Here is a 60948-nt window from a genome sequence, read left to right as displayed (position 1 = left end):
GACTAGAAGAATACGGCATCACCATCAACCCATCAAAATGTGTTTTCGGCCAGCCAACTGTGAAATTCCTCGGTCACCAAGTCACAGCGGAAGGAATACAGCCACCCCAAGAGAAGGTACAAGCTATTACAGATTTTCCAAAACCACAAACCGTAGAAGAACTACGACGTTTTCTCGGTATGATAAACTTTTACCGTGAAAATATCAAAGATGCGGCCACCATACAAGCGCCGTTAAATACCTACCTGCACAACGTCAAAAAGCGGGACAAAACTAAGATCGACTGGACCACTGAATCAACGCAAGCTTATGAAGCATGTAAAGAGAGCATAAAAAACGCCGCTTTACTTGCTCATCCGTCTCACCAGGCGACACTTGCTATATTCAGCGACGCTAGCGACAAAACAGCTGGTGCCGCACTCAATCAATTTATCAACAACTCATGGCAACCACTCGGCTATTTCTCGAAGAAATTCACCGACGCACAAACGCGCTACAGTACCTACGATCGAGAGCTACTCGCCATCTACATGGCTGTCAAACATTTCCGCAAAATGTTCGAGGGACGAGAAATAATTATATTTACCGACCACAAGCCGCTAACTTTCGCTTACACAAAAACAAATACAAACAGCGAATCACCGAGACGCACCCGACAGCTACTTTATATCAGCGAATTTACCACTGATATACGACACGTCAGTGGATCTCAAAATGCAGCCGCAGATGCATTATCACGTGTCGAAGCAATCACCTGTCCATCGCCGATCGACTACAATCTACTTGCAGAAGCTCAAGAACGCGATAGCGATACCATTAAAGCACTCAGTCTACAGAGCAACTTATGTTTCAAGAAAGTCAACCTGCCCGTCTCAAATATCAAATTACACTGCGAAACTTCAACCTCACAGTTACGTCCGTACCTACCAGAAGAATACCGACGTACCGCATTCAACGCAGTACATAACGTTAGCCACCCTGGAATCAAGACTACGAGAAAATTAATTACGCAACGTTACTTTTGGCCCTCAATGAACGCAGACGTCGGCAAGTGGGCAAAAATACAACGCCACACATCAAGTCGATTATCAATTTTTTCACCAACCGAACGATTCGAACACGTTCACATTGATATCGTTGGTCCGCTACCTACCGCGGCCAGCGGTCATCGATACCTCGTGACAATGATCGACAGAGCAACAAGATGGCCCGAAGCATACCCATTATGCGAAATATCAGCTGAAGACGTCGCCAAAGCGGTATACGAAGGTTGGATTTCCCGTTTCGGTTGTCCTGTAACAATAACAACGCCCAACTTACCTACGGATGCAACATACGCTTACCCGGTGATTTCTTATCAACGACCCGCAATGATGTCATCATGGACTCTGGCTACATCGATCAGCTGCGCGACGCAATACGTAACCTGCAACCAATGCCGAGTCAACCACACAGCAACACAAAACCCATATTCGTACACCGCGACCTGCAATCATGTGAATACGTATTCGTACGCATAGACGCCGTAAAGAAGCCATTACAAGCACCTTACGACGGACCCTATCGCGTGCTGAAACGAGACAGCAAGATATTCACGCTGCAGTTACCTAACCGTGAAATGAATATCTCTATCGACAGACTCAAACCTGCCTACACTATCGCCGAGCAAGATGTGCCTACTGATACAACAACGAGTACCTGCAACAAGCAAAACACATCAAGTGCGAGCGAACTACATGAACCATCAAATAGCCTGAAACATCAAAATGACAACACCCTGAAACATCAAGATGACAACAACCTGAAACAACAAGACACTGGGAACACCTCAATACCTACAAGAACAACTCGCCGAGGCCGCGTTATACGCCTGCCGGTACGCTTCGCTAGAGGGGGAATCCTGTAGGTGATTAGTACGTGTCGTCATGAAACAATAATTTGTTCTGAAAAGAACAGTTAATTGCGTTACCGTTAGACCACGATGTCGAACTGTTCTGAGAAGAACACGTTCGTACCCTTCGACGGTTGCGCGCAACAAAAAGGACAACTTTTTGCCGCGCCTCAATTTTATTGTCTACGCACCCTTCGCATCTTGGTACCACATGTTACCACTAGTGGCCAGGTAGGATAATTTTTGTATATAAATCTACAGTTTTTAAAAATTAAACACATTCCACATTCCATCTTCACCTCTTCTCAACGAATTATTAGGAAGTTTTATTTTAACCAAATAAGGACCAAATTAACATAAAGTAAAACTACCCTAAATGTGCAAAAACTTGTATTACAGGGTCACTTTTCGGTAGAGTATTTTTTTCACAGTGGTGTCCGAAGTAAATAAAAAAATTTGATTTGAGTAATTTTTTTTCGTAAAACTTACTATTATTTTAAATACACCCAATAAACCTAAATAGCAAACTAGTGAAAATTATGAAAAAGTCATTTTTCTTATAAAAGCGCAAAATAAATTATAACATTGCAAGGGTTGAGCTTAAGAACCCGTAGAACTATTTTTTGCAGCTGATGATTCCATCTAACCCTTAGTTTTTGGCCATCTGTATACAAACTAATGACATGACGACCTTTCATATATGTTTATTCATAACTTTAACTTTGATCTTAATAGGTTTTGTTTGTTTTATCTATTGGTTATATTGGATGCTTTCACGATGTGTATTAAATGTCTTGACGACCATTAGTTTACATATATCTATAACCGATTGGATATTTGTATAATTTATAATAATACTAATAATTTATTGCAAGAATATGGTACAAAAATGTGTAAGGTGGTACAATAGTAGGTTCGCATATTCTGCCACACAATGGCGCGCAAATTTGACTTTAAAGAAGTTTTACCTTTTACATTATTAGTCATATGAATTGGTTAATTCTTATATTATTTGTATCGTACATATCATATCATACGTTATTAAATTTATAGTAACTACAGTGTATCACGGAAATAATAATTGAATAGTATTTTTTTTCCAAAAGTAATACACTAAGTCGATTTTTAAAGACTCTAGTCGGAAGATCTTTTAATTCTTTTGGTAAATTATTGTAAACCTTTGACACAGCTAATTTCTTCCCATGTCTACTTCTTACTTCGACTTAAAAATATCTATGTTTCTGTGCACGAATAAGGACATTTCTAAAATATAAATACAGGGAAGAGATAAAGTTTTGAGCTTTTTAAATAAAGGTACGCAACTATTAAGATAGTTTGCTCCACAAATTTTTCTAATACATTTCTCTTGAGCCTTAAATACCTTATTTACTTCGACTGAATTTCCCCAAACAATAATTCCATATCTAAGTATAGATGAAGCCAATCCAATACCATATCATGGTTAACAGTTTGCGTTAGTCGTTTTAACACAAAAACGAAACTAAACATACAACAAAATATTACCTTTAAATTTTGTTCTTCGATATATCTAAACAATATTAATATAGCTGATGAAAGCTTATATAAGATACCAATAATTAATTCATATTATTAGTGAACATAGATCTACAAAGAAGAAAAATTTAGTAGTGTACTCACCATGATATTACAGCACACTTAGATATAAATATTTAATAATTAGGATAATCAGATGGTTCAAGGCTCTAAGGGACAAATATAATCTGCGAGATGTCTCTTTCTGTCTACCGTACTCTATGGTAATAATTTGAGTAAATACTTTGTTCTTGCAGCGTGGTACAATTATTAATGCTTTTGTGATATAAATAGTTCACGACTGAATTGTTGTTTTTATTGTAAAGAAATTATATTGATACACTATGACGGACAAGTTTGATAATGGTAGTGAAGATTTTAAAAGAAATTCTAATCCAGGGAACGATCATGAACAAGATGGCGAGGAGGGTTCTAAATTGAATGAAAAAGCCGGTGAATACATGAGGGAACTTTTAAGCGAGAAAATAAAACTTCCGACTAATAAGTTTCCGGTATCGTGTAAACTTATTGATCAAGGTTTGTAAAATTATTTTTGGCTTTTTTTTCTCATCTTAAAAAGTACGATGAGTCAGAGAAGCCATAAGATACTCTTTTAATCAGGTAAACGCTGTCATATTTTTGATTGTATACAACTATGTATTTTATATAGTGTTAAAAAATTTCCATGTTCAGGTTCATTGACCTAACCTAACTGTAACGTCAAGCTTGGCAGTGGGCTACCAATTATACATACAACACTGGCTTCGGTTTAATAGCATCAATCGTTTTGAAATCCAAGTTAAGACTTCGTAATTTAAAAAAAAAAACAATGCTTTTAATTATATTTTTTTGGGCTACACTTATGATAATGAATTGTCTGAAAACTGTTCAAATGTTATTTTGTAACTATTTAATAAAATCAATGACTAAATCGAAGCAATGTTATGGATAATTAAACTTCATATTCTATAATACTTGTTCTTGTTATTATAGAAGTTGACAGACTTCAAGCTTCTGGCAGAATACCTCTTAGGGACAATAAGTATGTGGATGTATTCCGTGAAAAACCTGTCAAGGTTACAGTCAAAGTGCTGGTCCCCATTAAGGAACATCCAAAGGTAAAATAAAAGATAATTTGAATTTTCCTATCTATTTGCAACTAGCTAATAATTATATCAAATAGGTACATATTTTATTGATAAATAAAATTAGTATTTCATACAATGTCTATAGATCTTTCTTTTAATTGTATATATTTATTCATTACTATACAGCTCTAAAACAAAAATTTAACTATAATAATTTATTTCTAGTTTAATTTTGTGGGAAAGCTGCTTGGACCAAAAGGAAACACAATGAAACAGTTGCAAGAAGAGACAATGTGTAAAATGGCTATACTTGGTCGCGGCTCTATGCGGGATAGGTGAGTAAAAAAATCCTGTATGTCTGTAATAAAAACTGATTAACACAATGTTAAATTAATTGTTATTTTATAGTTGTATATATTTAGATACGTGATTATGAATCATGTTTGCACTAAAAATTACTTTTTATAGGTTGTAAGACCATTTTAGCTCAAAAGGCTTACTATTCATCTAAATATATTTTGGGGTATGGTGTATTATATAACTTACTAAATAACATTACCAAGAGATATTTCCAATATTATAGGAACAAGGAAGAAGAACTTCGCAACTCCCTAGACCCCAAATATGCTCACCTCTCTGATGAGTTGCATGTTGAAGTATCAGCACTGGCTCCACCTGCAGAGGCACATGCAAGAATTGCATATGCACTTGCAGAAGTCAAAAAGTACTTGATCGCAGATGGTCCTGACATGATGCGCCCACCGATGCGCGAAATGATGGACAGAGGTTAGCAATTTTTAATTTATAATATTTGCTTGGAGGCTTATGTAGATGATAGAATTTTTTTATTATTTTATTTGTATGCTTTATAAACTCAAAATAATAAGACATATATCTTGACCCAATACAAATTCTTTATAACCTCAGTGTCTTTATATACTAAAATTCTTTTTTATAAATTCAACACAAACTAATGTAAAGAAAAATCCCAACCACAGTTACTTTTTTACACAGAACATGCATTAAAAATTTACATACATATTGTGAATTATGGGCAATTACAGCAACAGCTTGATTTCTGGTATCGGTTGTTTGTGAATTAGCAAATGGTGTTGTCCACTTCACAATTATGCCCATGTTCTTCTGTATCACTATATCCTAATTAACATTTCTACAATAAAGTAAGATAACTAAATACACAATCAATCAATGACGAATATGATAAAAACCTTACACAACTATCTCTTACCTAAAAACTTAAAAACAACTCCCGCTATACACTTTGTTAGGTAGGACTTAAATAAATATGAAGGGGTTTGTTGCCAGATCCAGGCTCTCTAAGAGCCCCTCTACTTCAATTGCCAGGGCACTCGCAGGGAGCTAAGGCAGTTGTATACAGTGCACGCACCCTTACAAATCGTTCAGTATCTTATCAAGGTCCCGTGACTCAAGGTTCGATCTTCAATTATGCACATCAATCAGATTATTTCTTAAAGTAGTATTTTAAAATTACATGACTTTAGTAAACAAAATCAGCAAAACATTTTGAAACGGTTACCACTAAAAATTCTTAGTAGTAAATACTGTACAAATCTTTTTGGTTATATTTAACATATTTTTTTTTGTAAATGGCACTTATTAATAAAAAAACTTATATTTTAAGAACCTTTAGTTTTTTCAAGTAATTTTGCTATTTCATATTATCTTTATGTCGCCCCTTCAGTAATACAGAGGCATAATTCGAAGAAAAAAAGAATCTTGGGAAATTGAGTTGGAAAACTGCTTTAGAAAACGCTCAGTTGTTCTATTATATAAGATCTACAAATTAACTACATTCTGTATTATAAATCGAATCAAACATGACGTAACGTTTCGAGGCGTAACGTTTGAACAGTCTAACTATATTTAAATATGGACAATTTACTAATGAGTAACTCGTAAACAGTAAGATTAGGGGATCTGAAACAGAGGTGTGAGAGCGCAGAGGCACAAGTATGTTTCTAAATAATATTAGCACTGTTATTTCTAAGGGAGCGAATTATGAATATTCAATAGCAAAACTGCTTTACACTACCACACATATTATTTTTAAAATATAATTGCCAAAAGTCACATCCAGAGCATCGGAGCGCCTGTCATATTAACTAAAAAAAAAAAAAAAAAAAAAACCAAAGAGATTTTCTAAATCGGATTTCTAATTAAAATGTTATATTTGAATGAAAAATTGTTTTCTTAAATGAACAAATATTTTGCAAACATTTCTTATATTCGATTATGAATATAATACAATTTTAGGTCGTCATCATGTAAAAATACATAATTTTGTGCATGTCATTGTTTTAACTTTAAAGACTTTTATATTCTAAAATTGCTATTTAGAATTCGTTTGCTTAAATTGTTGTTTTAAGATAAATGAAATTTAATTCCCCCGAGCCTTATTTGAGAGATGTTTTAATTTGTCATTTATATGGATAGCCAAACTAAAAATACACACCGATGCCTGTCGATCAAAGCTGAAAGCTGTATTTGTTATAAATAATTTGTTTTAGGAGCACCTCCGCCCATGTCTCGACCGCCGGCACAGCGAATGCCTCCGGCCCGTTCCATGCCTCCGGCCAAAACGAAGGTGTTCAGTATTTTGGACCGAGCCCGCAACGCCATGGAGAGCTCTTATGGATACGACGACTATTCTATGCAGGAACCCGTTAGTACAACTTCACTTTCAGACGTCACCGTGGATCGGCAACGGATTGTAAAGATTTACATGAATTGAAAACGTTTTAGAGTCGTCCGCCGCCGCCGAGCCGACAAGCACCGGATTCCGACTATTACTACGAGAGAGGCGGAGGTTCGGATCAATTCTACGAAGAAGACAGCTACTATAAGGTACGAAAAATAGTAGATCTGTAATCTATTGAGTCCAATCCCCTCGCACTAGGTATACCCCTAAAGATACGAAGGAATGAAACATAGCACACAATTATCATAGCATATATTTCAGAGCGAAGAGCCGCGCGAGTACAAAGCGTCGGCTCGCGACGTGGGCACTCGGAGGTCGGGTCCTCCCGCCACGAGGAACTACAATAGGCCCGCGCCTTATCAGCGACAGCAGAAGTATGTGTAGACACACTTACTTATTTTTATTTTATTATGGGTGTCGTTGCCTTCCGGGGCTCCGAGTGCAGGTATTAACCGTTTATAAATTATCTCATTTTTTTAATTAATTTTAAAAGTGGGTTGACAGTTTTGTTCCTCCTTTCGCTGAGATGAAATGTATTCAATCTAATAAAAATCTTAAAATACGTGATAAATAAACGATGATAAAAATTCAAGATTTTCATGAAAAACAATGCATCGTCAACAAAACTACCACTAACTAATTATTTTTAAATATGTAACCAAAGTAAAAAAAAGCAACAATATGTTTAATATCTAAATAAATTTACAGGACCCATAAGAAAAATTCGCAATAAATTTGCGAAAAAGTTCGGACAAAAACCACAAAATTGAAGACAAATCCACAAAATCTTCATATGTTTCATATGCTTCCCTTAAATAATAAATTTCGATATATTCTACTTGTTCGCCTATTGCAAACATTATAACTGAATTATGTATTTATATTAATTGTTTTTAAGGCAAATTTGGAATGTTCAAAATATTGTGTTAAAGTTTCACTTGTTTTCTAATTCAAAGTTCATTAAATTAGCTTTGAAATTAAAACGGTCAAACGTTTGCCCAAAAACGTGTTTTTTACTAATGACATTTTCAAAAAATATCTTCCACCCTTACAGCTTTGTATTTAATATTAGCTTAAACTCTATTACACAAAAAAAATTTGACTTTGTGTAAATCGCCTTAGGGTTAATAAAATATTTATAAGCGGATAATTTTGCAATAATATTCAATTCGTCGGTTTTGAAATTGAGTAGAAATTATTACGGAACAATTAAATTTAACTTTAATATTTAATCTTAATATAGATATACACTTTCAACATGTTGCGAATGTACTGACGCAGTCTTGGACTAGACGTGTTGGCCTTAGATTTAAAAATAATTTGATCTTGTGTGAAACGTAGTAATAAACTGTCTTAAAAATAATAATTGATTTTTAATACTAGAACTACACCCCTTTTTGTTTATTTAAAAGCGGACTTCAACTTTGATATGTTTTATTAAAATGTATAAATAATTAACACACGTTAAATGAAACTTACAGTTGAACGCCACGTTTTTATGTTGTCATTTTGAAGGCTCAATAAAAATTCAAATTAATAACCTAACTTATAAAATTTACTGAACACAATACAGTTATGTATGTCCACATAAAGAATTATTTAAGGAAACTTAAAAGTATTATTTCTAATTTTATTTTATTAATTGAATCACAAACGATAAATTAGCATTTAAATTATTATTAGACACAAATAAACCAACTTAAAATTAATATGTAAATTGGGTTAAATATACTATCATAAAAATAATTAATTTAAAAATAACCCCTTTGTGATCGGTTGTATCTAAATATATACATCCATAATTTTTCAACTGATAGTAGAAATGTATAGTTATACGTACAGGTATAATCCAGTAATAATTTAATTATAAATATTCATGAATCAGAAAATTCTATATTTGGACGGATTTTGAAGGTAGGTAATAAAATTACTTCGGAATTGAGAATGTTTTTATAATAGATAAAATACACTTAAAATAATTAAAACTCAAAACAGAAAAACTAATAAATACTTAAAATGTATGTTAATTAAAAACTTATAAAAACTGTAGAATGTGGAAAATAATTATGTGTATTTCAGGAAGTTGCCAGCAATGGAAGCTGGAGGTGAAGACAGCAAGTTGTCGTTAGATCAACTCATCTTAATGTGGAAATTAATAAGAGATTTAAAAAAACACATTCGTTTTATTTCTTAAACCCCTGTTAGGTTGCAATTCCCCTTTCTATAGCTGTGCGATATAAAACATACAATAAGAAGGTGCAGAACAAATAAAAGCTACTCCAGGGTACCAAAGGCCGGTAACACACTTGCGAGCCTTCTGGCGATAAAAAAATTAAATAAAATATGTTTATTATGGAACATAAGGTATCACTTATTCCACCTCATGAAATTTGAATAGATAGACATCCCTACTCATCGGCAAAGAAGACGGCGAGCCGAGAGAGAAAGCCGGCGTAAAAAACTCTATACTCTTTTAAAATAGCAAATCATCAAACAACACTTATTTTAAAACAAATATCGCAAATTAATTAGAAAAACCTGTCTTAGCACTAGTCTCAGGCCCTTTTATCAACTAGATAATGTGAGTGTACATGGGCTTATATACACGGTATCACTTAACGTCAAGTGACGCTCTTGCCCGCTTGCTTCCTATTACATAAAAAATAATGATAATGCCTCGTGGGCCGGGGCCATTGGAGCTTAGCTCTAAGAGTGGTCTTTTGACAATTTCGTTTGACCAATGCGAAACATAAAATCGACTGAGGCGAAGGATGAAGAGTTCTGTTATCTTTATTTATATAAATAAACTTAGTTTTAACAAAATATTTTTACCAGGCGCTGGGGGTAATCGTAATAACATTGTTCGATATCTTAATTCCATGATAGGTACAGCATCTAGGTTTGAAAACCTAAGATAAAGCAAATAGGAAGCAAAATATGAACTTAGAAATAATAGGTAATTCATTATAGTGAGTACAAACCAGCCATTCAGACGTCAGAAGGGACGGGCACTAAAGTTATGGTTCTCCCAAAATACTAAGGAAGCAAATGTATTATAGTAGGAATTAAATAGAAGCAATTGGGAAGTAATTTTTAAACTACATTTCAACGTATTACACGATTAGTGACCGGCCATTGTGACGCTCCCAATCGACTCGACTCTCGATGTACGTTCTAGAATTTGAACTAATTACGAAGGGGGACACGAAGCCATCACAAAAACACGAAAATATCTATTATTTTATACAAAAAGTCCATTGATTTATGATTGGATCTCATTACAGACAAATATTGACGAAGGCAAATATCTTGCAAATAATTAAAACAAGTCAGGACTTGTTTTAATTATGTTTTAATTAATCTCAGGAGATTAATATAAAAGTGGAGGCGGATCAAAAACAAAAAATTTATTGTGTATTTTTTATTAAGAAGCAAAAACTGCATATTTCAACTAGTAATGTGTTTTATTTGTTTTTATGTTTGCTTTTAATTCTAGAATGTTGCATCACGATGACATTAAATTCAGAATGCGGTGCCGTCATTATTTCCAATTTCTTTGTTGTCACTCTTAAAATTAATACTTCGTCGAAGGGATCCTGGAATGAGAAAGCAAGTAAAGAAAATAGAACTGTTTAAATAGCCTAAGCTATGTTTGCTTCGTGTATACTCAACTACGGGAAGTCATTGTGTCGGACACAAATTAAAAAAATTCCCGATAGGATTTGGAAAAACAACATGAAGAAGAAAATGGTTAAACACGAATTAATGAAAAAGCACTAAGCATTTTAAGTTTATAAAATATATATTGTATATTGTATGTTTAATATTGTAGTTACTTACTAAATCTTTTATAGAGGCTTGTGTGATAGCTCCTAGTCTACGCATAGCAATTCCATAGTTGGTTGCATTCATTAAATTGATGTTAGTTAAAATCGGTTCCCCTGAAATTGTGTTAAATTCTATCGTTTTTGTAACTCCTTTGACCTTGATGTAATCGTTATGCAGATTTATCATGATATATTTCAAATAGGTAATCAGTTTAATATAAATATATTAACAAAAATAAAGATTTATGAGATTTTGCTTTGATATTTCTAATAGGCTTAATTTGCTGAAAATAAAAATCCAGTTTCTATCACTAATAACAAAAAGCAAAGTCAATAACCTTCTTGGTTGGTCATAATAACACCCTCCACAGATTCATCCTCCATTATTCGATCGACTATTGGATTTATTTCGTTTAATGAAGCGGTCTATAAACAGATTAAGTCGGAGTTATAATTTTCGTAACGATTTCAAATTAATTCACGCAAGATACGCACTGTTCTTACAAGCCATTCGTCATGGAAATTCTTCAGTAAGTTAGATATTATTTTCATAGCTTGGTTCTTAGCTGGAAAACGAATTCAATCAAAATAGTGGACGTATGTCCGACTGCTAACCGATCTTTGTAAGCTCATAGATATATAATAGTATTTCATTTTAGATGTTGCCACATAGCAAGCGACTTTTCAAAATCGTAAATCGACCAGTCTTGCTTAATATATTATTTAATATACTAACAACTAACCACCGATTAGATATTTCGCTTTTATTTTCGCACGCTTATCCGTGTACAATGCAATACAGCACAGGCAGTGAAATCACTGTTTCCAGTCACTATTATCTCCATCGAGTTGGTCTCGATTCTAAATGCCAGCAGTTCGTCTAACACATCCTGATGGCCATGGATTAACGTTTAGTAAAGGATTTTTTTAAACTTAACTACCTGCTCTATATCTAAAAATATATATCTCTATAGTATTTCTTTTGACATTAAAAACTTAAAAAAACTTGAACGGTTTTATAATGGCTGACATTTTATTGCTGAATGTGGGACTATAATAAATATTTATGTTTAACAATTAGTAGTTTTAAATTTGTTAACAATGAATTCTACATACTATTTCACTGATGGCCCTTCTAAAAGCTGAAGTCATAGGTGGTAATTTACTAGTTAAAATATGCGATAAAGTCTCGGGCGCTGTTGTTAGTTGAAGGAAACCTGTGAACATGTATATCCTTCTTCATGTCATTTCTATGTTTAACCCTAATTATAATATTATTAATAATCTAATTTTCTCGATATAAGTTTATTTGTTCATTGATAAATGCCACAAGAACAATTTAAAAAGTGCAATAAGACTGATCTGACTGAACGCGTAAATAATATAATATAACCTAAACGACTTTTTAACGTTTTTCAGGAAGAATAAGTTAACATATTGTTTGGCTTGTTCCACAATTGCAAAGTGTTAGCTTTATGCATATAATCCCGTGTATTACTAAAAGCATACCGTTTCGAAAATACATAATTCCCATCACGTTTGGACGCTCCTCAATACGATTTATTGCTCCGATCGTGTGCGTTGAAAATTCCTGAAAGTGGCCATTAACGCACTTAAGGTTATTAGTACAGTTTCGTTTCATTGAATTGAGTTTTATTAATGTTGTAATAGGCGAATTTTTATTAAGAACAAAAATTAAAATTTTAATAACATCAAAAATAATTTTCTCCATGGCACCCCTATATTATGCCGAGATATGAGACAAAATTAGTTGATATAAATATACATAGCGATGGGATTATACGCTTTTAAAATTTCAAATACTTCATTTCTCCTAATGGATGAAAAGATATTTGAAGAGTAGGACAATAGTAGTAGACAATAGGACAATAATAGTTAGCTAGATAGAAGGATAGTTTTATGTGCTACAAACTTACAGCAGGCATTTCTATATCAGGAAGTTTTCTTTTTACCGTGTGAGACATCTTTATAAAATATAGGTGTAAAAAGTTCAAAAATTAACAGTAAAATGACAACTAGAATCAAGCTGGCTTAGGTTTATTATAATGACTTATACTTTAAAGACAAACGTATTTTTAAAACTTAATAAAAGAAAGAACTAAAAACTTCCCAATTTACTTTCTAATCGGGCCAATATTTCTTTAATGGATTCTATATCTACAGATAATTGATCGACTTTAACATTTAGTTTCTCAATTGGGCACCTTTTCTCTTCGTTATTTTCTGCAATTTGCTCTTTTACTTGCACGATACCAGTATCAATCTCAGTGAAGCGTTTTTGAATATCTTCTAGCTTCAACTTTTGTATTAATGTTTTCTCCAGATTAGCCAATGTAAACTTTTGCGCTTGTGAATTTTCTATTTTTATAATAGCCCCATGCATTTCGTCAATTTTCATTCTAAACTCCTTCATATCAATTGCTTCTTCTTTTATTTCTTTTTGTTCTTGTGCTATTGTCAAAATAGCATCTCTTATATACGTAGGAAACAGTTTGTAATATTTCCATCTCGGCTTACCAGGGCAAAGAGTTATTTGTTTAATTACATTTCTTTTATTTTTGATATGGTCATTTATCTTCCTTGGTAAAATCGAATTAAAAAATCGATTGTAAACTAAGTTGTCTAATGTTGAAAGGAACTCTACCCGTTTCGCCAGTCTATTAATATTTCCTAGTATTTCCAAATCATTTATATCGCTAACAGCAACACCGACCATGAGGTTCATTAAAACTATGGCCGCTAATATCAGAAATATCAAGAAAATCAACCGGATTATGACTATTGAAGTTGCTAGTTCTCGAGTGTGCTCTTGATCAAATAAAGCTTCATAGTCAAATTCAGATGTCATCATCACCATTGTTTTAACAAATGAAGCCCACGGACTCTCGAATGGAATTTTTGAGTGAAACTGTATCATGAAACTAAGTGAAAATCCAATTACCAAAAACGCGAATGTCAAAAGTATCTGAAAAAAGAAATTGTGGAACACGTTACAGTTAATCTAAAATGATAAATGTTCGTAAAAATTTACTTACTTTAACAACATTAGAAGCCACTTTTCCAAACATAAGGACATAGTAACCCCAATTCGGAAATCGTGAAAGCAAAAACATAAGTTCTATCCAGGATAAAATAAGTGCTAAAGTAGCTATATGTCTTGGCCATTCCATGTTCGTAGACATTGTCACCGAGGTGGGAAGGATGATAGAGAAAAAAACGGATCCAAACTTTATCCAAGTTTCCATATGGAATAAGTATCTTGTACTTTTAACATTCATATATAATATTTCCTGGAAGAATATTGATTGTAATAACAAACTTACGATTTCTACGCGAAACAGCGAATATAAAAAGAAAAAATATCTCAACACCTACTTGTAATATAATCAAACAGACTGTAGCATAAATAAAATAGCTCCAAATAGACGGTCCAAGGCAAGCTGGAGGACTTTCATTTGTGTCTTTATAAAAGAAGACAGAAATTATGAAAATGGTTACTGATGACACAAATAGAGCATAAACAGCTATTATGGTGTAGAAAAATGGTAATAACGCTTTCCATTTTAAGTAAAGAAAACTTTCGACAAGCGGGTGCACCAACAGCCTTTTTTGCCCATATCTATTGCCAGTTTTTAGAAGAGCTTCCACTACTTTCATTTGATCTATTTCACAAGCTGTTGGCATTAATATTCTGTAGTCAACGGTTATTTCAGAATTTGCATCTTCCAAGTTTTGACAGGTACATACGATATAGGAGTCAAAAATGTCGTCCAGGAATTCTGTAGGTTTAGATAAATTATTAACAATTATTTCAATTGCTGTTCGTTTGGATTTTCTTGGACTCTCTGTGTGTCTAGATAAATCTGCCCCGTGTTGTAGAAGTAAAAGAATTACATCTCTACTTCCAAAATAACTAGCAGTGTGTAGTGGATACCAGCCTTTATCATTGAAATCGTCTAAAGTCGTATTATCGAACTTTATTATCAACTGGGCGACAATCAAAAAGTTAAATTCAGCAGCCAAATGTAATGGCGTTGAGGAGTGATATGGGCTATTAGTAGTCCTCAGTTTAACGTCAGCTCCATTTGACAAAAGCAATTCTACACAGTCAATACTATTGCATAAAACAGCAAAATGAATAGGACCAAAACCTTTTTTTTCAGCAGTAGTGATGGAATTTATCTTTTTTAATAAGTCTTCAAAAGGTTCTTGTTCTAATAAAGTTTTTATAATATCTACGTGTCCCTGTTTAGCAGCTGCATGGAAAACGTTAACGTTGCCTGGTAATGTGATGTTAATGGAAGCCCCCTCTTCTAAAAGAGTTTTTACACAGTCATGGTGACCGTTTATGATCGACTGGAATAAAGCTGTTTCGCCTTTGTCATTTTGGCTGTCGAGAATGCCTTGTTGTTTGGCTACACTCAAAACTTCTATGAGCACATCTATGTTTCCTAAAGCTGCCGCTGAATGAATAGGTGTTTCGCCATCATTTGCCTTTAAATAAATTAATAGTTATTTTAACAATTACTAATTTGATTTCGATAATCATTTACATATTAATATTTACATAATCATTCACTTAATGTTAAAATTATTGTACCACATGCAGACGTACCTTACCGTACGTTACCGGATAAAATTGTTCTAATTCACTATCAGTATTGGAAAATGCATGATCATGATCCGTTTCTTAGTTATCAATATTGAACAATAATATTGTTACGAAGACGGGTATTTTGAAATGTTTCTAGATTTTCCACATGCTAGAGAAGTTTTCAGTAAACTTAAATGTGAGTTATAGGCGCTTCAGGAGAGGCTCTATCACATATTAGAAAATAACCTCGTTTTCAGGAGGCTGTAACTTTTTTGAAAAAGTTTCAGAACATGTGTAGTAGAGTGGTAACATTTTCTGAAAACCCGTTTTCAGAGCCCTTTGATGAAGGAAAATTCTAGACTGAATCCTCTACATGGTGTGGTGTGGTACAAGGATGGAAAGATACACGAGAGATTGGAAAGATGGGAACATTCTTGAAGCCACTAAATACTCTATAACGCCGTACGACAACGACGGAGCAATGCGCGAAAGAGATAAAGAGAACGTACGTTCTAGAATACTGCAATAGCTACTCAGTGCCGATTCTGCCTGGAGAGTTCTCGAATATAATTCAAGAGAGAGATTAACATTAAAGTTATAAAATGCGAATAGTATCTACGGCGTTTTCTATCCGGTCCCCTAGCTCGTAACAATATAATAAATTAAACCTACCTTCAAAGTAACATCTGCACCTGCTTCAAGGGCTACACATACACCAGCTACCCATGAGTCCTCTACAGCCACTTGTAGCACCGTGTGGCCATCTCTGTCTTTCACGTCAACCATGGCTGACAGTAAACCTACTTCTTTATATGGGTAATTGGCTAAGATCTGGAATATGAACTATGATATAAACAAAGCATCGTTAACCATCATTACCAATAGTATTATTGGTGCTATGATTTGTTCTTAAATTATAAAAAAAAAACTTGCCTGTAAAGCCTGCTCCAATTGCTTCTTAACACAAAGATGGAGGGGTGTTTGACCCGCTGTATTTAAACAACCCACACATACACCAATATCCAGAAGTTGTTTGATACTGTCAATATTTGATAATTCTACAGCTGTATGGAGAGGTGTGTCTATATCATTTATGCCGTCTGATGTCATTGAGTTGTGTTTTCCACCGGCTTTAATGAGCATTTTGATGACCTCTGTAAAGCTAAAAAAACCTTTGATGTATGTATGACTGTTACATCTTTACGCGTCAAGCATTTCAATGCAATTTTAACCAAACTTTGTCAGCTTGTGTTATTATTTAGTTTAATTAATAATAATACTGTACTAACTTTTCAGAGTTGATATTTTCATTATGATAGTGTGCTGAACCCACAACATCCAATGCAGTTCGTCCAAGGACGTCGGAAATATTAGGATCAGCCCCGGCAGCTAGAAGTAGTCTTGTACAACGACGTCTTGCGCAAGACACCGCAACGTGTAGAGGCGTCCAGCCGGGTTGGAGTAATGGTAACTAGAACAAATTACAATGATTTCTATCTTTTACTTACGTTACGGCTCTGTTGTCAATGTAATAGCTACAATTTTTATAAGTAATTAAGCTATTAATAATGTCCTCACGCTGCCCTTAATGCTCATACAGTTGTGGTCGATATCATCCATCCAACTCTTCGGAAGAACTGTATTAACTTCTTCTACGTCGCACCTCACATTAACCATTTTCATCGTTATCGGACACATTCTTTTGACGTCCTCCTCTGCTTCTGATGACATATCATCTGTGTCCACACGTTTCTGCATATCTGTTTCAATAAGTAGTAAATTTAAACAATCTAAAAACAGCTTATACTAAATAAGGCATATGTAGAAAATATTTTAAAGAACCTTCAGTAAAGTCCAAGAGAATTGCCAACTGCCTTGCATTTCCCGCATAGGCTGCGAGATGTAAGGGCGTCCTTCCATACTTGTCGAGACGGTTTTTGTCAGCACCAAACTTAAGTAAAAGGTTTAAAGCTTCGCCTCCAGTCAGAGCGGCCAGATGACAAGCCGACACATTATCGAGACGGCATGTGACGTTTGGATTCGCTCCTTCTTCTAGTAAGCTGATTAAAAAGTAGAACTTAATTCTTTATTTTAAAAAAAAACGGTGGACCCTGCGATCCACACAAGACGAAAGACACAAGGGTATGGAAAAAGTAGCGTTAGTATGACATGGTTGCTGATAGTGGCTGTACGAAGCCAAAACATACTTTCCCAAGATGGGATTTACTCTAAAAGCAATTATTATAAACAGTGTATAAACAGTTAAAAAGGTAATGAGTTTGAAATATGGATTTTTAAGCATTTACTATATAGTTACGTTTCTACATCTTCTACGTTGTAAGACTCGATCGCTTCCAGGAGATCCGTGTTTAGTCTGCGAAGGCGGCGATCATTTCGTCTATTGGTTGGACACGTTCCAGGAGTCAGCGGTAATGGGGTTGGTTCGGTGGTAGCATTGGAAGGTATGACCGCGTGTAACTTTGGTAATTTATGTCTTCTGGAAAAAGGATTAGTTATTTAAACTTATGAAGCAAAACATAAATAATTACATGGTTTGTCCATTAAAAATATTTATATCGATAAATACTTTTTGTTAGAACTTCCGTGACATAATAAACTGGAATTGGAATTGATGACAATTTTAAAACAAGGTAAATAGTTAAATTTGAGACTTTACCGGGAATTAAACACAGAACACACTGTAAATGTAGATGCTTAATGTATGTGCATAATTATGGTAAAAAATCGAATATTGTAAATATTATAAATACCTCACGACATTGCTATGTGGCATAATATTTATATCGGCGCCATTAGATAGAGTTGTAAGAAGAGGAGAGTTAAAGCCTTGCTCTGGCTCGCCATTCTCAATATCTGAAATAAAAAGGTTAAATAATTTAATATCACATTATAGAACGGATAGGGCGTAGTCATTTAGTATAAGAGTTGTGAATCTTTCCGGTAAAGATTATGGCAATTTCTTCTCAGGCGTGTACTTCATTGTTAAAGGTCGTGTCACTGTAAGGTGCCTGCTGCCTTGCTAGAATATCTATCCACTTAGTTCGGTCTATAGCTTCCGACCCGCAAGAATCGTGATTTGGTCACACCAGCGGGTCCAGGTTATCTGGTTCGTAACAGGCGATATGACCAAAGCAAGTTAGAACTCTTTTATAGCATGTTGTCTCGTTGTAATGTTCTTGTTGTAAAAAACATGAAACAAACACAAATCAGTGAGTATCTACACTGCTAGATTTGGCTAGAAAATGGCTAAAAGCCGTCCAAGGGAATTCCTGTCGGCCAGCCATTCCACCACTGCAATGAGAAGATAAAACGCTGGCGAAGAAGAAGGCCGATCTTTTAGGCTGTCTCTTAGCGTCGACTTCCTCGGAAAACCGGACCAAGGAAAAGCAACGCCGACATTATTGCGGTGTGAATCTACGATGCCTGAAGTTAAATTCTGGCAACATGCTTCCCGAAAAGCTTCTATCTGCCTTAGACATCCATAAGACGAGTGGGGCTGCTAGCATCCCCACAATTGTGCTGCGTACTTGTGTTCCTTTGTTGGCTCCGGTCTTAACGCGTCTTTTTCGGTGCACGCCCACACTCGGTCTGTCAACTATATATAACTATATGCCCGATAGCTACAACCTCCTGGTTCTAGGGGACCACCAGCTGATTAGCGATGGTCAGTACAGGTTTCCCCGTGGTCACTTTGCTGGTGATCTTCTCGTTTACCTCACACATAGGTAGGCAGAGGCAATTGAGTTGGGAGTAAGGGGGCAGGGGGAGGATCTGGCGGTAAGTTTTGACACCGTGAAAGCCTTCGATCGTGGCACAGAGCATTTCTCTCGAAACTTCCAGCCTATTGGCTCCCTCAGAAATTATGCAACTGGATTTCCAGCTTTATCGCTGATCGGAGTATCAATGATGTCATCGACGGGGCATGTTCCGACCTTCAACTCGAGAACGTGGGGGCAGGTATTTCTGCAGAACCGGAACAAACTGGTCGAAAATCAAAACTGAAACGAGGGGTCTTGGAGTAGACTAAATCTAGTCAAAATTAGAAGACACAAGTTTGCACGTTTTTTTCTAAAAACATTTTCCAACCGGCTTCATCCCTCGGCTTTTTTTATGTGGGGTTTCTATCTTGGCGCGCCATCAACATGTGGAACCAGCTGCCCACTGAAGTATTTCCGAACCGAACCAATTCCAGCGAAGAAGAAAACACCGTACCAATTCTTAAAAGTCCAGCAACGCACTTGCGAGCCTTCTATATAAGTGTCCATGGGCGGTATCGCTTAACATCAGGCGAACCCATTTGCCTCCTGTTACATAAAAAAAACAATTATATTACTTCTAAATATCGAAATTAAACGCTACTCACATTGTTTTCAATCCGCCCTTGAATCTTCATTTTGTTTTTTTCTTGTACACTGTTATTATTTGTCAAAATGTTATAAAATTTATGTACGTGTTACGTAAACACTATTGTAATCTTATATATAATAAATAATCGATTTATATTTATTAATCTATTAACGCTAAACAATACATTTTCCTTTTGACATAAGCAAGCAATAAATGCCTAATTGACATAAGCCATGGAAATCAGCGGTAGTGACCTGCAAGTGAATCTACACGCAAAGACCTAATTATGCTGTAAACCTGTCTCACCTCTGAAAAACAACGAAGAAAACATTGTTGTCCAGTTCATTATTCACTTATCTTTAAGGGTTCTTTGGATTCCATTTTGTTTTTGCAACTTCTTTTCTGATCTTATGTTTGGTTTACACGACCAGAATATCTCATGGTTATCGCATGACTAACTCGTAAACAAACATTGGTCATAACTTAATGAAGGCCACATGCGCGCGCGCGCACCGCTGTAAACCTAATACATTCGTATTTTTAATGCATATATAAAAGAAACAAATAAAATATATTATTTCATAACTATATTTCTTTGTTTTAATCACGGATTTCAGTAAGGAACAAGGAAAGAAAAAGGTACAAAATGGTCAGACTTCCTTTTACTACGAGTTGCTATTATGTCTATAATTGGCGTATTATCTTTGATGATGATATATTTACTCTTGTCGTCCGTTATTTTTTCAAGAAAGAAAATAAAACCTAAATTTGTAGTAGGTACTTGCCACTGGTGAATGTTTTGGTGAATGCAAAAAAAAAACAAATATATATTTAAATTACCTACTTTAATTAAATTATTACAATAATTGAGACTTAACTAAATATGACTATTTAATCGGTCCGATATGAGATGGACGACAAATAATCTATATTATAGACTTATTAGTTGTTGAGAATTTGACCGGTCCGATGTGAGGTATCCGATCAAAGCTATTGGTATCTGTTGTCCGCTTACTTTTACAATGGGTCAGAGGGGTACAGGCACTGCTTATGCTGGGCAAAGTAAGTACAATGGATATGTAACACGTTCTTTCAATTGTTTACAAATTTGTTAAATAAATATTATTTATCATTTATGTAACAAAAAAACAATAACTAACCTTAAAATATATTATTATTTTGCATACATTATAGAAATCAATATATAAACGAATCTAGTAAAAAGAACTTATTATTTACTTAATTTTTTGTCTAATTGAATTAAATATTGTTTGATACTTTCAATTTCTGTCGATATTTGGCTCATTTGTCTACGTAAATCGTTAACCGGATTTTTAGTTTCTTCAATTAAATTTGTGACTTCATCTTTAACACTATCCATCCCATGATCCAACACAGCTAAACGTTTCATAATCTCATCATATTTCATTTTTTGTACTAACGGTTTCTCTGCTTTTTCTATATGGGACGTTTGTTCACCATGATTTTCTAAATTGGTAACAGCTGTGTGCATTTCATCAATTTTCTTTTTGAATTCTTCCATGTTTACTTCGTTGTCTTTTTGTTTCATTTTTTCTTGAGCGATTGTGAAAATTGCTTCTCTGAGATGTGTCGGTAGAGCCTTATAATACTTCCATTTTGGTTTTCCCGGTGCAAGTATTATCATGTTAACTACTCGCCTTTTATTTTTGATGCCTTCTATTATTCTTTTCGGTAAAATGAAAATAAAAAATCTATTATAAACCAAATTATCTAGGGTGGACAAAAACTGCACCTGTTTACACAATCTATCTATATTTCCCAATATTGCCAAATCGTTTATGTCATTGACAGCGACACCTACCATTAAATTCATGATTACAATAGCTGCCAGTATTAGAAATATTAGAAAAATAAAACGGACAACAATGAGAGAAGTAGCAAGTTCTCTTGAGTTTTCTTGATCGAAAAGCGATTGATAGTCGAATTCTGATGTCATCATTACAACGGTTTTAACAAACGCAGCCCATGGACTCTCAAATGGAATTTGAGTATGAAACTGTATCATGAAACTTAACGAAAATCCAACGATGATAAAGACGAATGTTAATAAAATCTGAAAAAAGATAAAATAAAATTTATAATGTATATAAATTTTTCAATATAATATATATAATCCGCTGTAAACAAGCACTATATGTTTCCATAATAATAACTTCTACTATTAATAATTACAAACTCACTTTGATAACGTTGATAGCTACTTTTCCAAACATTAGAACATAGTAGCCCCAACTAGGGAATCGAGATAATAGGAACATAAGTTCTATCCAGGAAAAAAGTAGTGCTAAAGTAGCTATATGTCTAGGCCAGTCCGCAGTCTCAGCTAAGTTTATGGATAGTGGCAGGATAACGGCAAGACAAATCGATCCGAATTTTATCCATGTTTCCATTTCACTGAAATATCTTTTGCTTCTTATATTCATATATAATATTTCCTGTAATAAAATTAAAAATCTTATTTGTTTAAATACTTTAAAATACTTAAGGTAAAGTAAAGATTACCTTATATATTTACCTGCAGTATTATTAAAACCACGGATACATATACAACATTTGCCCAAATAGCAGGAGATAGAAATGCAGGTGGATTGCTGGCGGTATCTTTATAAAAGAACACAGACATCGTAAAAATAGTTAACGAAGAAACTAACATTGAGTATAAGATAACGATAACGTAAAAAAATGGTAGCAAAGCTTTCCACTTCAAATGCAAGAAGCTCTTCACTAACGGATGTACGAGTAATTTCCTTTGTCCATATCTATTGCCAGTTTTGAGAAGAGCTTCAATGACTTTCATTTGTTCCATTTCACAAACTGAGGGAATGAGTATTCTATAGTCAATGTTGATCTCACAGTTTGAGTCGTGGAAGTTGGCACAGTTCGAATTTATATAGGAATCGAAAAGCTCAGACAGGAATTCTGTTGGCATGGACAATGTGTTTAAAATCATATCAATAGCTGTCTGTCTATATTTTCGAGGACCATCAGTGTTCCCTGACAAGTCTGCGCCTTTTTGGAGCAATAGCGTTATAATATCTCTACAGCCGTGATGGCTGGCGGTATGAAGAGGAAACCATCCTTTGCTGTTCACTTCGTGTATTGTGGTTTTATCAAATTTTACTATAAATTTAGCTACATCAATAAAATTTTTCATAGCAGCGAGATGTAACGGCGTTGAACAGAAATATGGACTATCCGTTGTTCTTAATCTCACATCTGCATTTTTCGAAAGTAAAAGCTCGACACATTCAACACTATTGCTCATTACGGCAAAATGTATTGGACCAAACCCTCTCCAATATCTAGCAGATAGCGAGTCTATCATTGACATAGCTTCCCCCTCGTTGTGCTCTAATAAAATCTTTAATATTTCTGAATGACCATACTCCGCAGCTTTATGTAGCACGCTCACCTCTCCAGATAACTTAATTTTAATAGACGCGCCTTCTTCTAATAATGCGTAAACGCAGTCTGTATTGCCATTCACAATAGCTTTAAATAATGCTGTTTCACCATCTTCATTCTGGCAGTCTATTATGCCTTTTTGTCGAGCTACACTTAATATTTCCAATAGCACATCTATGTTTCCGATGTCAGCTGCTGAATGAACTGGAGTTTGACCATCATATGCCTAAAAAATTCATGTCATTTAAGTTTTCCCTACCAAGATTACGGATATCATATATTATTACTACTACATACTTTAAGTGTAACATCGGCTCCGGCTTCTAAAGCAATGCATACGCCGGGCACCCAGGCTTCTTCGACAGCCTCTTGAAGTACTGTATAGCCATCCTTATCCTTTACATCAACCACTGCTGATAGAGGATCTACATTTAAATACTCATAGTTGGCCAACACCTGGAATGTTAAATTGTATATCATAATCTGCGCCGTATGAATTTTATTAGAAGATGTGTTCGAACGTATTATCTTAGAATTTATATTAATCTATAAAAGTGTTTTTACTTTTACACAAATGTACAGACCACCGTTAGCTTTTAATACTCTTGATACTGAGTCTTTAGCTCTGACCAAACATAATAGAATGCTTTGCTGACAGTAGGCTGACAGCAGCTTTAACTATGATTACCTGTAAAGGTTCGTGTAACCTCTTTTTAACGCATAAGTGCATCGGCGTTTGTCCTTCCGAGTTTAAGCAGCTAACACTTGCACCAATGTCCAAAAGTTCAGTTATTGCATTAATATTTTCAAGTTCCACGGCTGTGTGTAGTGGAGTTGCGATGTTATCTAGTTCTTTTGATTTCATAGTGTTGTATGTTCCACCAGCTTTGGTAAGCATCTTAATTATTTCTGCGAAACTGAAACAAATACCCAATTTTTTCGCATTAGAAAATCTATGTGAGATTTATAGCGAAAACAATTTTATTATACAATGGCAGTAAATGTAGTTTTGTATCGTGTAACACATAAATCTCTGAATCGATTCTGGTCAGTAATCTAGTATCTATCTCAAATATGAACCTATGCCAGTCAGACTACAGTCGCTGGCGCTACAATAATTTGTTTATACTAACTTTTCAGCTTTAATATCAACGTCAAGGTAATACGCTGAAGCAATAACGTCAAGTGGCGTACGACCTTGTGCATCCACAATATTTGGATCTGCTCCCGCAGCTAACAGAAGCCTGGTGGAGTGACGTCTAATGCAAGAAACGGCCACATGTAATGGTGTCCAGCCTGTTTGAAGAAGTGGAAGCTGCAAAATTAAATTTAAGGGTCACATGATACTTCTGAGTTCTGATTCTCCACTATTTTATGCCTACACACCGTTCCTTTAATCTGAAGACAGCTATGGTCAATATTGTCCTTCCAGCTACTAGGAAGCGTCCGGCTCACATTTGAGTCATCGCAGCGTACATCCACCATTGCTTGAATCTCTGGACACAACTTTTTTACATCTTCTTCAACATCAGATGACATGTCCTCTGATTGGACGCGCTTTTGCATTTCTGAAATGATTTGAAATAATTGAGGAACAACTTCTATACGACATATTTTTATCTGAATACAGCATAGAAAGCTAAAAGCGTCATATTTTTACGATGTATCCCTTAATTATATTCAGTTAACTTCTTCGTTTAAGCATAAGTAAAGCAATAATTGTCTGAATTATTTTATATTAATATAAAATTTCTAGATTTTGATGATCACATGAACAGACAGAAATGTGACTGCTACATCATATACTCGCACCCAAGAAACTTTAATAACATATTTGGATCTCAATGTTAATATTTTAAAATATTATTATAAAATATTATTATAAATATATTTAGTGTTTGGATGTGCGGTATTTCTTCCTATATAGAAATATTTCAATAATTTACACTTCTCTACAAAGTTACATTTTCAATTTTGTTTTACGTAGACCTTCTTTAATTATTGTTTATTATTCGCACAGGCCGAAAGGAAGCTTGACTTGACATGGAAGAGTAAACTAATTACGTATCTGACGAAATCAAATTACACTCGTCAAAAACCGTTTTGTAAACGACTTTAATTTTGAAAATTTTCAAGCCCCAGAGGTATTTTTAATGCATCATGGAGATAGCTCAGAATTTTATGGTGAGTGCTGAAAATTCCAAAAAACTATGAACTAGGCATCATAAACATTTTATTAGATATCTCCATTTCACGTTAAGACACTTAAAAGCAATCTAAATTATATTTTTATAGGTCTCGTAAAATATGATGGGCATTTCATATTGGGCAATTTACAGCGCTTTTCATATAAAATATTAAGTGCTCAATCTCTTCAACTATAATTATTTCCTTATGTACTTGTATACAGCCTCTGCGATATTCCATTTTAATATAATTATAAATAAGCTTTAGAGTTATTTGATTTTAATATATTGGCTCAATAATTCTTACAAGCTAGAGGTGTGGATCTTGTTGGACCAGAGGTGTTAATTGTAGCAGTGAATTGCGCCATAGTTTAGACTTTAGTCTTTCACAATGTTTTTTGCTATAACATAATAATTCCTTTTTAAAATTGCAAAATTTTTACAGGGTCCTTTAGCGACGGACACAATGACCCGAATAAACGAGAATGGCAATGTCGTGGGGACGATTATCGTGAACTGCGAAGGGTTTCCGGAGACCACGACTCTGGACAGTTTAACAGCGGCCACCTACTCTACTCATATGAGAAATTTATCGCATCACGCGACGAATGCTCTTAAAGAAATTGTAAGTAATTTGGTTTTTTAAATAATTAATGAACAAGTCATTTATTTAATATTTATATATATATATATATATATATTTATTTCTTAGAGAAAATTATTAACTTGTATATCGTTTACTCCTGAAGTTAACCACGGGTTATTTTATACGTAAATATTTTGTCAAATTAGAACGCTTTCTTGGACGTATTTGTGTTTCATTAAAAATCTACTTACAGGACGTGACGGATGAGTTAATGGTTTTGCGGCTGGTCTCTAAGAAGACAGAAGCAGTGGTCGCACCAGACCATGAATTTCATTTAATCGTGGTCATGAGGAAGACTTGATATTATTTTACTTTAAAGAAATTTTATTATGTCGAACATTTAAATTTCTAAAGTCATACAATTCAGTTTGTAGTTCTTGATTGCTCAAAATTTTATTAAATGTAGAAAAAACGTATTGTGAAATAGAATTATTCATACAGAATATTTGGATCTTGTTTAGATAATTATACCCATACATGTTAATACAGTACACAGGCCACGCTGATATGCCTCGGTGTCAGTGTCTGTCTTTTTATAAGTAACTAGCGGACCCGGCAGACGTTGTCCTGTCTTAACTATGAATAATAATTTCGAATTGGTATAATAACTAAGAAATATCTCAGAAACAAAGCGTTTGTTATTCTAATGCTTTATGATAAACAACGTTCTTTGTTTGCTTTTCTGGCGCGTATATAAATAGTTTTATTATTACTGCGACATCCCGTGTATCCCCCACAGTGCGACACGGGAACAGACGACATATAGCTGACCAGGTGAAAAACATGGATTTTCAAGATTAATGCCATAAACAATTAGCGTCTTTAATTATTTCATATGTATTTTATCCATATAATAACTCCGATCGAAGCATTTTTTTTTCCATCACGCGTTCTGTCAATATTATGTCAAACGCCATAAGGTTACATGAAAAAAGTTTGAATTGTAAAACTGAAAAAATATTGCTATAGTAACAAAACTATTTTTCTCAATTTTCTTATGTTTTTCTTTATAAGAACTTTCTCCTAATAATAATAAACGCAACAAAAAATAATTAGCGATATCGGTCCAGCCGTTAACGCGTGATGCCGTGACCATTTGAAATAGGGATTCAATTTTATATACATATATAGATGGTAATCAGAACAGTACTTATGATGGAGTCCGTTATCGATAGATAATAATATCTTTTGATGATAATAAAAAATGTCGGTAATCGTGAATCTATCTTGTACATAACAGATTTATTTATTAATATGTAGATAGCCTTTGTTTTGATTTCGTTCAAACATAGGTCGTCGTCCCAAATTTAAGTAGCTGAAGGTGCGCGATGCTCAGACAGCTCACAAGAATAATAAAGTAGTATATAATTAAGATGAGAGAAAGTATTAGTGTAAATTATATACAACAAATATGATAAGAATATTGCTTTATTTGATTCATTTCCAGCTTCCTCGTTAACGTGGTGAGCCCGTCCGATAGTTTTGATAAATCCTGATCTTGAACCGCTTGTAGTGTTCTATCCGTTACGTTAGGTCTCTCGGTGCAGACATCTCGTAATTTATATATATTAAATTTACAATTCATGTGTTAGGGTAAAGGGCAAGGAAACCATAGGATTGTTCAGTTTTCATCTCACGATTATATTTGTTACCTATTACAGCTTCCTAATAAAACACACACTGAATATGCTGTACAAATACTCCTGACATTTATTACATTTAAATTCAAAAATACATTTCACAGTCCACTGGCTGGCAAGCTGTGTGCCTTCGTAATATCAATCATAAACAGTTTTCTTTATTTGATTTCAGGCGAGACGTGCATTCATATATTTTAATATATTTTCGAAAACTCATTACTGTCGCCCGTAGTATTTTTGTTTAAATCTATCGCACAATTTCCTCTAGCAAGACCGGCCAGCTTAATATGAAAAGTTTTGAAAGCTATGGAAACGGGTTTTTGTTCTGTTGAGTAAAATATTTGTGTGCGGAACTTCGCTACCATTTATTATTAAACTTATTTTATTTAAAGCTTAGGGAGTTGATGATATTGTTATGTAAATCTTGGATTGAAACGACGACTTGTCTAGTGATTTAAAGTTTCATATTTTATAAAGCATTTCAAAGATGCAGAAAACCTAGTTAGTCTTAATGATATGTAACTTTTTAATTGCCTCCAGAGTAAAATATGTTTTTATCTAATGACTGAAAAGATTCGCTTGCTTTTTGAGCTCTACGCCCATGCTATGTTTTGTTTTTGCAAAAGTCCCTATTAAGGTCTATTTAAGTATTTCATACCAAGCCCTGCTCTGGCGGAAGTAAAGCCCAAAGGTTGGAGAAAAACAAGGTAGGAATCGAACATTGATACTGAATCAAGGTAATTTAACTTTTTATAATGTGTAGTCATTTATACCATAATGGGTTTTAAACATATTGAAATTAAACATATATATTATGTATGTAGAAAACTAACCTTCGGAGAAACCCAACAAAATAGCAACTTGGCGAGTGTTTCCAGCATAAGCTGCAAGATGCAATGGAGTTCTTCCAAGGACGTCCAGCCTATGCTTCTCGGCTCCATGTTTGGCAAGAATACCGAGTGAGTCTCCACCATTTATAGCAGCTATGTGACACGCCGATACCAGATCAAGGCGGCATGTTGCGTTTGGGTTTGCACCAGAATTTAGTAACCTAAAATGTGAACGAAAATTAAGCTAGTTTTCACGACAGTTTGCCAACGTACCATTGTAAAGTACATAATTATTTAGTAAAATAAGTTATTATTTATCTTTAACACTGTACGAGATAAGGCTGTACATTTTGTTCACTCAGGCTTTCTTAGTTTTATAAGCGTGGCGATTTCCTAATTGGTCAGAGTTATGCCCCGAGAGTAAAGCCAGACGTAGGCACACTCTTTAACGGTTAACGTAACCGTAAGTTAATTCGTTAAATAGCAACTTACTATAAGCCTTATATGGCAAAAATAATTTTTTTATGTATTTATCAAGAATCATACTTAATTTTACCAATCAGTTCATGCTGCTTGATGGTGTTTATATTCATATTAGTGTATTTTCGTTATAATCTGTTTCACAAGCGTACTTAACGAAAGAACAATGATTTGCCGTTGTAATATTTCCAGGCAAATTTTTTGTTATAGATTCGTATATACAAGTCGTTTGACTTCCGCTAATACAATATACAATACCTTTCAACCTCATCCACATTGTGTGATTCTATAGCCTCCAGCAATTGAGTGTTAAGTCTTCTGGTGCGGCGATCGCTTCTTCGCCATTTCTTTGGCCACGTACTAGCAGTGTCTGGTGCGGGAGATGAATCGGGGGTGGAAAGCACTGATGATGGAGCCAGGCTGAGTGGTGGGTAGGGTCTATGCTTTCTGTAAAATTTATATACTTATTACTAACTGACCCCGCTAACTTCATTTCGCCTTAATATGTTTTTTTTAAGAAGCTGGTTTTTAGTGTTTGGCGTTCAGTTTTCCTCAAAGTTCAAGGACTAAATATATAAATTAATAAAAATAAGTAAGTGTCGTCAACTATTGTACAAAATATTAGGACGTAAATGCAAGCATTCAAAAGTCAAAAATTATTTATTCATATAGGTAACACAATGTATACTTATGAACTTCAAAAAAAACACATTAAATACTTCTAATTTTACATTTACGGCCAGTTCTCAATCCAAGGGCGTAGAACGGAAGAGAAGAAATGGCAATTAACTCTCCGCCACTCTATTTAATCGCCAAGTTATTTTTGTATTACATAACGTTTGTAAGGAGCTGCAACGATTAAACCATGTTCCACATGACATTAGCAGGAGGCATGGTGAAATAGGAGCACGCACCAGCCACCAGCCCCTCGCCATGGACGCCGCCACATAGTTCAAGTTATCTACATGTTAGCCGAAAAATCCAGCCAGATTTGTTGGCATGCAAATAGCTGGATTGAGGGTTTTGAGAATCTTGTTTTTTTAAATTCTATGCTGACGCCATTAAGAAAAAATAATACCTTTCATTGCTTGCTGTCTGTTCAGACCTGCTGTTGAGCAGTAGCGAGGTTTCACTTTCCTCGGGTATACCTTGTTCTATGTCTGAAAGTTATTAAAAAATTGCATGTTGAAATATCTGTTTTATTGAATTTTGTAGTTTAGTTTATTGATGATTCAACTACACTTTAAGATGAATAACAACTTGAAGACATTCTATTCTGGGTTGAATTAACGGTGAAAATATTATTGTTTAAAGCTGAAGTATAGAAGGTATAGGAGTAAACCTACTTGCCTAAAATGCTTTTTCGTTGCATGAAATAAACAAATGTGTCTGTACAAACGATAATGCTTATAAAAATATCACTATCATAGCAAAAATAGATACTAAATAAATAATTTAACTATATTTTATTAGTAATTTGGTTTGACTAGGCTTTGAGAAATTGTTTTATTATAAGTGAATATTTACTTAAACGTCATACTTGCCCATGGGGAATTTAGATGTTAACATTTTAAATAAACTCAAATAAACGCGGTAAACTGTGTGCGATGGTCAATGTGTTACTACGAAAACTGATGATAATAGACGTGCGCCTGAGTGAATTAAACTATATTTATTGACCATTGTATTAAGTAGTTTTTGGTACATTAATAATGAAAATATTTACTATTTTTAGGTTATGTTTGGATTTACTGATTATGTTTGATAATATAGAGAAATAGAAAGTATTGCCAATTGAAATATAATTTATTTTCGGAATATTCACGTTATTTTAAACATTTTTAAGATATTATTAGTGTGGTAGCAACATCACGAGGTAGCAAGTAGTCTCATAGCAATGCGATGAAATAAGATTTGTTGGAATTAAATAAGCAACAGACGTAAAATTATGTCTGCTTCATTGTGCGAATTAATGTAAAAATTGCATTTAGTTTTTACTGCCTACTATTGGTATTAATTACACTATTGACATGCATACTATAGTTTGAGATTCCTAAAAAAACATGAATTTGTGTAGTTATTTAGTTGTTCAGTTTATCACCGCCATTAAGTGACTAATGTTCTAAATGCTTAGCAAATAGTTCAACGTAATTGCATTGTGCATCGCAAAGCATTTTAGTTTAATCTCCAGGGCGTGGCCCTTAATGGATTGTTGAGACTGTTTCAAACAATTTGAAGAATAACATCACATATAACCTCAGTCTTTGTCATACATGTATAAAGTATCACACAAAGAACTAGGGAAATTAGTTGGTTAGTTTTTATTAATAAATGCGTTTAATGGATAACAATATGTACCAAGTATATTCCGTTTTATTCATGTAGGAATAAATTGACTTTTAAACTTAAGCCGCTTAGAAGTTTCAAGTTCGTTTGTGATTAATACGTATAATGTATCGTATTTTTAGCATTTATTAAGCAAATAACAAAATAATACGATTCTAAAAGGTAATTTTAATTTTAACACTTATTACCAGTCGTTTACAGGTATAGGTTAGAAACTTCCACTGACCTCGTTCCATGGTCACAAAATAAACAAAACTCCACGCATTTGGCAGTTTTACACAAATGTGATAACTATGCCACAGTAAATATCTACTGCATTAACTACAATCAAATAACATTGACAATATATCGAAATTTTGTAGACAACTATAGATTTAGACAGTTTTAGTTGTGATCAAGGCCTTAGTCATATTTAACATTGTTTTAATAGTTTGTTTATTAGATATTATCGTAAAATTGTGTAATTCTCAACGAGTATATCGTATTTTAAAAGATCGATTGTGCATGTACAGAGTTGTCTTTTATCCATTTGATATCAACACTTGCACGGGAAGGTAAACATCGTGAGAAAAGGCTGTGAAGCGATATCAGCGTGTCCAGCAGATATTTTAATGACAAGTGCAGAAGTTCGAGCTAATTTTCAATTCTAATTCATAAATACCATTTGTACATATAACAGTATAGTTGTGGGTTTAGCTGCATGTTGCTGTGATGATTACCATCATCAAATTCGAATTACACTCTACTTTATGTTATTAAATACAATACAAATACTATTTATTTGGTCTTTTTTCGAGTCTACGAATTACGACATCTACATCCTACGACTTATCTTGAGATAAGCTATATCTTTACCGACATTAACGTGCGTAAGTACGGTTCGGGTATGGACGGTATGGTGTGTGTTTGTTGACCTTGCATTTGTTATAGTCATAAATAATAAATAATCGAAATTGTAGTGAGGCTTCCTTGCTCCACGTTCCTACATGCTTCCAAAAAAAAATTATACTCATTATTTTAAATTTTCACTGCTTATCAGCAATTCAGACTTAATTGCATAAACCCTTGTATGTTGATTATGAGTAGGTGAAATAATTACATTAATTACTTTGTGATGCGAAAGTAATTTTGAGGTTAGAGAAAAGTCCGAGTTGTATAATTGTGAATTAAATCTTTAGCTCTTTTTAATATATAAAACGATTTTAGGTAAATTTATTACTTTTTACAATTATTACAAAATTGTCTTTAAATTACAACAAATAATGTACAAATCGTTTTGTCTGTCATTACAATTTTCTGACTTATGAATTTGAAAATTGTATTAAATATTTGTTTAAGATTAGTCGATTTTCATGCCGATTAATAGATGGCAGCGTTTCGCCAATTAGTTAGTTATCATGATGATCAATAGATGGCAGTGGTGACTGTTTATTTGATTAAGAGTTTTACAATGTATGGATAAAGTAGCAAATGGCTATGCAACACATAAATTATTTAGAAGATAAGAGTTCCGAATAAGGAACTTTGCATTTCATCGGACTCAAATCTTATGATGGACTTTATGTGACGAATAGCGAATAGCGCTATCCGACAGTCGTGAAACGAATTACGAATTCGACAGCCCGGACTCCCAAAAAAAACCAATAATTATATAACTACTTTATTAATTAACTTATAATTAGGTTACAAAAACTACATCCGTTATCGATGCTAGATACTATAATGCTAACATATTTTATTGAATTATAATTTATAAAATGCGCTAAATGTTGAAACAGCAGAATGATTCCTCGAAGCCGGCACATTGATCATACACGTGCCGCGACGTCAGCGATCTTCTTTAGGGTACCGTATGTAATTCTTCCATCCTCAGAACAACAACTATTTGAGCACTTTGAGGGAAAAAGTTGCTGGTACTCCAGGGTTTTCAGAACAATCAGGAACAGCATATATAGGGTTGCTTCTTGGTTCTCCTTCTGGTGTAGTAAGGTTCTTTCGTAGGTATCGTCGGAGAATATAGACATGGAAAATTATAACTATACCAGATACAAGTGCATAGAGAGGCAACGTTGTATGATATAGAAGAAGAATCAAAGCGGGCAAGACGTATGGGATTCTGTAGCATAATTCTATTTTCCAGGTGATGTAATTTATCGAGATTTAAAGAATTTAGAGTAATATGTGGAATCTCATCATTTCAGTGAAATTACTTTGTATCTCGGTAATCTTCAGCGGCTGTCCCTTGACTTCATCTTCACTATTGGTTATCTTAAAGATATCTGTTCGTAGTTAACATTCATGGGGAATGGTTGCTAGGTAGCTGCCTGATAAAGATACATATTCGCGCCGTTCACATCGAAGTTCGAATTTCGTAGGCTTTGGGAAGACAATAGTATAGTGTCTATCATCTAGTTGTTCCATAGCTTGTCTTGTGATGGAGACTTCAGTGGGGCTACATGATTTATCTAAAGATTGATGAATGATGATACTCTGGATACAATCTGCGTGCTCTCGTGGCTGATAATAATTTGAACTTTCCTCACAAAGAAGGTATTCGCCAATCTTCGGGCATTCGGTTTGCAAGTACATGAAAAATTTCCCATTGGTTGCTATGAAAGGATGTATAGGTATAAAGGTCTGGTGGAATTTATTAGGAACAATGGAAAGCCTAAATAAGTCGTAACTATCTTTAGATATTATAGGAATTCTAAAAATTATAACAATTCTCTTACCTATAAAATAACTACCTGGTTTTATAAGATTATAATATTCTCTCAAATCAATATCTAAAATTTCATTATTACTATATATTTCTCTTAATCTACTAATCATATATTCTAAGTCATCTATGCTTATCATACTATGATGCGTGCTCGCTGCATAAATCCTAAGATATTCTATATTCTGATTAACTCTAAATATAAATCATCTGTATTTTCAGTAATAATATCTAATAATTGAGCGAACTTAGCTTCCAAAAAATAATGCTTATCCACAACTAATCGCAATGTTTCATTAATTTTAATTTGGTTTTCAGCTAAATTACTAATAAGTTGCGAATATTGGCTCTTCCAATTTTTATTAATACTGATATGGTTATTTAACTCCGAAACTAATTTATTTTCATTTGCTTCTAACAACTGTATAGCTTTATTAAATCTTTCAGCATCTGCATGATCCAAGTTTCCTGTAAGAAGATGGATTAGTGATCCTAATCCATTAATAAGTCCTCTTTTTACCCTAGAAGGTTCCAAAGTTTTTAATTGAGAATCTATTTTTGACAATTTAGTATAAAGATAATCAATCTGAATTTCATATATAGGCAAAGTAGTATTGTCTAGTTGAATTTTTTAGTCTAACTGTTCATTTATAGAATTAATACGATTTTCTAGTTCCGAAAGTTCTAAATATTGTATAAAGGTATGATAATGGGATATTAACTTAGCTTGACCAAGTTTAAAAGGTAAAAGTCCAGGTCCATTGTCAAGAGTCTCAAGTTTTGTGTCTGCTGCCTTCGTCATTGTCAGTATCAGTATTAGTCGGTACTTGTAACAATTTCGATGACTTTGGTACTCGTTTCAAACGACATTTAGCAACAGGTCCCTTTTTCTTCGAAGTGTAAATGTGTATGGGAAGGTCTGCAAGGATTGTGTCGTGAGTGTATCGCGGTGCTAATTTCTGTCTACTAGCTAGGGGGTTCTTAATAAAAACTTGCTGATCGGGTACATATTCAGTTTCTGGCTCGCGATTTTTATTTCTATTAGTCATTAAATTCGTACGGTCAGTATTTGTAGCTTCACTAATTATTTCATATACTGTCTTCATTTGGTCTCTATGCGTTATAATGTACTGTTGCATAAGGTGTTCGGCTAAATTAAGATCTAAAGGGTCTCTAGGATCAAAATGACCTCTGATTATATCGTGTGGTCTACATTTGGTGAAACTATGTACTGAACTGTTATAAGCTAGGATTGCAAAAGGTAGTTGATTTATTGCAGGTTCATCTTTATTTTTCAGGTGAAGGATACGAAGGTGATCCGATCCGGATCCGTTGTCATTAGGCGAATGAGCTAGTGTTCTATGATGATTAATTTTATGTAGCCTAACAAATTCTGCAAAGAGTTGATTAGTGAACTCAGTCCCGTTATCTGTCACAATAGTCAAAGGTAGTCCATGATGAGTGCTGAAATTTAATAGACCTTGGATGATACTTATAGTTGTACCATCTCGTAAGTGGTATGCTTGGCCGTATTTTGAGAAGGAATCTACAAAGGTAAGGTATTTTTCAGCTTGCGCTGTGAATAGGTCCATATGAACTATCTCAAAGGGCTTTGTTGCAGGTGGTACTACGTTAAACTGTGGTCTAATTGGATTTCTGTCATATTTAGTCTGTCCGCAAATTGTACATTCATTTATGTATTTAGTAATTTCTTCCCTCATTTTAGGCCAGTAATAACGACGTGACAAGGCTAAATAACATTCATTAATGCCTCTATGGTTAGTTTTTCCTTCATGATAGTGTTTAATTATTTCTTGCTGCCGTAAGTACTCCTTAACATCTTCTAGCTCGGTTTTTACTAAAACCAGATGCATAGAATTACATTTAAAGTTATTTTGTAAAATTGGAAGTATCGAATACATACCTAATGGTGGAGTTATTTTAATGGCAGTCTTTATTTTAAGATTGATGAATTCTTTTACTGCATTTATAACGTCTTGTTCTAATGAAGATTCTGAAACTTGTATATGTGTACGTGTGTGAGTATCAAAAGGTTTAGTTACATGCGGTCTTCTTTTAATGTCACCTACTATAGTCAAGCAAACCTGTCTATGGAATTTGTTAAGAGGTTCATCTGTGATGGGTATTTCAAGAATAGGATTTTCAGCGGATGTGTGTGCTGTTGCAGTTGTAGATCCTGATGGTTCAGGTCTTGTTGACACATCTATACCACATTCTTTAAGAAGTGATTCTATTTCCTCGTTATTAATTTGTACACGGGATAAAGCATCAGCGTTAGTATTAAACTTTCCTTTTTTATAAATCACAGTATAGTCAAATTCACTCAATTTCAGTTGCCATCGTGTCAGTCTCGAGTTCGGTTCCTTCAAATTCATAATCCACTGGAGTGGTTTATGGTCAGTTATAATTTTGAATTTCCTACCAAACAAATAGGGTCTAAAATACTTAGTTGCCCATACTATTGCCAAAAGTTCTTTCTCGATTGTACTGTAATTTGATTCACTATCACTTAATGTTCTAGAAGCATAGCAGATCGGTTTGACAGAGTCTAATGTGCCTTGTGAGAGTACTGCTCCTAAAGCTACGTTGGAGGCGTCTGTTGTCAGAATGAACTCTTTATTGAAGTCGGGATATTGTAGTATAGGATCGTTAGTTAATAAGGATTTGCATTTCTCAAAACATTTTATATATTCAGAATCTAAAGTTATTTTGTTAGTCTTTTTAAGACATTTTGTCATTGGTTTCGTCAGTCGTGCAAAATCAGGTATGAATTTCCCATAGTAACCTAATAGTCCCAAAAATTGTTTAATTTCTTTTGTTGTTTTAGGTAAAGGATAATTTTCTATGGCTCTAATTTTATCAGGATTCGGTTTAATACCTTCATTACTGATAATATGACCAAGGTAAGCTGTTTCAAGTTTCAAAAATTCAGATTTGTCTATCTGGATCTTGAAATTGGACTCTCTCAATATATCAAATACTTTTTCAAAATTAATTATGTGTTCTTGCAAAGATGTACTAAAGACTATGATGTCATCAAGATACACTAGACATCATCTCATTTTGTAAACCCTTAAGGATGTTATCCATTACACGCTGAAATGTCGAAGGTGAATTCTTAAGTCCCATTGGCATACGTAGAAATTCAAAATGACCGTGTTCTACGTTAAATGCGGTCTTCGATATGTCTTCGGGATTCATTTCGACTTGGTAAAAGCCAGATGCAAGGTCAAGAGTCGTGAAATACTGACATCTACCTAATTTATCTAAAACGTCCGTGATATTTGGTATTGGGTATTTTTCGTCAATAGTCTTGTCATTTAACTTTCTAAAGTCCACTACAAGTCGCCATTTCTGTCTACCAGAAGCATCAGCTTTCATCAGCAACTACCCAAATGGGTGAGCTCCAAGCAGAGTCAGAGGGTCGTATGATACCTTGTTTAAGCATTTTACCTATCTGTTCCCTAACTTCTTGACGGTGTACAAAAGGATATCGATAACTTTTGGTGTATACTGGGGTTTCGTCGTAAGTCCTAATGCTATGTTTGATTTTATTAGTGAAAGTTAGTGGTTCACCTTCAATGTGAAATATGTCAGCGTAGCGCTTGCAAAGAGTTTCTAAATTTACTCGTTCTTCGCTATTCAAATGGTCAGTTCTAAGTCTGTCTAAAACTTGGTTTACTCTGTCTGAGTCTGGTTCACTGTAAGAACTTTCAAAGTTAAATAAGTCAAGTTGTAATGGTCTGTCAATTGGAATAACTGTCTCTTCGTCCGTCATGTTTTCGACTTCTACTATACCAGTCTGATCAGTCACTTTAGTAATACATTCATGGATAATACAATTACTTATTAATTGTTCTGGTATAAATACGTCACCATCGGCATTATGTATCGGAATACCAACTAAACGAGATGATTTTGCTGGTATTATTTGATCTTTGTATTTCTTACATTGATAACGTAATAAAGGAATTTTTGCATTCTCAGTAATTAATACATCATCTCTGAAATCAATTCTACAATTTTCTAACAAATCTAATCCTATCCCATACTATTAAACCATCAAAATAATTATGAAATTTATAGATAAATAGTTTAATATTTTTACAATCATTAAATTCAGAAAAACTAGGAATAGATATTGAATGTTCATGAATGCTTGTTACTCTAGAATTAGTTACTTCGAAAGGATCATGAGTTTTCGGAATATTATGAAAATACTTATCCACTGCTTCAGGGCTTATAAATGATTGATTTGCTCCTGTATCAATTAGAAGTTTTAATGGTGGATTATTAATTTTAATGTAAGGTAATTCTTTTTTTGACTGTATATTTAACTCTATTCTGGTGCGGATTTTTGTTGGCTCTGTTGAAAATCCTGATCTTTTCTACCATTGGAATGTTTCGGTCGAATATCTCTACTGGTTTTACTAGTACTAGGTATATCATAGCGAACATCCTCTACTGGTGGTAAGTCTCGATGTTCATAGTACTCATTATAGTCATAGTCACAATTAACGTATTGTCCATTATAGTCATAATCAGTATTACAATAATTATAGTCAATATAATTATTATCGTATTCATAGTCATCATAATCATAAAATTCATTAAAATTAATTTCTGTGGACTTAACGTAATTTGATGGAGGAGGATTGCCAAATTTCTGCCAATCATGACCAGGAATTTTAGGTTTGGTTGGAATGGTTTTGTCACAAAATGACTCACCCCACTCATAGGCTTAGGGCCAGAATTATTTTGTGAAGGATATCTGTAAGGTATCCTAAAACCACTGTTAGGCAACGGTGCTCGGAAAATTTGCTGAGTACGTGTTGGATGCATAGGCATGCGCTGGTGATTATTAAATTGAGGATTAAAATTAGGTTTTTGCCAACTTGGGCCTGGTAAAAATTTAGAAGGATTAAAATTATTATTTATAGGAGGAAATCTAAGGAATCTAATCTAATTGTTGGTGTGAGTTGTGTGGTGTCAATGATGATGATGGTTTTCTTAGATCTGTTGCTAAATTATTTCGCTGTTGCAAATACATGACATTAAGTTCATCTTGAACAAATTCCAAAGCCTTCTCAATTGTTTCAGGTCTCATAAATCTTATACGGGACCCGAGAGGATCTTTTAAACCTCTTACAAATGCTTGTAAAGTTAACTTACGATATAAAACTCTTTTGGCTTCTATAGTTGTCTCTAACGTCTCGTGTAGCGATACATAAGACATTATAGTACTAAAAAGATTTTGGCATTTGTCAAAAATTCCTGCGGAGTCTCGTTAGATTGTGTCGCTAATGCTAAGTCATTGTAATGAGCGGTCTCATCCCTTTGGTCAGAAAAATTATTAATTAAAGTATTCCTAATTCCTAACCAATTTTCAGGAATTATGTTTGAGTATATTGTACGAGCTGCTGGACCAGTAATTTTATTTAAGATGCCATTAATGACACATAAATTCGATAATTCGTATCCTAACTCGTCTTTCACGCATTGAATTACGATCTGATCACAAATCCTAATAAATCTAGGAAGAATATGTGGGTTCCCATCAAATTCAGGAACTGGGCGAAGGGCCTTATACACTGTATCAGGATCCATTTTATATTCTAAATTACTTAAATTTAACTTTAAACTTTGAGGGCAATTCAAGCTCTCAGGAAAATTATTTAAACCTACTGAAGGGCGATTCGAGCCTTCATTTAATTGACGATTCAAGTCTACTAAACTACCCCTACGAATTTTATGCCTGGAGGACACAGGACTATTTTTCATAGGATGGAAAATTGTGACGAGGAGAAAGCAACACCGATGGAAAAATAATGTACTCACATAACTCGTCGACTTCCCTGGTTTTCTTTGAGTTGCACTGAAGTTTGAGTACGCCCCGGCTGCTTCTTAGAGATCTTTGATGCTTCGGTGAACGCTTGAGAGCGACAGCTAGAACGACCGCGCGCGGTGTCGAATCTAGACCCCGGATATCTTCTTTATAACGATCGTAGTAGCCCCGAAACTATCCTACCGACTGCGCCAATTACGAATTCGACAGCCCGGACTCCCAAAAAAAAACCAATAACTATAACTATATACTATATATAACTACTTTATTAATTAACTTATAATTAGTATACGAATATAATGCTAACATATTTTATTGAATTATAATTTATAAAATGCGGTAAATGTTGAAACAGCAGAATGATTCCTCGAAGCCGGCACATTGATCATACACGTGCCGCGACGTCAGCGATCTTCTTTACCGTATGTAATTAACGCAACAATAGTGTAATAATAATAATACCAATAAGTAATAAATAGATTCTTTGGAACTTATGTAGAACTTATCCGTACATTGTGAAACAAACCCTAAATGAGTTTTCATGAGGTATTGAAGTGTATCATTATCTATGCTCGCGGATTTCCAAAGTATTTTTTATATAATATTTTAGATGGTACTATAATATTTAAAAATGCAATAGCTATCCAATTGCTATATCTAAAGTGTTAGCGGTAGTTGATCTAGTTCTTAGGGTAGGAAATTTTATAAAATTTGTAAAAAAATATATATTAGGTATATCAATTAATATTTATTATTTTCTGTAAAAAAAACTATATAAAATATTCAACTCACCTAAGAACCTCTAAAAATGGTAAAATTATTGTTATAAACAAAAATTTTAAATAAATTAGTTCTGTAAGAACCTTGTTATAATATTAAAGTGACTTGTAACTTCTAAAAATATTATAGATTTGATTAGGGTAAATTTTAAAATAATAGTAAAATGAATAATAAATTAAAATCAATTATTTCTGTAAAAAAAAACTATAAAAATATTCATCTCACCTAAGAATCTCTAAAAATTGTGAAAATTATTAAAAAAAAAATACGAATACTATAAGAAGACAAGATTTGATTGTTTGCTTTGAATAGGCCCCGAAACTGGATGGATTGACAGGATCAATTATACAAATTATTTTACGATTAGAGCCCTACGTTATCTCGGATGAACATGGGCTAAAGAATATTTTTACAAATTACTATAGCATTCAGTTCACACCCAAGGAGTGAAAAATACTATATATTAGTTCACATAACGCCTCTATAACTAGCTAAATAAACGCTTCACTACCCTAATAACCTCTTATAAATACAGATTATAAACTTTCCTATATACTTATTAAACTTATTTCGACTTCATACAAACGGTAAGTATTATAAAAATATATAATGTAACAGCTTTTAAAAATAAAAAATAACGTAAAATGTTCTTTGCGTTATAGAGCGTTGAGAGGCTTGGGCCGTCGCGGGGTGGTCAATCGCCTGAAGGGCAGAACGGAAGCTCACTGGCGTGAGCGAAGTGCAAAGTAAAGATCCTCGCCTTCCCCGGTGAAGGCGGTTTTTTACCCTAATCTGTGTGTTATTATTATTATTATTTTTTTTTTAAATTATTATTGGCCACGCGGGCGGAATTTAATTTATTGTTTTCTACGGTAATTGGATCGTCCGGATCTGTTAGCGTGTGTAGAGGCCTCCTACGAGGCGAACGGGGAAAAACTCGACTAGGATAGAACCTTGATCCTAGACGTAGTCGTAGTTATTGCGGTGTGTTGGAATCCACAAATTTCATCACCACAAATCACGGATTTGAGGAGCAGGACGTGCTCGATCACTAATTCTTTCTTGGCTTCCGCGCTTTTGGCGGGTTTGTAAGCCTCAGAGAAGTTTACAAGAGCGTCTATGTCTAAAGCGTCTACGATGCTAAACGCAAGATTTAGGGCGCCGCGGACCTTGGCTGATTCCGCAGCGGCCTCCGCGGTATGGCTGCGGGCTTTAGCTGGAGGGCTCACCTTAAGTGTGGGCCCCTCCGTTATGACGGGGGTCAGCGCTGGCCCCTGGGAAGGCGTCACGGGTGCCGATTTTGTTGGCAGAGGCGGGAAGGCTTCTGACGTGAGCTGGGGAGGGCCCTCCGTAACGGAGGGCTTGGTCCAGGCACTATTCTTGGGAGGTGGGGCCGGTGCATATGTGGGCTTTACTCCCGCGCCACGACGGACCGCATCGCGCCCCGCCGCGCGCCCAGACGCCGGCTTATGCGCCTTGGGAGCACGAGGGCATCCGCGATAATTCGCAGGGTGGCCCTGTTGCCTGTAAAGCACGCACGCCGGCGGCTCAGCGCACGGAAGCGTTCGCTTACAATCCGCCGTGCCGTGGTCGCCTAGGCACTTTACGCACCGTGCCCTGGCGAAACAGTTGCCACATGCCCGTAGAGTTGACAGCGGTGACACTGTCGTGTGAAGGAATGTTTGAGGGGGGTTTCAACCCTCAGCCCCGAGAGTTTGCAACACTCTCGTAGGCTAAAAATCTTTTTCCCACTCGGGGTAGGGTCTACGACTGCAAGTACCATATCGTACTTTTCTTTTGTTGTTCTGTCAAGCATACGGAAAACTTCCCTTACGGGGTATCCCTGCTCAACGAGGTCCGATTGGACAATCCCGGAGTCTATCTCCTTCGGGATGCCTTTGATTACTACCCTTAGGACGCGCTCCTCGGGTAGGGGGAAAGTGTGGCCACCGATACCTTCAGAGCGAAGGCATGAAGTTAAAAACCGATGGTGATCGGAGGAGAATACCTGAACGCAGAGGTTATCCCTCAGCATTCGGGCTTTGTAATTTATCGACTTTGAGTCGAGAAGGTAAGATAGGGCCGGCCAGACGCCCTTGTCCCTAACGTACACAGGCGGAGGGGTTTTGATGCGGTCCGCGGGGGCGGAGGGCGCAGGTTTTCTCGATGAAAGGATAGAAGGGCGCACCGGTCGCGATTCTCATGAATCGCGACTGAAGCACCTGTAGCCGGTGAATATAGGAGGGGGCACAATGCGCAAAGACTACGCTAGCGTATGTCATGCACGGTCGGATGCATCCGCACGGGTCGGCGGTCGAAAGCGAAGTGGCGCGGGCGCATGTGTCACCACCTCTTTTATAATCACAACTCCCTCCTCCGACTTGACCTTCCCACTTCGGGGAGATGGTCGAGTCAATTCGTAACAATTCGTGAACAACCGAACGAGTCAAATGAATAACTATTGCACATGCGCACTTGTAGCAAGATTCTTAAGAATATGTTTCATAAAAATGTTTATTTATTTAATTTAATTTAATTTCATAAATATTACAAGCTAACAATAGTATATAAGGAAATGAAAAAATATTATACATTTGGCTCACACAGGAAACGATTTAAAAATATGAAGCAGGCTTCTGTAGCGTTTAGAATGCCTTCATATTCTTGAGAATTTTGAAAAGCCTTCAAACATTAACTTTCAATAAAAGATGTGGCAGTGTCGCTCTGCACAAATTTTGATCCTAAATTTATGTAGCACAGTGTTGCTGAATATTGTATGTCGCTTTGTGATGTACATTTTAAAGTGGTTTGCGGTAAGTTTTTGGTATTGAACCTCCATAAACCAAACTGCCTACAGGCTATCATTATGTATGTTAGGCTAAACAGAAAATGAGAATTCTGAATCACAGAACTGAAGTTAAGTATTTAAATATATGATAAAAAGTTGGTGGTCTTATGGAAACGTCAAGTTGTGTTTCATTAATGGGTTTATTATTTTTCCTATGGGTATAATAAAATATTAACAATTCAATTCAATAAAATATGGGAATGAATGTGGGAGCCAGAAAGTTTGCGGTTTGGCTAACTGATTAAAATTTATGGAATAGATGTGGGTAGAATAAAGTTTTTCGATCTATCTTTTTACTGGCGTTTTGTAAGAAAAAACAAATTAATAGATAAGCCAAACTTTCAAATATATAAAATAAACACAAATTTGGAAAGATACCATACGAAATTCATAATGTGATTCGTATTATACTCAAATTTGATTTAACGAAATGTCAATATTGAAAAATACTCATTCTGAAAATTGACTGCACGGTATTGGCACTATGTGTCCCAAAAGATATTTTGATATCATAGTGTGTTAAAATATGAAATAAATAATAAATTAACATATAATCACTAGGCTCTGATTTTATTTTACGTATGAATTATTCTATTAAGGTTCACTGTTTCTAATTATATACAACTTATTGTTCAATAATACAAACTTTTTTTTATATTTATTGTATTTTATTTTTTGACAAAAACTTAAAGTTTATTTTTCACAAAACTGCGCAGAGATAATGGCGCACTTGTCAAATGCATTTCCTAGAAAACTGCGCAACGAATTTTTAAATCGCTTTCCGCTGTAACGAAAGCGATGAATAAATAACAGTCTTTTTCCAAATTATTGTTGCAAAAAATAGTATAAAATTATTAATGTACCGTTTGAGTTAATATATTTTAAATATTTTGTAATTATACGAAAAAAACTGTACGAAAATACAATATCATGGTCACGCTGTATATGAAGATGCGGGCAAATTTAGTTAATAATACAAAGCATTGATAGCCATTAACCGGCCACTAAGTGACCCCAATTAAATAATTCGTCTAAAGCCTTCACAATGCAATGGTTTAGACAGTCATTTTGTTATCTAAGGATGTGTTTACTGAAGCGTGAATTATTTCTTGTTAAGATGGGTCTGATGCTAAACCCAAACTGCTTAACGATCGTTTGTTGTTGTTTTTAAAGCAAAAAATAAATATAATAAATCTAACTAACAAGAAAGATATAACTATAAGTGAGCGCTTGGAGGTCTTTTGTCCACATTTAATCCTAATTTGCCACGAGTTATATCGATACGAAAATGATTGCTCAAGTAAGTTTTTTTACGGTTCTCGTCTTGTAGTATAGAACTACTTGAAAACTAAGATTTGTGTAACGTGAAGTCTTATGTTATTTGATAACTAAATAAAATAACTTCTCAAAACAAACCTGAAATTTAGTTTCTAGTGTTAAAATTTTCTGTGAATGAATTTTGTTAGCGTACAATGCTTCATTGTCTCTTGCAAAATGTCTGTACGTGTATACGAATACCGGTCAATCCTAAATGCCTTTTATTTTCATATTGATGTGATCAAAGACATAGGGGTTGATCTAAAATATTACGTTTAAGACAATGCTTCGTATTATTTGTTAACAAGATCTTGTAAATGCTAAAATGAACCATTAATTGTAGCGATCATGTTTACAGGGACCAGTTGATTGAAAATTAGTTATAAGTAAATTTTGTAAACAAAACATACACCAACGTTACAAACAAAAAAGGACAATAAATACAACTTTTTATTACTGTTAAAGTAGAAAGGCTAGGAATGAAGTTGAACCTTCATTGAACAGAGAAGGGGTATGAGTACAGTTTATTGAATTCCATACAACACGGTAAGGTTATTGAAATTCCGACATGGAATGAGAACATTATGAACCTGCCCAGGACTTTAGTCACGCACCTTATCCTTTCTAAGTTTTATTTTTAAGGATAGCTGTTTCTCGTTACCAATCCTTCGGAATATAGCCAAACGCATACGCAACGCTATGATCAATGAATGACATTTTTTATTGGATTAGTTACTTCTTATATTTACTTTGTGAATGCAAGAATCGGTTGGCACCCGTGCAGTGGTGGCGCATTGGTGTTGGAGCTTCACAAGTGTTGTAACATGTGAATCTCCAACACCAATATAACAGTTTCGAATATTGTAATGCCTATTTAAACCTTATAACTAACTATTGTTTTCTATTACACAAATTCAAAGTCATTTATTCATATAGGTAACACAATGTACACTTATAAACGTCAAAAATGTACATAAAATACTTCTAATTGTACATTTACTGCCAGTTCTCAAATCAAGGGTGTAGAACGGATGACAAGAACTAGCAATAAACTTTCCGCCACTCTTTATTTTTATTTATTATTCTTTATTATTATTATGAAATTCTACTTCTCTTCTAGACAGGGACTGTGAAACATCCTAGGGATTTATAAAGATACATTATTGTAAATATGTAATAGTGTGTAATGTTAATGGCTCTGGATGGGAGCCCAGTTCCCTCAAATGGAACCGTCCAACAATTGGCATACATAAACGCACAAAAATTTAGGTTGTAGTGGCAATGTTCGACAATTAATAAGGAACTTCCGTTCCGAATTTTATTACATAACGAAGTTAGGCAATAGATTTTGTAATGCTCGTAAGTCGTAGACTCAAAGCAAAAATCAAAACAAACAATAAGAAAAAGTAGTACTATCATATTTTCTATTTAGGTATCATTTAATGTGATGTATTGGCAATTATCTGAAGAATCAAGAACAATAATTCCAACTCTAAAAGTATTGTAATATATCACGGGTTTTCCTTATTAATAAAAAGCTTATTTATTTGTGAATAAAACATAATGAAATAAAAATTATTATACATTGCGTACACATTGGTGGCGTAGTGACGTTCCGGTAAGGTGAGGTGTAGACACCATGGTGCATCAGCTAGGTGAAGTAACAAGTAGGCTAGGCCAGAATCAATATCTCATTACGTTATCGTTCGAAACACGGAACCTGTAGAAACTAACTGAATCAGAAATCAAACAATTTAATTCAACATAATTTAATTCTAATATTTATGTTATATGCAATATGCAAGGAAACATCATAATTAATAATACAGTAACAAGTTCATTGTCACCGCATAAGTATCAGTGTAATGAGACCAGAAGTTCATCCGTTACCGATAAGGCGGTCGGATACGCTTCCGGTGTAGGGCGGGCGGATGGTCTTATCTAACCCGCGCGAGCATCCGACAAATATTGTATCTTATTTTCTAGAATTCATGCTGGAGTGAATTAGTTTGAAGGACTAACTTCGTATTAATACAATCTTACATAAAATTTGGCTGAAATTGCGTAAATATTGTCTCATTAGCATTACATGCTCAATGTCGACGACTCATCGCTAACAAAATGCGAAGTTAATCGTCAAAATAAATGTAGTTACGACGAAAGAAGATTTCTGTCCATACTCCTCGTAGAATCCAATGATAACAGATAACTAAATTGTGGCGTGTGTTTTTTGACTTGCACACCATTCCATCATCATCATTTTTAAAAGTATGCAGTTCCGTGGTTTTTATTCAACTTAAGTTGGTGATTTAAAAGAGTATTTAGATTAATAACGAGACCATCATCTTCTTGGTCTAAAAATATGTACACATAATTTCCCTTACTGTAAATGCGGGTTTAGTACTAAAACTTTATAACTATGAAAATTGCTATTTAACCAAGTTAAATTTACCTGCTCATAATTGTCTTTGGTCCCATCTGGCATGAATTACAAGGGATCACTAGATATAATATTATTTTGTAACAAAACTCGTTACGAACACTACCGCATCTCGCCATTCATATATGACACATTTATGAGTTGCGTAATTTGATCGCAATTATGAATCGTTTAATTATAAGGTCGTTCTTGTGAGGGCGATGGGACTGTATTTATAAAAGTATAAAGAGAATAATCAAAATTTAAATAATTACCGCCCCAAATAGTAAAATTCTTTAATTTTTATTATTACTTTAATCTCATTATCATTAATTATTTTATTTTGAAGCCAGGCTGGCTTTAAGACTACAAGCTACTTTACTACCAAATAATAATTAATTTATAATAACTAATAAATCTGAAATTAATAAGTTGGACTGAGCGATAACACCGTAAGTTAGGATTTAATTGAGCAAATATTTTTTAAAGCACGTGATGAATAGAACGTGTAAATGCCGATTATGTCTAAAAGTTTTAGGATGCTCACCCTTTGTGCTTGTACCGTGTAGACATCAGACACAAAGGAATGATACGTTATATCTAACATCTCAAAAGAGCATAATCTCCAATCTGGATCTAGACAGGTCGTAATTGAATCTAACCCTGCTCAAAGCACACACGGTGTTTGATGCTTCAAAGCTTAATTTCAGAACACATAAATTCAATTGTATTTGTCGTGAATAATTTTAAAGGCTCATCAGGTATAAGCCATAATTCGGGTTGAATTCTCAAGTTAATTTTACATAATATGGTAAGGCATTAATTGTTTTTAGATGTAATATATCTATCTCATTGACAGAACAACTGGAAAAAAAGAATAAAAAATTCAAAACATTATGGAAAGAAGTATTTTTTTATCTTGTATTAAAATAAAAATAAATTTTAACGACACATGCACCACATACCAAAAACTAAAGTGGCATATGTTGAGAGGAAAAAACGAATGGTACAGAATCTTAACGGAGTGGTACCACGAAGCGGGAATCGAAAGAGAGGCTGTCAGATAAGAATATGGGACGACGATAAAATAAAGGTGTGACGCTACCGTTAGCGGGTCCAATGTGAATTCGAACCGCTAGTGAAGATTGGCTTAATTTAGAGGAAGCCTTTGTCGAAGGACACACTATATAAATAAATATCTCTTTGCTGATAGATAATAAGTATAGATAGGGACTATTTATTATATTACTTTAGGCATATGTACTCTATATTTAGCATTTAAGCTAAGCAACATTAAAGCTTTATTTTATTTATCTCATGGTTAAAGGGTTAAATATAATATAATCTAAATCACAGTTTAGATTTTATTACAGTATCACAAATTCAAATCTGTGTAACAGATTCAAATCACATTCAGATATAAATGTTTACAGTATAATTAGGTCCGTACAATGCGCAAATAATTGAATGTAATGTTGGGAAATACTAATTAGTAGTTACGTATAATTTATATTTACAATTTTCTTAACCTTTATAGGTTAATAATAAAGACCACTGAAAATTATTTAAAAGAAAATTAAAACAGATTTTAAAAGTTTGGTCCTTATGGTAGCTTACGTTTAACGCTGGTAGCATTTCCTCGCTGTATTGCGATACTTATTCGTTGAGGGAGGATAGAACCAGCTCTGGGGTCATCGGTACTATCTACCAGGCGCCAACCTAAATCTTTGATTAGCGCCGTTTTTTATTTTCTGACTGCTCTGCGGCCGCCCCAGCTTTCTTGCTTGTCCGAAGGATGTGAGACGAGGCAAACGTGTCCACACAAGTAGCACCCCATACTATAAAGCCCGTTCCATTTTCCAAGGGATCAACGACATCCAATCCAGATATAAATGAATAAACGAAATTTAAAGTTTTCTCTACTGATTTGTTTAACAAGTGTTGTGACGTTTTGAACCGCAACCTTCAGCTGGTATAAAGAGCGTGAGGCCGACATTTAATTAAAATTACAAAAGAGCTCAACAGTTTCCAGATTAGTATCGGTTGCACCGAGCTGACGTTCCATTGTATCAACTTTGAAAACTTCATTATCTCTCTACCGTTTACGTTGGTTGTATTTTTGGGGTTTTAATAATTGATACATGAAGAGAATTTGTGTTTTTTGAATCATTTTATTTTCCACTAAGTTAGTCATGCTTCAGGATGGCATGCGTAGGTGAGTCTAATGATCGCCATACAAGTTTTTTTTTAATAAAACGATAACCTTGACGATTGACAGTGGCAGAGAGTTCATTGCCATATTAATCTTCTGGCCTCTCAAAAGATACTGGCACATAAGTGCTTTAAAAATTCATGTCAGAAGAGCTCAGATGACTAAAATAGGACTGTCTGAAGGTGACGTGCATTTCGTTGGTATTATTATAAAATTAAAGAGAGTTACAATTCAATTCTATGTTGTTGGTTGTAAAATTATTAAGCAACAGCATTTTCAACTTATATCTATTTGATATAAGGAAATGTAAACAAGATAATATTCTCTACATCAAGTGATTTTAATTTATCAATACATGACAACAGTTCATTTTGTCTCACATTTTCCCTTCTACCAAAAAGCAATATTATAGTTGTGTTATTTGTGTACTTTCCAAACAAAATTTTTATTTGAAATGTTTACAGGGGTGGCTCCGGGCATACAATTATAAGTTACAATTTTGCCGGAGGACTGGTATAATTTTGTGCCAATATTTTTCCCTGTATCGTCACTAAACAACAAAATTTCACTTTTATTTATAGAGCTGCCTTTTTCTATGGAACTGTCACTCTGCGCACTAAGTTCACACGATAACAATGAAAGTTCTGCATTTATCTCCTTAAAATTTCACAGGCAATTGTAAGTGAAAAGGTTGTATCATTGTATGGAGACAGCAGCAGAGCCTCATCCATAGCCAATATGTGATTCACTATTTGTTGCTGAGTTCAATTGTCTGTAATTGTCTGTCATATCTTCAAGAGAATTATAAAGACTTGTAATCCTGGAATTCAATGCAAGAATGTCAGTTTCATATTATTTTTTTACAGAATTAACCTTACTTGAAAACGTTTTACATTGATTTATTTATTTTTTTTGATTTTTGTAAATATTCTTCTTTTATGTCGCAATGTTGTTGTTTGCAATTTAATATATTTTTTTAATTTGCTTTTCCTGTTACAATTGAATTGAATTGTATGCGACACGGAGTCATCACCAGTCAATATTAATAATATAAATTTCACATAAAATAAATAATTTTTTGTAAAGATAAACAAAAATTCTTAAACGTTAGTTATCTATGGGTGCAATAACATTTCCTAACATCCATTGCTACCATTGCATTTAACCCACACTGAATCAGTAAATTGGAGTGTTGTGGCTTGTGGGTCACCTTAATGCGCATGGAGAGAGGGTGTGGCTGACATTACATTATGTGACGTTAAAAAATACTTTTTATGACATCATATTTAACAACAAAAAGGTTTTTAATAGTTCCTTCCATCAAACGGTTTAATGTGCATAAAATCAAACCTCGAATTTATGCTTTCAATTTACGACTGTATAGAATAAAAATTCAGCCAAGGTACCGTGGCCGAGACTTGTAAAGTCTGACGTTTAATTTATGAAATTATAAAATATTTTCTAGAGTAAAATCCATAGAGTTTTTATGACAATTTCTTAGGGTTTCTTAGGTTTGTAACAATCGAACTAGAATGGGATAAATTATGTTACTTACTGCATGGCTTTGATTCACAATATTATATTATTTTCACTTATGACTTATTTGAGGTTTATCTTACGTGTACATAAAAAATCACATGGTCACATCATCTTCACTCAGTATTTATACATGTTATGCCATTTTTTTCTATTTAAAGGATATCGGTGCCAGTGTGCATATTAACGTAAAACTTCAACGAAAATTCAAATAATTACGAAACCCATTTTTCTTTTGTAAAAATTGTCTATGTGAACTATCTATTGTATTTAACTACACACAATATGTAGTTTGTTGTAAAAAAAAATTGTTTGTGTGTGAGGCTTAACAAATTTAATTAAAATAAATTTCGGATATCAAATTCCTGTATTTATTTCATTATCAATTGATCAATCTAATGGGCAAGTAGGTGATCAGCCTCCTGTGCCTGACGCAATGTGTTTCCCTTCACCTTTCCAGTGAATGTTAAATTAAATGTTGTAAGGAACACTACGCCTGAATCTTTCAGGCCGCTAGTTAAACGGCGCCGTTTAGTTAAACTAGGCCTTTCATTTAACGACTAATTAAGCCTAGATAAACCTCAAATAAGCCTGCGACACGCACATAGAAAGAAAGTTTATTGATGCACAGTCACGGATCGAGCCTACGACATCAGGAATGAGAGTTGCACGCTGGAGTTACTAGGCCAACACTGCTCTAAAGTATGTTTTAAACGATTTTATTACCTTCAGTTAAGTCAAGGTCCAGTAACTTAGTGGCTCTGTTGTAATTTGGGGACTCCAACCTAAAATATGTTGAAAGAGTTACGAAGCATACTTAAACTATTACTTCAAATCGATTAATAGGTTAGAACATACAAAGACCCTTGAATTTTAATTAGGCATTTATTAAAATTCCTCTAAAAGAGGAACCATAACATATTTTAGTCTCTAAATTATACTAAAAACATTTCTAACAGCTAAATTACTCAAAGCAAAACGTAGTCGAAATAGGGAAAATTATTCTTCCCGTATTTGTGGGAAAATATTGTTGGCAACACCGAACACTTTGTAATGTCGTATAATTTTATAGCATCACGTACCTACTGAAATGGTAATTGTTTCGGTTTAGCTTTTGCATAATATTTTTTTGGGGAAATGTTGAAAATATATAGAATGAATTCCATATTTATTGTTAGAAGTACAAATCACCGAATAATTATTTACGCTATCATAACGCTTTTTTAATATAATACGAAATTTTATAAAACCGCCCCTTTCTCTATACCTATAATTAAGATCTATATCTTTCTAAAATATATATATAGGGTGAACTTTTTGAACAAACGACAATTTGTAAAAATTATAAAAATAGTGATGCGGAACTCGCAGCTAATTTTGGATTTTCATGAAATATTTGAATACATCATGCAATTGAAGCCATTTTAATAAATATAAAGAATGTTAGGACCCTTGGAGCTCTGCGATGTTCTTATGTCCTAACTCTCAGTATTTTTTTAAAATATTTCACACATTGATTTAAATTTAATACAAACTTTGAACCAGTATTTGTTTGTTCATCGTCATATCGTAATTTAAACTTAATTCCCCATATTTCCTTCGGCAAACATAATTTATATTTTGTAGGAAGCTCATAAATTGCACATGCACCCGATCCCATAAAATTACTCAGTGAGTACACAATGTTGCATCGTTAAATTAAAATATTTATCGCCATTTCTCAGCAAGCAATTACGGTAATCAAGCTACAATTACATATGGGTCAAATGAGATTTGCCTCACAGTGGCGCACAGGGTTGATTCGCTCGATTATTTAGCTTCTTAGGAAGTTATTTATTAAGATCTACTATCCACCTAAAACAAAGCAAAAGCAGCAAGCGCAAATTTTTAAATTTAATCTAGAAACTTTATTCAAAAAACAAGTGAGAACTTTTATAACGGAACTAGGAGTACCGAGCTGAAGGATGTTGGCAAAAAATAAGAAACGCATATTTGAAAGTTTCAAAAGTAAAGAAGGGAGGAAAAAGGATAATATCCTTACGTATAAGGTTACAAGAAGATGTTATGAAGATCGCAGATTTAATACTAAATAGTATTACCTCGAACGGTCTTTTGTGGGTCAAGAAAGCTTACCAAAAGCTGAATAGAACAAAACTATGGATGTCATCTCTAGTTGCCTGGCTTTACCGTAAAGCCAAAAACACTCGCTAGACTAATCGAAAGTTGTCCCAAAAGTCAGATATTTTTCCAGTATTAATATTTTTTGTTGTTGTATCGTTGTATTATGACCTTCTTTTAATATTTTGAAAAAAGTATTTAAAAAAGTGTATCTTGTATTTTGATTCACCTCCCATAACAATTTTGGCACTACACTTTGAAGTCGTTTGATTAAAATATATTCAATATTTTTTTTTTTGTATTAAACTCAACTCGACTTTAAATTTTTGATTAAAAATGTCGAAGGTCTGTTGTGTATTTGTTCAAAAATATACACTTGTTGGCTCCGCTCACTATTCACATCCTAATATCGCAATAAAAAGATAAATACAAATAATTAGTATTTGTCTACTGAACATCAGACACGGCTTACTGGTTACAGAGTTGGGCCCAGTCTTGTTTATTTATTTATAAGTGCTATGCTTACACTATACAAGAAAATATGATTTCACAAATTTTATGCTCATTAACTTTAAATATTATTATTTCTGTTATGTACTTGTATATGTGTGGGTGCTTTCTTCAAATAAACGTTTTTTTCTTTTCTTTTTTAATTAGTTAATTCGAACGTATAGCCTTCAATAGAACATTTCCTCTCATGACCTCTATTAGCTTATAACACAGAACAAAATAGTCATAATATATGCGCTAGCTTCGCTCAATAGAACCACTAACCGCAGTCGAGAGCAAAACAAACATGGCTTGTGGTCTGAGTACTTTCGCCTTAAGATATAAGAGATAGCGGTTTAAACGTTGAACGTTGATCACTATGGCCATCGGGTATTTTTCTGAGTCTATTTCATTAAATACATTCAAAAAAGTGTTGACCCTTTGTGACAAACAGAAACATCATTTTGCGCCATAAATCTTAGCCAGGATCCAAGGCATTGCACACTATATACTATTTATGTGAAACTTTCAAGTAGATGGGTAAACGTATCGGAAAGTTGAAGCATAAACTATAACGAGCTGCTGTCTTTTGTGTAGGATTTTGCGGGTTGTTTTAAGGATATCATTGAAAAACACGATCTACTATTCTTGTCAGATGTTGAAGTTTTCTACGTATAACTTATTATGTATATGGTCCATGTACATGGATTTTGACTCTGTTTGTATATTAGGATCGAGAACTAGCGATAACATAAAAAAATCAGTTTTAGGAGTCATTCTTAGGCCTAATAATATCTAGCATCTTATTTATTATCCAACACTGAATTACATTCACGGCACGAGACAAATGGGATACAAGGCAATGGTCCAGAATTAATGTAACATCTTTTCAATACAAATATATTCAAAGGAAGGTTTATCGGCTCTTTTATGTCCATGTTTAAATGAACTGTTGTCAACCACTGGGTAAGATTAACCATAAAAATTTAAAATAATTTGTTATAATATGAACATATTTATTATAAACGCCTACCGTGCCCTGAATCTGTGGTTAAGTATCTGTTTGAGTATTCACGAAGTAAACAACTACAAGACGAAAATGTATAATATAATTAAGCTATTGGCCCATAACATATTGATACTAAGAGGCATTATATAATAGTGATCTATAATTTTCTTTCACAATTATAATATCGTGTTCCTTGGTTAAACATTAGTCAAACCAGGCCAGCCTAGGGAGTGTGAGACAGAGAGAGATTCCTACGTAGTTGGGACTAGCCCATTAGTAAATGACGTCTAAAAAATGCCCAGGATACCCACATATGCGGTTAAGGGCGTGTCCTGGCTGAAACAAAATACGTTTTCCGCACTTCGCGTGTGCCTTTAATATAAAAAAAATTATTTGCAGTCACATAAAGTATAAATACTAGCATTAATACTTGTCATCTTCAGTTGTTTGTTAAAGAATTTGTCAAAATTAAATTCTTAAACAAAAACCGAGCTCGCAGTACCGTAGTATTAGGTGAGTATAAGCTTATAAGAAGGTGGCAACCCTAAGTAATTCAATATGAAAATTGAGGACCCTAGGACCCTTAGTCTAATATTATTCATCCCTTTTTATTACACTTATATTTTTTTGTTGCCCGGCAAAATGACGAAATTATTTCCCAACGTCAACCCAATGAGAGTATGGGCGTACGCATTGTCGTATACTCTAGTATTTTGTAAAAGCTTTACATTTCGAAACATGTTTTGTTTTCCTAGCATAGTTGGTTCACATCTAAATGTAACCTTAGTTTGTGGGAATAATTTAAATAAAAACGTTACGTTACTATGTTCGCTTTGATATTATCATACTTTTCAACTGACATTATATTATACAATTAAAAGCAGCTTATAGCTGGGAAGTGTTAAATAGTTTACAGTGTTTTATAATGCCATTTTATCGAAGATACGCTTTACCATAACGTCATAGAAACAACCGCAACAGTGGTTCATATGTAACCATTGAGACATCCCTAGGCCAGAGTGGCTTCGCAGTTAATAGCCAGACAAATATCTAGGCCCAGATCGGTTCGAAAACAAAATCAAATATTTAAGTTGGGTTCAGGATTTCCTCAAGCTATAGGCGTCGGCGTCCATAAAATTTTAAATCGGTCAGATGCCGAGAATCGTAAATAGATCCGAGTTTCTAAACGACGCCTTTTTCATGTCTACTTATTTTAATGGTATAAAAATATGTTGTATCTTTTCATTAGTAGTTGGCAAGTTGGACTGCGGAACATGCAAGCGATACCGAAGTATGATGAAGCGCCTTGTAGGCAAGTGCTTGTTAATAAACCACCAAAAAATTTTCTTCGTTCAAAATCGAGGGATTGAATATCGCGTCGCATTGAGCTGGAAAGGAATAATATTTTATATATACCTTGTATCAATCATGTTTTTCCTTCTTTATCAATGCTCAGTGAAACGGCTTCAATTTCCGGCAAAAAATATTGCGTTTTTTAGAAATGGCTAAAGCTACCTGCCAATAGATATATTGTTGTTCTATGCTAAATAACAGAATGAAAGGTTTATCGAATATTTTCTTTTTAAAATCCTTTTACATTACCAAGAGCCGTAGAATGAATTGTAATTATAATTCTACCACGAACTAACTACTTTCGGCAAGTTGTTTGTGCATTCATCACGTAGAATCTAGCTCCGGTTTCAACTTACCCAAACTAGCCCTAACTAGTCCGAACTAGTTAGCATGTTGTGGCTATGTTCTAAGAACCTAGAAAATGAATAAGGTTTCTTGCAGACCTAGCAAAATTGTCTGTGTATACGCTTATAAATTTACATTTTAATTGAGAATGCCTATTGTAGTTAAATTATGTTTGAGAGGTTTTTTATTAGAGGACGCGAACGAGCAAGAGGCTCACTTGATATTAAGTGATAGCCTTTAGACACTGCAAGAAGGCTTGCAAGGACGCTGCCGACTTTTTTAGAATTGAATTTTCTTGAAGGATCCTAAGAGAAGTTTTATTTACGATATTGAGGTGCTTGCGTACTTCAGTTACGCGGTAAATTCTAATAATGATAGTAATTTGCATTTCAGTATAATTTAATTCCTGGCTTCAAGATGGGGAGAATAAAAACTACGCTATATATGTTTAAACACCCCCGTGACACGAATTAACACGTAATGCGCGGTAGTTCTATGTATGTTCTCCTAGTACTATGTCCGTGTTGGACCCAACACATCATAGTATGAGAGTTATGGAAGAGAGAGTTTATTGCACGTATCACGTATGTGAGAAGTCTGAAATGCCCGATGGCCGAGATTACCGACGACATCTGGTGACAATGAATATGAAAAACATTGCCGTCGTTTTAAAATCAGATTTCAATATTCATTAAATTTTTCATTACAAGAATCGCCGACGCGTACATTTGGTTTCGCTCTGAATATTGTAGCTTTTTATGCACTTTCAATTTTTTTTACGTTCAAAGTACGGTCCACAATAATTGGGATTTTAAGCTTCACACGTTATAAAGTTCAAAATGTCTGTCTTGTTTTTTTTGGCAAAATTATACTTCCACAGCATTCGTGGCTCTTGTTTACTACGATTATTACCACTTTTATAAAATGTATACATTTCATAACTAATTTAAGATGTTATACCGTCAAGATTTTGCGACCTCATTAACAATCGTTATCTATTTCATACATATAACTAGAAAATATGAAACACCTTTGGTTCTCCTCTCTTAGAAGACAGCTCCTTAAAGCCACAGCAAGCATCGGAATACTGGGCGATTACATGTTCAGTTTCGCGTTCATTTGGAAGAGAATTCAAAATTAGCCTCTTAAAAGCTTGGTGTGCTCAGCAAAGCAAAACAGTACTTTACTCCGGCCCCGCTTACAATTCTATAAAGCCCAATTTCAGTCTCTGATCAGTAGCTCTCCAGTACCTTTTTTAAACCGTAAGAAAACTCTGTAGTTAATTTTTGAGTTTATCGTGGTCAGGAAAAAAGGAACATTTTGTTTTAATTTGTGTTAACAGAAAAAAACTTCAGTTTCTGCGTTACAAAGTAGTTTGAAAGAAAAGCCATAAACATTTGTACTGTTCACAAAACAATTCGATTCACGCAAATCATTGAAATGGCCGGCGGTGCTGGCTATCGACGTGTCGCAGGCAGCCTAAGAACTTGGACGCTCTCCAAATTGTTCGTTTCTATTTATTACTAGTTTTAAACTGCGAAAGTTATGCTGTTTCAAATATTTATTGTTTAAATGAGCAACGTTTAGCGTGTATCGTTTACTTGTGACTTCTAATGTGTTAGGCCCGTTCTAAAACAAAACTAATACGAAAACTGAGGTCTGCGAAGACAAAGCGTCGGAGCGCTCTTGTTTTTTCTTATAACAACTAGCCCACTTAAAAGAAAAATCCATCTAATTGCACTCTTTTTACTAAAGGACGTTAATTTCTTTCTGTCTTCTGTGTTTACGCTATGATGACAGAGACCATTGCGTACTTTAGTTAATTTCTTTAATGAATATTGACAGATACAACTTATTTGTACAATTTAAGTGGTTGTAAGATTCGTTAATTACCGCCAATCAAGGCCAAAGCCACAATAGTAAATATCGATGCAATTTAAATGCAACTGTGGAAGCGTCCTTTGTTCGTAGTACTTTAAAAGCGTTGTAGTGTGAAGATTGGATTGGAAAAAATAGTTGAAACGAATTTGTATTTATGAAGTGTATACGCGTTGCTGGATACGAGTGTTTGTGACTGATCTCCCTGGTTTTTATATTATTTAAGCTGTTGTATAAGGATTCACTTCAAAGCAATAATGGCCACTGTACTCGGCTTTTTGTTAGCTTATTTGTTTCATAAAACACTGTTACAGTCATATAAACAACTTAGAGAACTTAAGAGTTACAAACACCAGACTAAATAGATTTTTTTTAGCAATTAGTAGTGACAAAAAACGTTTATATTTTGTTGTAACACTTTTATAATAATCAAAACGACTGAAATATCACATTATAACTAAAATGACGTGTGTTTTGTTTGTAATATCTAAAATATTTTATTACTTTTGCTCAACACAACAAAGCTTGGTCATTATTATTCAAGTACAAAGTATTTATTGTTATTATATTTTTAAATTACTGTTATCTGGTATGTTTGTGTTTAAGAGTGTAATCCCTTTTCGGTTGATATGTAATTGAATCGATATTAATATTACAATCTTAATCATATCTTAAATTATACAAAATTTATAAATTATATATTATAATTAAATTTATAAATATATATAATTTATAAATTATAAATTTAATTCGTTGTTTATATCGAAAACCTTAAACATTTTACGAAAGTGGCCCCAACATCATCGTTTGAGCAAAGTTTTCCAAACAATTTTCAACCTCCAGCAACTGTGTTTTGTTTCCTTTTTGATTGGTAAAAAATATGCATATAAAACCACGGATTGAATCGTTAATATCAACCATAATTGAGGCTGTTTATGATAAAGTAAATGTGATATAATTCATGAAGTAACCCTATATGTATTAAAAAATTAATGGAATACTAAATGCAAAAATAAATAGCATACAAAATGAAATTACTTCATAACGGTTTTATACATTGAGAAAAGCAATTTTTATGAAGAGCTGAGTATTTCAAAGAGGTTCTTTAGCATTCGCAAGTTTATTTGCTCTTTTACATCTAGTCATCTTATTAATTATAAAAACTTCTTTAACATGCAGTTGAATCTATTTTTTTCATTTAACGTTGGCCTCTATTCTGTGCCTACTTTAAGGTTCATTTTTATTTAAACGCTAGCGGGTGACCAGCCTTCTACGTCTGAGATACGTAGTGCATTGTGTATAAGTCATGAGTCATGAACAAGGTATTCTTCACGATGTTTACCTTCACCGTCTAAGCAGCCGTTAATATTCGTTTATGGGACGGAGACTTTCGTATGGGATGCTACTAGTGTGGACTCGTTAATCCCTCGGACAAGCACATAAGTTCATGCGGCCGCGGTGTAGGTTAGGTTAGGAATATAACAAACGGTTCAAATATCCGATGTTTTCTCCGACTTTGATTTCGTTCCCTTTGGACTTTTGCGCCGTGGGGTTGAACTGCTCAGGCGCTAATTAAAGATTTAGGTAGACCTGGTAAATAGTACAGGTGACACCAGAAAAAAATATTATTTTTACAATATTTTTGGGAGTGTCGATGTTTAATGGCTTAAGCTTCAAAGTAGCGTAATTTTCGTATATTATTAGACAAGAGCGTTCATAGAATCTGCAATTAATTGAATCTGACGTTTTTGTTGATCCTGCCGTTGATTCGAGGTGTGCCTTCAAAATAAAAGGTTAGGTTAGGTTAGCCAATTATACACAATTTAGTCAGAGGCAGACACAACCTTAAAGGCCGGGAACGGACTTGCAAACCTCGTGAAGTTGTGGATTTTCATGGGCTGCAGTAACACTTGACCTTCTGTGATCCGCCTTCTTACTCCTATAAGCAATAACTATAATAAAAAATTAACTATAACAATAAAGCCACTTTAATTTCATACTGTTAAAACGTTACTATAAAATGTTTTGTTATAATACTCATAGTCTAGGTTAGTTATTTTTATTTTTATTACTTTGTGTTCTATGGACCCCTTTTGGGTGAAAGTCTCCTGAACTTTCTATTTGGATCTGTTGTTAGCTTCCTCTATCCATTTCTCCTCAGAAAGCTTTATTATAAATCACTATATATCATTTAATTATTTCAACTTCCACGTTTCTTCTAAACGTTAGGACGGGTATAATAAATATAAATCTTTAAGAGAAAATTCTCTTTCAATTCACTGATGTTAAGGCATGTGAGATAATGTTGAATACATTGATGGGGAGACTGATAGGATGAATAGGGCCTTAAAGGGGCTTGTTTCTTAATGGAAGTAAGCGTTTTCTAATTTTATTTTGGATT

At 34.2% G+C, this 60948-nt stretch overlaps 5 protein-coding genes across 9 annotated transcripts; 2 read left to right on the top strand and 3 right to left on the bottom strand.

Annotated features, from left to right (window-relative positions):
* Positions 1 to 3662: 3662 nt before the first annotated feature.
* Positions 3663 to 9435, top strand: LOC123707382 (KH domain-containing, RNA-binding, signal transduction-associated protein 3-like). Of its 3 annotated transcripts, none has more exons than XR_006753490.1 (9): positions 3663 to 3982; positions 4439 to 4563; positions 4759 to 4868; positions 5117 to 5319; positions 5860 to 5985; positions 7083 to 7237; positions 7318 to 7419; positions 7535 to 7718; positions 9353 to 9435. XR_006753490.1 is itself a non-coding variant. In XM_045657392.1 (9 exons), the coding sequence occupies exons 1-9, from the start codon at positions 3790 to 3792 to the stop codon at positions 8004 to 8006; spliced, it is 1152 nt and encodes a 383-aa protein (XP_045513348.1). In that variant the 5' UTR covers positions 3663 to 3789; the 3' UTR covers positions 8007 to 8871. The 3 variants fall into 3 exon arrangements, 1 of the variants encoding a protein (XP_045513348.1); XR_006753489.1 differs by lacking the exon at positions 9353 to 9435 and adding an exon at positions 7982 to 8868; XM_045657392.1 differs by lacking the exon at positions 9353 to 9435 and adding an exon at positions 7982 to 8871 and having other exon boundaries at positions 7535 to 7647.
* A 1244-nt stretch (positions 9436 to 10679) lies between these two features.
* Positions 10680 to 13195, bottom strand: LOC123707173 (dynein light chain roadblock-type 1-like). Of its 3 annotated transcripts, none has more exons than XM_045657011.1 (6): positions 13038 to 13195; positions 12610 to 12691; positions 11605 to 11666; positions 11439 to 11526; positions 11114 to 11214; positions 10680 to 10869 (listed from the first exon to the last, which is right to left on the bottom strand). In XM_045657011.1, the coding sequence occupies exons 1-6, from the start codon at positions 13083 to 13085 to the stop codon at positions 10738 to 10740; spliced, it is 513 nt and encodes a 170-aa protein (XP_045512967.1). In that variant the 5' UTR covers positions 13086 to 13195; the 3' UTR covers positions 10680 to 10737. The 3 variants fall into 3 exon arrangements, with proteins under 3 accessions (XP_045512967.1, XP_045512965.1, XP_045512964.1); XM_045657009.1 differs by having other exon boundaries at positions 11596 to 11666; positions 13038 to 13191; XM_045657008.1 differs by lacking the exon at positions 11605 to 11666 and adding an exon at positions 12217 to 12317 and having other exon boundaries at positions 13038 to 13190.
* Positions 13196 to 16756: 3561 nt separating this feature from the next.
* On the bottom strand, positions 16757 to 20522 carry LOC123707172 (ankyrin repeat and SOCS box protein 11-like). Its single transcript, XM_045657007.1, has 7 exons — positions 20390 to 20522; positions 18487 to 18589; positions 18033 to 18212; positions 17558 to 17775; positions 17294 to 17475; positions 17005 to 17186; positions 16757 to 16869 (listed from the first exon to the last, which is right to left on the bottom strand). Exons 1-7 carry the CDS (start codon positions 20427 to 20429, stop codon positions 16848 to 16850), a joined length of 927 nt encoding a protein of 308 aa, XP_045512963.1. The 5' UTR covers positions 20430 to 20522; the 3' UTR covers positions 16757 to 16847.
* A 717-nt stretch (positions 20523 to 21239) lies between these two features.
* On the bottom strand, positions 21240 to 31955 carry LOC123707472 (transient receptor potential channel pyrexia-like). The gene is made up of 11 exons (XM_045657536.1): positions 31885 to 31955; positions 30391 to 30472; positions 29571 to 29759; positions 28836 to 29053; positions 24917 to 25098; positions 24664 to 24845; positions 24219 to 24447; positions 23828 to 23986; positions 22641 to 23756; positions 22306 to 22560; positions 21240 to 22178 (listed from the first exon to the last, which is right to left on the bottom strand). The coding sequence occupies exons 1-11, from the start codon at positions 31892 to 31894 to the stop codon at positions 21315 to 21317; spliced, it is 3486 nt and encodes a 1161-aa protein (XP_045513492.1). The 5' UTR covers positions 31895 to 31955; the 3' UTR covers positions 21240 to 21314.
* Positions 25588 to 26807, top strand: LOC123707473 (dynein light chain roadblock-type 2-like). Its single transcript, XM_045657537.1, has 3 exons — positions 25588 to 25714; positions 26162 to 26341; positions 26556 to 26807. The coding sequence occupies exons 1-3, from the start codon at positions 25691 to 25693 to the stop codon at positions 26661 to 26663; spliced, it is 312 nt and encodes a 103-aa protein (XP_045513493.1). The 5' UTR covers positions 25588 to 25690; the 3' UTR covers positions 26664 to 26807.
* Positions 31956 to 60948: the final 28993 nt, after the last annotated feature.

The sequence above is a fragment of the Pieris brassicae genome, chromosome 3, assembly GCF_905147105.1.
Source record: "Pieris brassicae chromosome 3, ilPieBrab1.1, whole genome shotgun sequence".
Classification (NCBI taxonomy): domain Eukaryota; kingdom Metazoa; phylum Arthropoda; class Insecta; order Lepidoptera; family Pieridae; genus Pieris; species Pieris brassicae.
This window is presented reverse-complemented; position numbering and strand designations above follow the sequence as displayed.

Excerpts from the sequence above, each read along its gene's own strand:
- LOC123707382 (XM_045657392.1), top strand. The coding sequence starts at position 3,790 with ATGACGGACAAGTTTGATAATGGTAGTGAAGATTTTAAAAGAAATTCT. Across the intron at positions 4,869-5,116 it reads CGCGGCTCTATGCGGGATAG|GAACAAGGAAGAAGAACTTC; the intron begins GTGAGTAAAAAA and ends CCAATATTATAG. Across the intron at positions 5,986-7,082 it reads TCAAGGTCCCGTGACTCAAG|GAGCACCTCCGCCCATGTCT; the intron begins GTTCGATCTTCA and ends AATTTGTTTTAG.
- LOC123707173 (XM_045657008.1), bottom strand. The coding sequence starts at position 13,085 with ATGTCTCACACGGTAAAAAGAAAACTTCCTGATATAGAAATGCCTGCT. Across the intron at positions 12,318-12,609 it reads AATTATGTATTTTCGAAACG|GTTTCCTTCAACTAACAACA; the intron begins GTATGCTTTTAG and ends ACATGTTCACAG. Across the intron at positions 11,527-12,216 it reads GAAGGGCCATCAGTGAAATA|ACCGCTTCATTAAACGAAAT; the intron begins GTATGTAGAATT and ends ATCTGTTTATAG.
- LOC123707172 (XM_045657007.1), bottom strand. The coding sequence starts at position 20,429 with ATGAACTGGACAACAATGTTTTCTTCGTTGTTTTTCAGAG. Across the intron at positions 18,213-18,486 it reads CCACATAGCAATGTCGTGAG|AAGACATAAATTACCAAAGT; the intron begins GTATTTATAATA and ends TCCTTTTTCCAG. Across the intron at positions 17,476-17,557 it reads TCTCTTGGACTTTACTGAAG|ATATGCAGAAACGTGTGGAC; the intron begins GTTCTTTAAAAT and ends TTATTGAAACAG.
- LOC123707473 (XM_045657537.1), top strand. The coding sequence starts at position 25,691 with ATGGAGATAGCTCAGAATTTTATG. Across the intron at positions 25,715-26,161 it reads AGATAGCTCAGAATTTTATG|GGTCCTTTAGCGACGGACAC; the intron begins GTGAGTGCTGAA and ends AAATTTTTACAG. Across the intron at positions 26,342-26,555 it reads CGAATGCTCTTAAAGAAATT|GACGTGACGGATGAGTTAAT; the intron begins GTAAGTAATTTG and ends ATCTACTTACAG.
- LOC123707472 (XM_045657536.1), bottom strand. Across the intron at positions 25,099-28,835 it reads TTTGTTGGGTTTCTCCGAAG|AAATGCAAAAGCGCGTCCAA; the intron begins GTTAGTTTTCTA and ends AAATCATTTCAG. Across the intron at positions 24,846-24,916 it reads GTCTTCAGATTAAAGGAACG|CTTCCACTTCTTCAAACAGG; the intron begins GTGTGTAGGCAT and ends TTAATTTTGCAG.